The sequence below is a fragment of the Temnothorax longispinosus genome, chromosome 3 (assembly GCF_030848805.1).
Source record: "Temnothorax longispinosus isolate EJ_2023e chromosome 3, Tlon_JGU_v1, whole genome shotgun sequence".
In the NCBI taxonomy this organism is placed as follows: domain Eukaryota; kingdom Metazoa; phylum Arthropoda; class Insecta; order Hymenoptera; family Formicidae; genus Temnothorax; species Temnothorax longispinosus.
This window is the reverse complement of record NC_092360.1, coordinates 18,221,585-18,285,285: the sequence shown is the minus strand read 5'-3', so window position 1 is coordinate 18,285,285 and position 63,701 is coordinate 18,221,585. Positions and strand designations below refer to the sequence as shown.

The 63,701-nt window shown below is 41.0% G+C and overlaps 2 protein-coding genes and 1 pseudogene across 2 annotated transcripts; 1 reads left to right on the top strand and 2 right to left on the bottom strand.

The window, feature by feature from the left end:
* The first annotated feature begins 4,812 nt into the window (after window positions 1–4,812).
* Window positions 4,813–33,969, top strand: LOC139810117 (uncharacterized). The gene is made up of 5 exons (XM_071773435.1): window positions 4,813–4,950; window positions 6,360–7,088; window positions 7,255–7,780; window positions 33,718–33,851; window positions 33,958–33,969. The coding sequence occupies exons 1-5, from the start codon at window positions 4,813–4,815 to the stop codon at window positions 33,967–33,969; spliced, it is 1,539 nt and encodes a 512-aa protein (XP_071629536.1).
* A 17,073-nt stretch (window positions 33,970–51,042) lies between these two features.
* Window positions 51,043–52,174, bottom strand: LOC139810323 (uncharacterized). The gene has a single exon (XM_071773743.1). The coding sequence runs from the start codon at window positions 51,940–51,942 to the stop codon at window positions 51,160–51,162; it is 783 nt and encodes a 260-aa protein (XP_071629844.1). The 5' UTR covers window positions 51,943–52,174; the 3' UTR covers window positions 51,043–51,159.
* LOC139810116 (uncharacterized) lies at window positions 51,962–54,967 on the bottom strand (annotated as a pseudogene).
* Window positions 54,968–63,701: the final 8,734 nt, after the last annotated feature.

Sequence of the window (63,701 nt, the reverse complement as noted above, 5' to 3'; positions counted from 1 at the left end):
GCATACCACTATAGGAATGCCTTGAGGCTGGGGGTTCCAACTGAGCTGCGTCCACGCGTCGGCGTCGTCCGCGTTGAACCAATCAAAACATTCACCCATTTCGTCCCGGCCCAAGAAGTGTATGAAATGGGATGTTTTGATTGGTTAACTTGTGATGACGCGACGCGTGACGCGCTCAGTGGAAACTCAGCCTTAAGCCCGGTGTCCACGATGCTAGAACTGTGTCCAAGTTTCAATTTAAGCCAATCATCTTGCAGCTCTTATGCTAGGGGCCGTATTCTGTTCCGCTAAAATCCGCTTACCGACAATTGTCGGTGTCGTTGCGCAGCTTTTACACGATATGAAAAACCTGCGCAACGACACTTATCGAACCGACAGTTGTCGGTAGGCAGGAACGGAATACGGGCCCAGGTCTACAATGCGAGTCGTAAAGTCGTGAGTCGTAAGAATTGACCAATCACAGTCGATTATTTTCCTCAAATTAGATTGTGATTGGTCAATTCTTACGACTCATGACTTTACGACTCGCATTGTAGACCTAGCATTACAGAAAAGTAGCAGTTTCATTGGCTTAAACCGAAACTTGGACACAGTTCTTGCATCGTGGACACCGGGCCTAATGCCCGGTGTCCACGATGCAAGAACTGTGTCCAAGTTTTGGTTTAAGCCAATGAAACTGCTACTTTTCTGTAAGAGCTGCAAGTTGATTGGCTTAAATAGAAACTTGGACACAGTTCTTGCATCGTGGACACCGAGCATAAGCCTTGTGTACACGATACTAGAAATCGGTCCGAGTTTCGGTTTAAGCCAATGAAACTGCTGCTTTTCTGTAAGAGCTGCAAGTTGATTGGCTTAAACCGAAACTCGGACCAATTTCTAGTATCGTGTATATAACAAGGCTTTAGGCTGCGTTCCCACTATACGCGTCGCGCGTCGCGTCGTCTGTCGTTAACCAATTTAAAGCGGGGAGCACACACTTCTGCATAACGCATAATGCGTAAGCATAAGAAAATTGATTGGTCTATTTTCTTATGCACATGTGTATGGACCAATCAATTTTCTTATGCTTACGCATCATGCGTTATGCAGAAGTGTGTGCTCCCTACTTAAACATCCCGTCACAAGTAATGTAATAAAATGGGATATGTTTTGATTGGTTAACGACAGACGACGCGATGCGCGAAGCGTATAGTGGAAACGCAGCCTTAAAGCGTCGTCTACAATACACAGAGTAAGGCTGAGTTTCCACTGAGCGCGTCACGCGTCGCGTCATCCAATCAAAACATCCCATTTCGATTCCGTCACAAGAATGTAATGAAATGGGATGTTTTGATTGGTTAACTGGTGACGACGCGACGCGTGACGCGCTCAGTGGAAACTCAGCCTAATGCTGCGTTTCCACTATACGCGTCGCGCGTCGCGTCACGACGCCGCGTCATGAGTTATCCAATCAAAACGTTTTATTTTATGACGTTATTTCCGACAAGATCTCGCGTCGAAAATGACGTCATAAAATGAAATGTTTTGATTGGATAACTCATGACGCGGCGTTGTGACGCGACGCGCGACGCGTATAGTGGAAAAGCAGCTAAGCTGATTTCCACGAGCGCGTCACGCGTCGCGTCGTCCACAAGTTACCAATCAAAACATCCCATTTCATTACATTCTTGTGACGGGATCGAAATGGGATGTTTTGATTGGTTCAACTCGGACGACGCGACGCGTGACGCGCTCAGTGGAAACTCAGCCTTGCGTGGAATAAGGACATAGTATAACTAGTATGCTCACTCTCTGTCGGCACCTTTGATCTATTGGTTTCCGATTCGCCGCCATGTTTTTGGAGGACCATCGACGTATCAAGCGGTTAAAGGGCCCCGGGTTGTAGTACCTACAAGTAACACTGCTCAAATGTCATACGCCGATTTTTTCGAAACTATGCACACATGTAGAACTTTGAAAAATATTTGTGTCGTGTTTTTTTATTTTTGCTTATAAAGCGTTTTAAGAGTAGAAACTACCCTCGAAATATTAACCTTCTCAATTCTATGTATAATAATCCTTTAGATTATGCACGTCAATTTTTTTGTAAAAATACAGACCAGAAACCCTGAAAACTCCTAAAGATATTATTTTGGTGCAAAAACCATTCAGGATAACGTATATAGGGTGTAGAAGGTTAATATTTCGAAGGTGGTCCTATTATACTCTTAAAACGCTTTATGAGCAAAAATAAAAAAATACGACACAAATATTTTTTCAAGTTCTATGTGTACACACTTTCAAAAAAATCGGCGTGTGACACACTTGAGTAATGTTACTTGTTAAATGTGCAAAAAAACTGTATACATTATTCATTCTTATTGGGAATATATGGTCTATAGGTAGAAATACACAAAAAATATTATATAAATAAAAGTGATTAATGAAATTGCTAGAATAACAATGTTTCGATGAATTACTCGAATGCTAATTATAGTTGAAATAATTATTATAAATTATGAGATTCAAGGTGGAAATGTGATTTCTGCCCAGTGCTTTGAATGTCAACGTGAAGAATTCAGCAAGCGCGGGTAAACGGCGGGAGTAACTATGGCTGCGGTCCACTTGACGCTACAAATGCTTCGAAGCATTCCTCTTCTCTTTTCTTTCAATGAAGAAAGAAGGAGAAGAAGAACGCTCTGAAGCATTTGTAGCGTCAAGTGGACCGCAGCCTATGACTCTCTTAAGGTAGCCTACTGTCCTTGTATAGACAAAGATAGACAAGGATAGCACGCTACATTGCACGCAACACATACGCACGATGCACATCGACATTTATTTTTAATTACGCTTCTAAATCTTGATTTAGAGGGTTTATCGATGTTTTTCTTGTTGTTGTCAATTCGGGGAACTTGTTTTCGCGTTCGTACCAATAGTATATCTCTTATATGAATACATCTTGTGACGAGCTGACAGCTCGCCGCAACTCGAGACGCCATATTGGGATAAAAGTAGGATAAGGAAATCTGTACTTCCGTAATTTTTTCTCGTTTTCTATATAAAATCGGAGTTTCCCCGAATCATTAATGTATGTACTGCAATTCTGGAGAAGAATTTTTAATTCTGTCAATTCAATACGACGCTACGTGCCGACAAAAAAATGCCGGTAAAACAGACGGCTCCAGCATCCCCTTAAGAATTACATTGGAATCATGAGGAATATGCACCGTGGCACCAAATTAATCTTTTTTTTTTGTCACGTGGACAAAACTCGCATCTTGTTTCTTTTTCTACTTTAGCATTATCTCACTCGCACATTTTGTCATCCGAATATTCGATGCCTAACAGCTCTCAATGGGTGCTTTGAATACTTGTACAGATGTACATAACGTAATCGAATTGTCGCATCATAAATGGGTTATTATAATTAGCTCAATAGATACATTTTCTACAAGTTTCCATTATTTATCTAGAACAGTCTGTAAGTGTAAACTAAATTATGATATACATAATTATATTCTAATGATCTCGTGCTCAAATCTAGTAAAACCGATATTTTAATTAAAAAAATGATAGAAATACAGTCAGATATTGTTTTGAATATATAAATTTACACTACTAACTCGAACAAAATAAATTAAAATCAATTTCCACCGTGTCGTTTTAACCGCATTGCAAATCGCCTCCTCAATATTAAAGTTGTCAGTATAGCATGGATCTTTCTTTCGCTCATATTCTAGAAAGTTCGCTAATCGCTAGCAAAACATTGCCACAGCTGACCGAGTGAACAAACAAAGTCAAGCTACACAATAGAAAGGTCCATGCTATAAACAAAAGCGAGCGCAAACAAGTAACGATCCGCAGATCGTCACGTGCAAACAGTGACGTCAGCGCGATGACGTAGGGCTTCGACGGCCAATCACCCTCCCGAAATTCGTAGAAATTTGTCTGGAGGGAGTTTCGCCTCGGAGGTGATAAAACGACCGCCGCCTCGGCGCGGGATCGATTCTCGTTCGTAGATCACCGCTAGTACACCGCTTTATACCGCTTAAACCGTTTTTCGTTTCGCCATCCGCATTTTCGCATTCGCTTAACCGCTCGCCGCTTTTGCCGTACTCAAGTCTGTGCGCGCTCACGGCTCTTCACCTGAAAAGGACTGTAAATAACTGTGTACATCTTATTTTTTGGAACATTATAAACTTTATTATTTTTTTTTACTTGCTGCCTCTCTCCTTGCTTTTGTAGTCGTCCTGTTACCTCGCGCTATCACGCGCAACCGCGTGCTCTCGAACAAACCTATAATATTTATCACTACCAGTATTTTCCCAGTATTTCCCAAATAATATTGACAGTATTAAATCACTGAGATTTTAAGTATTTAGTCAGTAATACTTTTCTGTAAGGGAATTGGCTCACTCAAAAATCGGAGCGCTCTACACTCGCTCTATAAATATTAGTGTCTCGTTCGAACTGAAACCAGTGCTCTCGTCACGAGTGTTCCTCGAGATTCGCAGAAGTCCGGTGAAGCCCGTGCCTGCAATTTCCTGAACGGAATTCACGAGTGCACCGAGATAATCGCTAATCGGAGTAATCCGCGCGCACCCGAGCTGTCTGCTCGCCGCGGATTCACTACGAGACATTCTTTACCGACCGTGATTACTGGACCCGAGGCAGTCATGTCGGAGGATCTACAAGGACTCCTTATCGAGCAAAATTGTGTTATCACGTCGATAAGGAGAGTATTGATAAACTTCAAGAAGTTGTCAAAGAGTCAAATCACTCTTTCCAAAACAAAGAGTCGATATTACAGGCGTTGGAAACGCTATGGGAAAAATGCCACGCCATCAAGGTCAGCATTCACCAGACGGCGACCGCCGAGGAAAGGAAGACGGCCCGTACTTCCTTGAGGAGCAGTTTTACGCAGCCGAGGACGCCTATCTGGAGCATCAGATTACCTCAACGACACCGTCGGTAAACTCTCCAAGAGCGAGCCGTCCACCGCCGAAAAAGGTAGCGACCATTCTTTTCGCGATGCATTCGCCGGAGCATCATTACAATTGCCTCGTATCACGCTTCCCAAATTTTCGGGAAATTTTGCTGAATGGGAAAATTTCCGCGTTATTTTCGAGTCACTCGTTGCGGTAAATGAGTCATTATCGAATACTCAAAAACTTCATTATTTGAAGGCGAGCGTTACGGGTGACGCCGCATTGCTAATCAACAGTATTAAAGTTTTCGAGGCAAATTACCAAGCCGCATGATAACTCCTCGCGGACGAATACGATAATCAAAACGCGATTATTCATTCGCATATCCATGCTTTCGCCGATCTGCCTAAAATGAAGACGGAAAACGTTATCGAGTTGAAACGACTTCGCGACAACGTATCAGCTTCTCTAGCTGCTTTAACGAACTTAGATCGTCCGGTTATTTATTGGGACGATTTGCTTGTGTACTTGATAGCGCAGAAATTTAGTTCGAAAACACGTAATGAGTGGAATTTGATACGAGGCAATTCCGACGCGTACCCGACATACAAGGAAATCCACGATTTTATGACTCTGCGAATTCGCGGTCTAGCGGACTACCCCGCGCAGTCCGATCTCGCGGCGAATAACCCGCGCGCTAACAATCAAGGCCCGTTCGTCAGTAAATAACATGTCCGCCGAAAAATGCGTCGGTTGCTCCGGCAATCATTATTTGGCCAAATGCGACGACTTTAAAGGTCAATCGGTAGAGCAACGAATACAACTTGCTCGTCAGTACAAATGCTGTCTCAATTGTTTACGAATCGGTCATTTCTTGAAAAATTGCCCGAGCAAAGGTCGATGCAACCGTTGCCGTCGAAATCATCATACACTCTTACATATCGAATTCGACGAAGGTTCGAAGAAACAGAATCCCTCTGCCATCGCGTCGATTACAGAGCCGTCAAACCCTGTCGCGTTACCCGCTCCATCCACGCCGAGCACGGTTGCATCGGCGTCTGTTCAAACAGTTCACCCCTCCCGAGAACTTACAAAACTGCCGCCACAAGTACTGCTCGCGACCGCATGGATTAAACTGACTACTCCGGAGGGTGCCTTTAAGTTGCGCGCGTTATTGGATCAAGGCTCTACGTAATACGTATAGCTTTATTTCGGAGTCGCTTTGCCAAATAATGCGTACCAGGCGTTATCGTGCCGGTTTGAAAATACATTGCTTCGGCGAGAAATTTAGCGGCATGGCTAAATCTCGCATGCATCTCACTCTCGCGCCCTGTTCGGGACAAGGTCCGACGTTTCCTTTTACGGGTTATGTCTATCAGAAAATAACGTCATATTCAGCCTCTCAAACCAGACCTACCGAATTGTAGCCACATTTGCATGATCTGCAATTAGCGGATCCTGAGCCGTCTAGCCGTCACCCGATTCATGTGCTCATCGGCGGGCGCGGACTTATACGGATCGCTATTGTTGAATGACGTTCGTCAAGGGCCTTTCGGCACTCCCACGGCTCAGCTCACAGTTTGGGGTTGGATCGTCTCAGGCCCTACCGGAAACGCTAGCTCAGATACGGAATCCGCTTCGGTTCTTAACTGCGTAACATGTGAAGAAACAAACTCGTTACTTCAGCGATTTTGGGCTGACGAAAGTATCCCTGCTCAAACTCCTCTTACTGAGGAAGACGAACGATGTGAACGACACTTCGTCGAAACCCATTCGCGTAATTCGCAGGGGCGCTACATCGTGCGTCTACCGTTTAAGAACGGTCCCCCGGGTAATATTGGTGACACTCTTCAAAGGGCTATGCTCTTATACAAAAAAATGGAAAGCAGATTGCTGCAAAGGCTAACAATCGTTAATCAGTACCATGAATTTCTTGCGGAATACGAGTCTATGGGTCACATGAAATTAGCGAGCGCGTGCGAGGCATCGCTATTTCCCCCAGTCTACATACCTCATCATTTTGTGCTGCGCGAGTCGAGCTCAACTACGAAACTTTGCGTAGTATTTAACGCTTCCTATAAAACAAGCGACGGAACTTCGCTTAACGATCACCTGATGGTCAGCCCCAATCTTCAACAAGATATCGCGGCGATCATATTACGTTGGAGACAATTTTGCTACGTATATACTGCGGACATTGCAAAAATGTTCCGCCAAATTTTGATACATCCGGATGATGCAAAACTTTCAAAGAATTGTTTGGCGTCCGCGAAACAGCCTACTGATCCTACTTTACTGTCTACTCACGGTCACATACGGCCAAGTGCCGTCTCCATTTCTCGCGAAGCGTACTCTACGTCAATTAGGACTGGACGAAGGCAAGGCCTTCCCAGCCGCTCTCCAGATATTAGAAGAACAAATTTACGTTGATGATGTCCTCTTCGGGGAGGACGATATCGCGACTCTCAAGGAAACCCGCGCACAGCTCATCGCTTTAATGAAACGAGGAGGATTTCCCCTCCATAAATGGTCAGCGAATTCCGCGGAACTTTTGCAAGACATTCCCGCGGATCAATGCGAATCCTCTGATCGTAACCTCAAAGAGGACGATACTCTCAAAGTATTAGGTCTGTCTTGGTCGCCACACGAGGATTTATTCCGTTTTCTAGCAACTCAATGCTCTCCAACGGTGCACACGAAACGCTCCATATTGTCATTTATCGCGAAGCTTTATGACCCCCTTGGATGGGCATCCCCCATCGTCATCTCTGCTAAAATTCTAATGCAGGAGCTTTGGTTACGAAAACTTGAATGGGATACTCCGATTCCGGAAGATCTATTGACGCGTTGGACCGATTACAGCACTGATCTGTGTAAGATTAACGACGTGCGCATTCCTCGATGGACCGGAATGCATCGAAACATGATCGGAGTAGCACTTCACATTCGGGTTCGCTGACGCTTCCTCCAGAGCTTATGCTGCCGTCGTCTATCTCAGAGTCCCGCATAGTAATTCGAACATACAGATCAGTCTTCTTGCGGCAAAGACGAAGGTCGCCCCGTTAAAAACAGTCAGTGTTCCTAGACTCGAACTCAACGCCGTCGTGCTGTTGATTAGATTATTGGAATGGGTCAGAACTTCTTTGAAATTGAAGGAGTTCCTCTGTTTGGATGGACGGATTCGAACATTGTGTTAGCTTGGATCCGTCAACATCCATCCAGATGAAATTCGTACGTTGCCAACCGCGTTTCGGAAATACAAACTCGCCTCCCTTCCATGAACTGGAATCACGTTCGCTCAAAGGATAACCCGGCTGATTGCGCATCTAGAGGCCTTTCAGCCACTGAATTGGTTGGACACGAGTTATGGTGGTCCGGGTCGCCCTGGCTCCGTGAGCACTCCGACTCATGGCCTATTCCGGACGAACCTTTGCCCATGCGAGAGAATACGCTCAAAACGGTACTCGCGGAAGAGCGTAAATCAGCTATTCATCATGCCGACTCTTCTCCGGAATGGGACCTACCTGACACTTGCTCCAGTTGGACCCGGCTCCTCCGCGTTACTGCGTATATCAAACGCTTTATTCAGAACTTAAAAAACAAGTCCGCCTCTTCACCAATTGTAACTTCAAGATTATCCATACGGGAGCTCCGAGATGCTTCCGCCTTTTGGCTGAGATCAGTGCAGTTAACTTATTTCTCAACCGAGTGGAAAGCTCTAAAGGCCCGCTCTCCTATTACCCGGACGAGTCCGTTATGTTCTCTTAACCCATTCATTGGGGAAGATGAGTTAATACGGCTTGGCGGGCGGCTTGAAAATTCAACACTGGGCTACAATGAGCGCCACCCCGTAATACTCCCGAAACATCGCATCTCGGAGCTAATAATTGACCAAGCTCACAAACTTTCGCTCCACGGCGGAACGCAGCTGACGCTGAGAGTTTTGAGACAGAACTTCTGGATTCTTTCCGCGCGTAGTCTGGTTAGGTCCCATGTACTTTGCTGTGTCGCGTGTGTTTGTCAGTCCGCGAACACCGCTACTCAGCTCATGGGCGATCTGCCCAAACAGCGAGTAAATCCTTCTCCGCCCTTTACTCACACCGGAGTTGACTACGCCGGCCCTATGAACGTTATTCCGTTTGTTGGCCGGGGTCAAAGGGGGAGGAAGCATTACGTCGCCGTGTGTCTCGCGACCAGAGCTATTCATCTTGAGTGCGTAGAGGACTACTCGACGGAAGGTTTTCTCGCTGCATTTCAGCGTTTCGTAAGTCGACGAGGTCTCCCGTCTGATATATATAGCGATAACGGCACAAATTTTCAAGGTTCTGATCGCGAGCTTCAGCGTCATTTTCTCGCTCTTATGCAAGACCCTCTGCTAAATGACACTTTGACCAACGACGGTGTAAAGTGGCATTTCATACCCCCGGCAGCGCCACATTTCGGGGGGATTTGGGAGGCTAGTGTTAAGAGTCTGAAACAACACATGAGACGAGTAATAGGGTCTCGTACCTTGTCGCGGGCCGAATTCGTCACACTCTTGTGTAAGATCGAAGCTTGCCTAAATTCTAGACCGATCACCGCTCTCAGCGATGATCCGACGGACCTTTCCGCGTTAACGCCTGGACACTTTCTAATAGGACGTCCGCTTGTTAGCGTACCGGAGGAATCCGTCCTCGAACTCGACACGAGCCGCCTATCGCGATGGCAACATATACGGTTAATGCAGGAACAGATTTGGCGTTCTTGGTCAGCAGATTATTTACATTCCCTGCAACAACGCCATAAATGGTCTGAATCGTCTCCCGACCTCAAAATCGACGAGCTAGTTCTGCTGAAAAATAACTTACTGCCTCTCTCAAAGTGGGAGCTCACGCGAATCCGACAGGTTCACCGGGAGCTGACGGACGCGTACGGGTGATTACTGTACGTACGGCTAACTCGGAATTCAAAAGACCAATAACTCAAATCTGTCGCCTGCCTGAAACCATTAACCGATCCTCGTCGGAATAACCGACAGCGATACGGTTTCTCGATTCACGTATGATCATATCATTGTAAATAGTTGACTGTATCATTGTAAATATCTGACTGTAAATATAGTATGCATAAGTTAAGTACGCTTAAGTTCTAAGGTGATGTAAATAAAACACACGACAACTACCTGTAAGATAGACTTAATAATGTGAAAACTGCCGCTCTCGATTCAGGGAAAACGACTGCGAAAATCAAACGTTCTCGTGCCTCTTCTTTCGTATCCGTTCGAATACGAGGCGGGCGGTATGTTGAAAAGACCAGTCCCCGCAAGTGCGGAACGCGCTCGAATATTCCCGAAATAATATTCGTTGCGAATTGACGATTGAAAGGTGAAAGCGAACGTTAGGAATATTCGAGAAACGCTCGATTTGCTCCAAAACGAGTTTATTTGCCTTCCCCCCGGTTTTTTTGGTGTTTTGCTCGTGCCCGGACCGCCGGTGTACATCGCGTGATCGCTCGTACTGCGACCAATAGTCTGGTCGCTCGACGATTTGGAGCCAATCAGCGTTTCTCACGTCTCGAAATTTTCTCGCGGAAAAGTTCGGAGCTCCGGCCGCGATCGCTTCGCTTGCTCCGGCCGGGAGCTCAGTGAGCCTTGAGAAACCATCAAGAGCGACACGTCGAGCGCAAGCTTATTGTAAAATAAAGTGAGAGTCTATCAAACGACGCCTTAGTTAATTTTTGAACTTCCTCTCCTCGTTCGCGGAGTGACTACCCGATCGGGAGATAGCGTTCCGACGCGTAAAGTGCGGACCGGCAAATTCGATTCGATACAAACAGGATGAGGCTTTCCGGATGCAATTATCACAAGTTCCCGGGCGCCTCCTATAGTGACGCAGAGACGGACACCCGTGGAGTTAAGCGGGGAGCACACACTTATGCACAACGCATAATGCGTAAGCATAAGAAAATTGATTGGTCTATTTTCTTATGCACATGTGTATGGACCAATCAATTTTCTTATGCTTACGCATTATGCGTTGTGCAGAAGTGTGTGTCCGGACCCTAGCCGGTAGAATCAAGTAGAATCCGGCACTCCCCTCATTCCTCCTCCCGGAGGGTGAGAGGGTCTTCCCCCTCCTTTGACACTAAAGGGGGCTACCGGTCAAGAACGGCTAGAGATCATCAAGTAAGAGATTGGACCAGATTGGACACCGTTTAGACAACTTTTGATTGGTGCTTTGATCCGCCATATTTTTCAGGACAACTACGAGGGAAATTTAAGTTATCATTATTAAATATTTATAACATATTTAAATAATAAATTATTTTCTTTAAAATTATAAGGTATTAAATCAAAACATTACAATTTAACAATTATAATTATTTAACAAAATAAAAATATTTAGACTAGCGAATTAAATCAAAAGTGTAATAATAATGCTAATATATATAGGTTAAAAATTATGTTTAGTGTAAAGAAATTGATCAAATTTATCAATTATAATATTGACGTTTCTGCTTGGCGCTTGCGAGATTTATGAGTGCAAACAGCGCGCAATTATTCAAGAAAACGTACATTGTATGATACCAGCTTTATGCTGACATAATAATTTATAACAAGTAATAAAAGTTCTTTTATTGAAAAATAAACAAGAATTTTGAAGAGGCTAGTACTTACAGGTTAAGAGGTTAGTAGGTTAATTAAATATATAGATATAATTTAACTAATGTTTTCTATCAATGTTTTAATTGCTTTCGCTTCTTTTTTTTTTATTAAAAAATAAAGAAAGAAGAAGAATATTTTAAAGCATTTGAGATTTGATGCATAGTTATTATTAGTATCATAAAATATTTACAATTCTCAAATATTAAAATAAAATAAATTTTTATAATATTAATATTTTATTATATGAAGCCTCTTAATTATTTTTTTAATTTTATATAGGTATATAATACATTTGTAATGCTAACTTCCAACTTATAGTACATACGTATATTACTTGAGATTATTTTATTGTTAGCTTAGATTTGATTTGAAATGCCTCGTTGTACAGCCAAAGGTTGTTCTAATTCTTCAACACAAAATAAAAAAAAATGTGCTACTTTTTTTGAAAGAACCTGAAAGATGTGCAATTTGGATTTAAAATGTTAATCGGGAAAATTGGGTACCTGTTAAACATTCTGCATTGTGTCAGGTAATATTGAACATCGACAACTTTGATATTTATATAGATACTTTAATATTATTTATTTTTTTATAAATATAAAAATTTTTAATAAAATTATATCTATAATGCATAGGAGCACTTTGCTCCTGAAATGTGGGAAAACCAATGTCTAGATGGTTTTTTGAAACTAAAGAGATGTGCTATACCTACCTTCTTTGGAGGTGCAGGTAATTTTTTATTTGTTTAAATATTCTTTGATTTATTTTATTTTTATTTAAATTAAAAGATTATATCATTAAAATTCTTCAATTTATTTTTACTTTAAAAAAGTTTTGACAATATATTATTTTTTTCTTTACAAAAGGATCAAATACGAATTTGAATGATCAAGGCAAAGCATCTTCTAATAAGCATCTTTAAAATAAGAATGCAGATGAATTAGTTACATTTTTATATGATACAGAAAGTGATGTTTAATATATTAGATATAAATCCACTTTAGAAAAATTGGTTATTAATAAAGCAAAAAATAATATAAAAATAAATATTGAAGATGATATGGGGGGACACAAATAACAAATCTATGAGTAATATGGATTCAAATGATAAATCTATAAGTTATATGGATACAAATGACAAATTTACAAGTAATATGGATACAAATAATAAATCTACAAATGATATGGATGCAAATGATGAATCTACAAATGATATGGATGCAAATGATGAATTTACAAATGATATGAATTTATGTTATGAAGATATTGATTTAAAAGCTAATAACATAGAAGTTTCAAACTTATGTGATAATTTAAATACCTGTGATAATTGTTTTAAACGTAAAATGAAAGTAAAAGAAGTACAAAAACATTATACTAAACTATTTAACCCTTAACTAGCACACGTCCGCGATCGAACGTTATCTGCACACGGGGTATTGTACACTTTGAACGTTGGGTACGGCGAAATGGAGGCTCCAATAGGCTTGAACAAAATCAAGTACATACATTAAACACTGGAAAATGATACCCATTAGCCTAAATTATGAAATTTTTAGTTTTAAGGCTTCAAAAAAATTCTTAAAATAAATTTGTTATGAAAAAAATAAATTTTTATTAATTAATTTTATGCGAAATTTATAGATTAACTGACCGAGAAAGATGCCTAAACTTGACGAAATTCGTTTTGGGGTGTTTGACACCCCGCGTGCTAGTTAAGGGTTAATATACAAAATAGAACTCAAAGAAAATTAAAAAATGCTAATTACAAAATTAAAAGACTGCAAGAAGAAGTAAATAAAAGTAGTAGACTTTAATAGAGAGTGCTGTTCATAAAGTTTTAACTAAGAATCAAATTAAATTATTAATTGGCGAATTCAAAAAAGTTCCAGTTTGCCATAATGAATCCATAAAAGAAGCATTAAGATATAAATTTATGTGTGGTCGTATGGGATATAAAGAAATAAGTCGTGATCTGCCATTACCTTCACTAAGAACGCTACGTCGACGACTGGAAAATGTCAAATTTACAAACGGGATATATTAGAAGAAATATTCAAATTTCTCTAAATTAAAGTGTCTGCTTTTAAAAGTAATATTGATAAACATTGTATGTTGGTTCTAGATGAAATGTCTATAACTCCTAGCAGATAATTTGATATTTCAACAAATTCATATGTTGATTCTGCAGAATTATGTAATAATAGCAATTAAAAAAAATTTGCTTCGAAAGCATTAGTACTTATGCATGTTAACTAGTATTGCTATAGCAGGTGGAAGCAGGTCGTGGCTTATTGTTTTACAGGTGATTCTGCTGACGGTAATAAGTTTAATTCAATTATTTGCGATATTATAAAAAAAGCTGAAAATATTAGGATTACGGGTTCACAGTGTAACATCTGATATGGGATCAGCAAATATGACAATGTGGAAATCATTTGGAATTAATATATCGAGGCATAGTACAATAATCAATTCCTGTCAACACCTTAATGACAAAAGTCGTATAAGCTCTTCTTTTTTCATGATTGTGCTCATGCCTTGAAAAATATAAATCAAAGTTTTTTAAAAAATGAAACAATAATAATTATCCCTGATGAAATTGTTACTATGTTTGATTTGCTAACTAATGCAGCCAGAGCAAAAGATTTAAATAAATTATGTACTTCTGAAGATCAAATAGATTATGGTCTAATACACGTTTACGCGAGCGTTACTTCTGTAGTAACTTACGATAATTCACTCGTTTACACGGAGTAAATTATCGTAAGTTACTACAAAATCCTGTTTACGCGAAGGAATTATCGTAAGTTACTACAGAAGTAACGCTCGCGTAAACGTAGTATAAGTCTAGCGTCAAAATTAAAATTACAATTGCTAGATACAAAAAATCATTTTCAAAAAATAAAAGTTAAAACAACCTAGCTTCCGAAGCGCGGATTTAGCTCGCGGCTGGTCAGGGTTCGGAGTAGGCGCGGAGGAAGACACAAGACTCGGTTAAAATATAACAAAACAAAATAAGGTATTTATTCAATTACGCGTGAAAACAAAATAAGGTATTTATTCAATTACGCGTGAATACATAGAGATGCTCGCGGGAGCGGTGAATATGTACAAAAGATCGCGGTCGCTGCTACGATAGCGACGGATTACAGTGATCGCGGAGTCGATGGCTACGTGTGATAGATCGCGGGCGCGGTTTATAATAGCGGTGAAATGCAGATATCGCGGAGTCGCTGGATACGTGTAATAGGTCGCGGACGCGGTTACAATACAGATATCACGGAGTTTGCGGACGCCTGGTAAAGCGACGATTGCGGGGTTTCGCGGATCGGAGGGCGTGCGGGCTCGCTGAAGTATTTTGGCGCGGGTGACGCGGTATCGCAGGTTTGGATAACGGCGGCAGTGAGCGCGTAAGGTGCTGGATCGCGATTGGACGTGATATCGAGCGGCTAAGACCCTTAGCGGAGATAGAGAAGTACTCTCTATTTCCTGGCGCATCGATTCGTGTAGGCGGGAGGCGGCACCGGGTGGCCAAGACCCTTGGCGAGTAAGAGAAGAACTCTCTTACCCTGGTTCACTCCGGTGTCACAGGTGTTCGTAGGGAAGTTCGAGTCAACCGCCCAGATGCTTCACTCGGCAGAGGCAGAGAATACTCTCTACCTCCTGGTTGTTCGACTGTGGGATTTCGGGATCCGTGAGCAGCGGAGAATCGGTCGGATCGGTTTGCTGGCTCACGGTGGAATCTCAAACCTAGCAACATTGCTCGGTTTATATACGCCCGCGGTGGCGTGTCGGCGTGGCGGGGGTATACGCGACGGCAATCGCGCGCGCCGGGATGGAGCGGTGGAGCGTTCGAGAAGTACGGCGCCCCGACGCCGCGATTGCGTTCGGTGGCTCTCGGCCGTTTTCGGCACCGCTCGGCGCTCCGAGTCGGTTGCCGTGCTAAAGCCCCGGACACACAAATCGACGGAAGACGTAAGACGTAAATCGTAAGGAAATCCACTAATCAGAGTCGACTATTCCCCTCTTCTTCCCTCTTAAAGAGGGGAATAGTCGACTCTGATTGGTGGATTTCCTTACGATTTACGTCTTACGTCGATTTGTGTGTGAAGGCCTTAAGTCCGTTTGCGGACTGATACGCGAGATGAATAGTTTAAAAAAGGGCACATCGTGCCTTGTCTCGCCCGGCGGGTGTTCGGCCGGGCGGCATCCGGCTGATGCTCGCCGGGAATGATGCGTTTTGGGGCGCATCGTTACAAAGTTAATAATGCGAGGCAAGTATTGAATCATTTTGTTGCTTCAGCGTTAACATTTATTGGGAATAATAACGGAAATATCAGTTTTATTACAACTGCATGGTTCATTGGTTTCATATCAGAATGGTTTAAGATAATGTCATCAAGAACTCCGAGATTAGCTTTACGTAAATTAAATATGACTAAATTTGAAGAAACAATAAACTTTTTACATGACGTAATCTTTGTAATTTCAAAAATAAAAGTTGGCAAATCAGAGGCATAGAAACCTTTTCAAAAAGGAATAATTATTTCCACAAAATCTGCTATAGAATTAAGTACCTATTTATTAGAAAAAGAAGCTTTCAAATTTGTTTTATTAGGAAGATTTATGCAGGATTGCCTCGAAAATTTATTTTCAATTATCCGAATAAAGCACATAATTCCAAATGCTATACAATTTAAAAATGATTTAAAATTAATAACATTTTTACAATGAAAAATCCCGAAAATAGTAGTTATGACCTTAATAATAGAGAATTCTTTTCAGAATTAAAAAAAAAAACTAAAGAGAATTTGTTAAATAATAATAATATAGTACAAACAAATATAAGTGATATTTGCGATAACCAGAATATAATTTTTAATAATATAAGTCTAAACTGTTTATATTACTTGGGAGGGTACGTAATGTATAAAATAAAAGAAGAGATATAATATTTGTGATAATTGCATTAGTGTAACAGGTAGTACAATTGCAACTACATATACATGTGCTGCATTAATGCGTATACGTTGTTTTAAAAATGATACATTATTTTTTATTGATGAGAAAACATTTTATTTTATTTTAAATATTAAAAAAATATTCAGATTTTATTTTAACATAGTTTATGACAAATGTATTGATTTAAGATTATACTGATATCTATAATAATCTAACATATGATATACCAAATTGTCAATCTTTGAAACAAAAATTATACAGTATTTTATTGGAGTAAGGTTAAAACAAATGTCTGTAATATCACCTGATAAATATGTAAATAATAATACTTTTGCAAGTAAAAGTGTAGCTATATATGCACACATGTATTCAATAATAAAATGTTTTATTGATTTCAGATATTTATTTATTTATTAGAATTATGCATACAAATTTGTTAGATACAAAAATTGTATTATTATTATGTATGAAATTCCTGTAATTTAAAAATATAAATAGGAGGATAAAGAATTTTGATAGTGGTTATATATTCCGCGCTACTGTTTAAACACACCATTATGACGTGTTTTATTTTAAATTTTTCCAAAAATCAGATTTTCTTTAAACTATTAATATAAACATATATGAATTTTTAGTTAAATTCATTTTTTGTACGTTAATAAACCATATAGATACTAAATTGATTTAAACATTTTTGGAAAGCGCGTCATAGGTGTCCTGAACAATATGGCGGACGGTCGACGGTGTCCAATCTCTTACTTAAGGATTTCTAAGAACGGCCGGTAGTAGAAGATTTTTCCGTAAAAAAAACGTAAAAAAAAGTTAATAATAATATACATTTATTAAATCATTTACTATATATGGAAAAGGTAAAGGTAAATAAATAAAATAACTGAAAGCATTTTGCTCAGAATTCATTGAAAAAACATTTTAAGAGGATCCTGGAATGACGGTAATCGTCAATATTTAGGCAATAGGAGAGAACTTTGGTATAAATCGAAAATCGATTGCTGTCATTCGTAGTAAGTCATTGCACATAATCGACAAACGTAATGTTTGCGGAGAACGTAAGATATGACACTTCCAATAACATTATTGATGACATTACATTGAATTGTATTTTCTATGGGTTTAACATAGCTATAATCCAATGATCGGCAAAACGCTGAAATTGGGCACGGGCGCCCGCGGGCTGTTGTGCATACTGCATGTCTACAGACAACTTCATGCACAACTTAGAAGCTAGTTATAAAATTGCTCATCTTATTGCACGCGAATCATGTCCATTTAGCATTGGTCCATTTGTCAAGCAATGTCTCGAAATTGCGGCAGAGACAGTATGTCCTGATAATGTAAATATAAATCAATTAGTCTTTTTCCTCGATCGAACTGTGGCACGCTAAAAAATTAAGTGAAGATCTCGAGCAACAATTGCTATTAAAAGCAAAGAATTTTATTGCTTTTTTGTTAGCTCTTGATGAAAATACTGACGTTGTTGATATCGCACAATTGGCAATTTTTATTCGTGGTGTGGATAGCGCAACGTCTCTATTACTGAGAAACTTTTAAATATAATACATCTGAAAGATACTACAACTGGAGAAGACATATTGTCTAGTGTTGAAGAAGCAGTGGAAAGCATAAACCTATCTTGGGACAAATTAGCTTCAGTTGCTACTGATGGTGCTGCAGCAATGGTTGGATGTAATACGGGCTTCCTAGGACGTTTGAAGTCAAATTAATGGCGCAATCAAGTCAAGAAATACATTCGATCCATTGTATTATCCATCAAGAGGCTTTGTGCGCAAAATCTTTAAAGTATAACGAAGTAATGAAAATTGTTATTAAAGTTGTAAATTTTATTAGAACTACAGGATTGAACCATCGCCAATTTCGTGAGTTTTTATCTTCTTTAGAGTCGGACTATATTGATATCCCCTATTTTTGTGAAACGCGATGGCTTAGTCGAGGTAAAACTCTTGAGCGTTTCTTTCGTTTACGCGAAGAAATAACTATTTTTTTTAGAAATAAAAGATAGATCTGTGCCTGAACTGTCACAGCCTTCCTGGATTGCCGATCTTGCTTTCTTTCGGATATCACTAATCATTTAAATACATTAAATTATTCTTTATAAGGCAAGGATAAATTAATTATTCATATGTTTGATGAAATTTGCTCTTTTAAAATGAAACTTAATTTATGGATTAACCAATTTCAATCCCGACAGTTGTTGCACTTTCCAAATTTATTATCTGTTGCCATGCACATGAGCAATGCGAAAAGTATATATATATAAATTCACTTTAATTATTGCATGGTGAATTCGACCGTCGCTTCAGGGAAATGCATGTTTTAGAAATAGATTTGCTTATCTTTATGACACCTTTTACTGTTGATATTAATATCGTTCCCGCAGATATACAATTAGAATTAATTGATTTGAAATGTGACACTTTCCTTACAAATCGTTTCCACACAACAACTGACATCGTACAATTTTATTCACATATGTACCTCTAGAGCGTTTTCCTCAACTACACACTCATCGCGCCGCAAAAATAATGAGTATGTTCGGTTCTACATATTCATGTGGACAATTATTTTCTATTATAAAATTAAATAAATCACGATTACGCGGATATTTAACAGATTCACATTTAAACGCAATTTTTAAGTTGTGCTAGGATAATAACACCCGATATATATCGCAAATAATATCAGATTTTAATTGTAAATCAAATATAAATTAAATATTTGTTATTTGTGTTATACTTTTTAAATTTCTAATTAAAAATATTAACTTTTTTTTTACAATTTACATTTAACAATAATTTGTAATTATTGTTATTATAATATTATGTGTTATATTATTAATTATATTATAATCTATAAAACTTTTATATGCGTTATTATTACAGTATATAAGAATCGTTTATTCAAACTATACATCGTTACTATTTCATGTTAATTTTGGGTCATCTGATTATGTATAAGCAAAATATTCTTTGATGCTTTTCTGAACAGCGCGCCGCCCCCCCCCCCCCCCGCGCCGCCTGCTAGGGGAGAAGTTTCTATGCGTATACGAAGACTCAACATGGTGTACGTGAGATCCAGGTAGTCTTCCCCGTGACCAGGTATGACGAATTCTATAAGCGCGTCGTCCCCGCGGGAAGTTATGGGTTTGTAATAGATCCATTGCGAGCTCTAGATACTAGTTTAAGTGGGTGGCAATGAGAAGAAATCGAGCTCGCTCTTTAAACACTCGCTCTAGTGCGTGTGAAGAAAAGACATGCTTATATCCTCCTCCTCCGCTTCTTGAATTCTTGGTTCGTGCGCGCGCGACGATTAAGAGAATATGTCGGATACTGCGTTTCTTGACGCTAACTCGACGACGACGCTGTCTCGGTTGAATCTTAGAAGTGATCGATCAAGAATTTAACACGAGATGAGATTCCAGATTTTGAGCTTATTCCTTTTTCAAACTTATCTTACCTTTATTCTTAAAATTTAGTACAACTGAGTTATGCGTGAGGCGCGATCTTAAAATATAAGCGTACAGGGATTAAGTCTGTACACGCCCCGTATGTTGCGTGAGCTAAGGATGGTGGAGAAGGAGAAACGATATTCAAATTAAGAAATAGAATCGTTAATTTACTGAGTTCATAAAACAATCAATTCTATCATTTGGTCGTGAAACATAAATGTAATCATAAATATGTACTTTCGATACAAAACATTGTAAAGAAGATATTCCCTTCGTTTAACGGAATCTTATTACAAATAATAAGTTAAGACTGAGATCCATTTACGAAATATTTCAAACTAAAATCGAGGAATAAAGTATTAAAGAATATTCAATGTATTAAATATTCTCAATTATTAAAATGAAATAAGTGATCTCTTCTCTATGTAGAACTTCTGCAAGGGATTATCTTTGAAGCAAACACATCAATTATAATAAGTACGAAAAATAATATAAAGAGAATGAACACAATTAATACATATTAAGATAACGAATATGGAATTAAGAAAACAAAAGAATTCAAAATACATTAAATCTCAACGTGAGAATTATTATAAATGAAAGAATTATGCAGGAATTAAATTCGATAATGTTATAAATTAACAGTCTATCAGTAACTGTCGTTTTGATTGAAGTCGAAACTTTTCCTTGAAAGTAGTAAATATAATTATTCCATATACGTTACTGAAAGCAGTAGATCTTTGTAGCATAAATCCTTATAATTAATCGAATGAAATACGAAGAGGATCGCAATAGTAACTTTACATAACGTAATTGAGTAAAGAAGTTAATCAGTTCGCACGGTTCATAATTGTTGTAAGTCGTTAATCAATTTATAATATCATTTCGAAAGAATCGAGTAGTCAACATATTATCTTAAACAGTAATAATCTGTCGAATTAACATAAAGTTCGTTATATACAGTATGTACGAGAGAGTTTTATAAAGTAAACGAAATATGAGTCCTTAATATATATATAAGACACACAACGAATCCCAAGGAATATTATTTCATGATCAATCTAATCCATGTATGCGCATCAATCAGAAGTATTAATTGGAATTCCACTGAATTTACGTTCCGAGATAAGAATTTATCTCCTTTTCTCATTAATCTGAATAAATAATAAACGTCCTTTCTTGCGGACAAATATAAGCAAATAACGTTATGTTCTGTAACCGAATATTTGAATTAGCACGTGCGCACTTGTAAAGTATCACTTTCATCAGGGAGATATCTGACAAAAGAACCGAATATTCGAGATAATAAATTCAAAGGTACCTTATCGTGGAATCTGCAGCATCCACCAATTCTTTATAGATAATCCGCTATTTATTTAGACGGAAAATCATTCACTGAAAGTGGGAACTCATTCGCCGTATGCGAGCCAGATATTACGATATTACCGATATTTTTACGTATTTTCAACAAAGTCCCAAGATCGAGCGCGAATGCTCGGATTTAGACGTACATACAGTCGAATGTAGGAAACTGACTGTCTGGAATTGAGTGAGATTTAGGAAAATGATTTTGGCTGAGCAAATTGAAGTGCTAAAGCCGAAGGACTATGTGTAAGGAACCGAAGCTCAGAACTATGTGCGTCTTCGCGGCGTTTTCCGTCCTATTTATACCCAAAAATGACCAGAATCTTCCGAGATTCCCGCCATTTCTACGCGTCTTAAGGGGGGAGGTTTTCTAGAAGCTTCTAGAACATTCTAGAAGCGTAGTTTTGGGCCCCATTTGGCCCCCAGACCTCCAAGGGTCGTCCGATAAGATAAACATTTACAAGAAACTGAGAGTTCGCTCGGAACTCCGAGGCTAGCGTGCGTCGTCTAACCGTTCGAATTTTTCAACGTGTCGTCCGAAATTTAGTATAAAAGTTTCGTACGTAACAACATAAATAATTAGCAACAAACAACACGCCTTGCAATACGAAACGTCGCATTCGTGTCGCAAACCTCTCTTATATAACGAATCGTCCGCAATTATCGCAAATCTTCATGGAACTGCAGACGCTCGCGAGCTATTTACCGTCATAAGATTTTTGCGCGAGATAACGTTCGAAATACGAGTTTCCGAAAAACTCACGATTACACGTCGCCCCGTGTGGAAATTGCGTTAGGGCTTTGATAAGGCCTCTGTTAATTTTCCCTAACTTTGTTTGGGCCCTAATGTGGAAACCCAACAAGAACCCTTTAAGGGGATCCTATAGTGGCGGTAGTTACCGACATTTTTTCATTTTAAGGAATTTTTGAATTGGCTTTACAGAATTGCAAGTTTTTGGTCTAGAATTAAAGTACGCACAAAAATCTACATCGCGTTGTACGATTTCATATCGGGAACAAAAAAAAATAAAAATTTTACTAATTTGGGCACATACAAATGTCATCTGACGACAATAACAAAATTACTGCAGTTTATATATATATAATGACACCAAGGCGACGTAGGGACAACATGTAGGAACAATATCATGTAAATAAAACTAAGATTCAACGTCTAGAAAAAAAGATTCCGTAAAATGAAGTTTTATTAAGCAAAAGCACATTTAGGTTGACAGGATAAGCAGTATTGCGTGTAGCGAGAGATGGCGCAGCAATCGAACAAAGACAGATGCCTCTGGTTAGACAAGGACAGACATAGATATATAACATAGAAAACAGGATTAGAAATGTTGACATTACCGACGTCGAGGAAGTTCGGCCTTCGCTATAGGATCCCCTTAAGGCCGGTCACGCTTTTTCATTGAGGGCCCTTAGAGGCTAAATAATCAGGGCCTTGATAATTACCTTATGAAATCCCTTATATTCCCCTAAGATGGCCCTATCATTACCAGGAATATACCCGCTTTTTTGGGTGTGGATGTATATAAAATCAATACAAAATAAAATTAAATTTACAGAATTTAATTTATTTATTAATGCATATTAATGACTCGATTGACGAATATTTACATAAAGTAGACTTATAGTGACTTAATAATACGACTATACACTCTTAAGCATGTACCGCGTAAAATAGTTCTCGAGTTCCTGATAAAGAATTACAAAACCTTATTTAGCATTATTTTAAAAAATCATTATCATAAAAAGTTATTCTTTCAGAACGCTTAGAGTTCTACCCAAAACTCTTATCAGAACGCCTGGAACTTTCAAAAAAATTTGTACGTGGACTTAGTCGAATTTTACGCGTTGCATTTTCGAAGTCGAATATCTTTGTAACTAGTAGCCGGATCGCTTTCGACAATAATAATTTCTTTTAAAACTCTTACAGATCTATTCAAAACTCCCATTAGAACGCCTGCAATTCTTCCACTAATTAAGGGCGATCCGGTCACTAGTCAAGTAGTTAAGAAAATATTCGAAGATACAACGGATGAAATTCGACTAAGTCCGCATAAAAATTTTTTAACTTCTATCAGTTGCAAAATAGACATTCTGCTAAACGCAATTTTTAACAAACGAATTTTATCTGTGAAAGTATTTTACAGTAAAAATAAAAATAATTGTATAAATAATTACTTTTATTTTTTATTATAATAACATTGATTTTATAATAAAAGAAATATAACTAAAAAAACAACAGATTATGTCTGAATCGACCTTAAATCGGAGATATATTCACGGAGAAAGTTTGTTATACGAAAGTAATATTAATATAAATCACGCAGCATCGATATACAACGCGTATTAAAGATGCAACGATAAGATTATCGTAAACAATATTAAAAAGTAAAACGCATAATTTAATACATCAAGTTCAGATGGTCATAGCGTATTAAAAAGTTGAAAAAAAAGTTGCGTAACTTTCTTCCATTTAAAAAAGAAATGTATAATTTTTCAAAACAATGAAATATTTCTACACTACGAATTATGATCAAACGGCTTGCAATTACCATTAATTACAAATTATTCTGTACATATAATCATTAGTCTATACTCTATATGTCATTTTTTGTTTTTTGTTTTTTTTGTTTTTTTTTCTATTTGTTTTTTTGTTTTATGTTTTTTTTTTTAAATAAATCTACACCAAATCAAATTAACAAAACTACACAGTGATTCTCGAAGGCTATACTACTTTTTGTGAATCGTGGCAAAAAGAAGCACGAAAAAAATAGCGGGGTTGTATTAGAATAAAAAATTACGCTGGTGCAAGCACTTCTGACTCCCCTGATACAATACAACAGTGCCCGCACTGTTAGGCCTATGATTCTCTGCACGACTCTTTTTAGGCCTAGGATCAGAGTCAGTTACGCTGGTCTGGTAATGCGAATGTATAGTCTCTCTCAGTCAAGTCATGCGCCCACCTCCCAGAGGTCTCACTGGAACGTTGCAATGGGGCTGTTCCGATTCAGTACGGCTCGGTCGCAAAATCTGATGTCAGCTGGCTGGTGCGCTCTGCAGTAATCAAATAGCATCAATGGCGATCTGAGCGCACCTCTAAGAACCTGTAGTTGATACGGGCTCAAGTACCGCTGTCCATGGTGAATTGTGCGGCCAAGAAAAAGCACGGTTATCTGGGGATCTCTCGGCTGCCAATCCGTTTGCTCCCCAAAGAGCAGTAAATATGAAAAAGTTAAAAAATGAATCTTCACGCCCGAGTTCTCGGATGGTCCGGACACTGCGTGCACGATGCGAGAGTGGTGACTCGGTCAGTGCGGAGACACGGTGAGTGCGTAGCTAGCCCTTGAGACTAGACGCCAGTTATCGAGTATAGAAACAATTACGAGGGCCGTTTCAAGCCGGGGTGCAACGGGTGCAGTGCACCCGGGCGGCCGCCTCGAAGGGGCGGCTAGCGGCCGTCGACGAGTCTTTAAAATTAATCGTACAACCAAAATAAAATAAAAAAAATTTGGAAAAAATTTGAAGTCGAACTAGAAATCTGAAAGCTGAATCATAGTTAGGCGCTGCTCTCGCACATATAAATATAGGTTATTTGGTTTTATTAGGATGGCACTCTTAGTTCTGGCAATGTTGCCAATGTTGCGAACTGAGAATCAGCTTGTATCGCTAAGTGGGAGTGAGAATCCCCGAATCCCGTATACGACACTGCAAGATCCAAACTATCCAAAGTATAAGGTATGCTACATATCTTACATATCTTATACATCTTACATATCTTACATATCTTATACATATACTTATACATATACATATACTGTATATAGTATCGCGTATCATTTTCATTGTATGCAGCTGGAACTACAAAGTGTGTGTATATAGATGCAACAATGCCCATACAGTACAGAAAGGTTATACAAGTCAACGTAATTGATTAAATAATAATATATTTATTGATTTATTTCATAAAATAAAAAATTTTATTTATATTTATATGCATATTGAACTCTACATCTTAAATAGATAATAGACGGATGATTTTCGTTCATTCGCTGAACATTTATCTGTCCAAAATTTGTAAACAATCAATATCTGAAGTTTCTGCGTTGGGGTTGTTTCAGAAATTAAACTGAAGTAGTGTATCTTTAATATTATTAACTGCTTGCTTTTTGCAAGCTTTAAATAATTCTCATGACTAAAACTTAAATACGAGATAGATAACGCATCTCACGTCACAGAGCAGTAAACGAACGAACTACCGAAATATTACAATGATGTTTCTATAATGTCTCTACAATATTACGTTCCAATTTGCAAAATTGTAACATTGCTGCAACGCCAACGTAATGAAAATGTTCTGTGCTGTAAACAATATAAACTTCACAATTTCTAGATGTCAGACCAAAAAACAAAACGTTTATCGGGAGCTGAATACAGAAAACGAAAGCTTCAAAGAGACGCAGAATTACTCAAAGATGAAGGAGCAATAAAAAAATTGAGTGTGTGAAGTTGGCCCCCCCAAATGATCCAAATATAGTTCTGTTTAGAGTTCTGAATTCTTTCGGACAATAGGAAGAGTTCCTGATAAGTTTTAAAAAGAGTTCTGGCGATTAAGATAACGAAAACACCTTTTGAAAAAAGGGGGGCCAACTTCACGATTTTTTAAATCAAATTTTGAAATCGAATAGTTCTGAATGGTCTAAACGCTTCATTTTGCGATTATCTAGAGTTCCTGATACACAAAAATTTTTTTTGGTTAATTAAAAAACAAAAAAAAATTTTGAAAATTTTATTTTAAAATCGAGTAGTTCTGAATGCCTTAAACGTTTTATTTTGCAATTACCTAGAGTTCCTGATACATAAAAAAATTTTTAGTTTAATTAAAAACAATTTTTTGGCAAAAGAAAATTTTCAATCATCTCTCGTTCAAATATCGATTATCTTGCAAATCGTTAGCCTAATCGCTTTGAGCCATAAGACTTTTCGTCACAACTCGTCGAAAAATGTCCAAAAGTCCTATCAGAACTATTCGGTACTCCAAAAAAATTTTCGACCCCGGGATTAGAAAACTTTCAAGCATCTCTCGATCAAATGTCGGTTATCTTGCAAACCGTTGGCCTAATCGCTTTGAGCCATAAGACTTTTCGTCACAACTCGTCGAGAAATGTCCAAAAGTCCCATCAGAACTATTCGGAACTCCAAAAAAATTTTCGACCTCGGGACTTGAAAAACTTTCACCGTCTGTGAAGTTGGTCCGCCTTTTTCAAAATTCGGATAAATTTGTTAGAGTTCTGGATTCTCCAGCAAGAGTTCTAGAGTTCTCTATAATTTTTAGAAAGAGTTCCGTTATTTAAAATGACGAAAACACCATTTAAAAAATGAGGGGTTAACTTCACGGCGCCCCTCATTTTTGAAAAAATGAATTTTTTATGGTAGTTCCGGATAGATTTCGATGAGTTCTAGAGTTCCCAATAGGTTTTATAGCGCTACGACCAATAATTCAAAAGTTACAGCCCTTTAAAGTGCCCCATTTCGAAAAATTTCTAAGTTCCTAAGAGTAAATTTTTTTTTCGAAAATCGGCAGTTCCCGCGGGAGTTCTGGTCGCCCCCCGAAGAGTTCTATCAAAAACTATCAGGGTCCGAAGCGCTGCGACCAATATTTCAAAAGTTACAGCCCTTCAAAGTGTCACCTCTAAAATTAAAAAATTTTTTTCGGGAGTTCTGACGGGAGTTCTGACGGGAGTTCTGGTCGCCCCCCGAAGAGTTCTATCGAAAACTATTATGGCCCGAAGCGCTACGATTAATATTTCAAAAGTTACAGCCACCCAAAGTGCCACATCTCAAAAATTTTTTAAGTCCCTAAGGGTAAATATTTTTTTTCGGAAATCGGCAGTTCTCGCGGGAGTTCTGGTCGCCCCCCGAAGAGTTCTATCGAAAACCATCAGGGTCCGAAACGCTGCGACCAATATTTCAAAAGTTACAGCCCTTCAAAGTGTCACCTCTAAAATTAAAAAATTTTTTTTGGGAGTTCTGACGGGAGTTCTGACGGGAGTTCTGGTCGTCCCCCGAAGAGTTTTATCGAAAACTGTTATGGCCCAAAACGCTCCGACCAATATTTCAAAAGTTATAGCCCTTCAAAGTGCCACCTCTAAAAATAAAAAATTTTTTTCGGGAGTTCTGACGGGAGTTCTGGTCGCCCCCCGAAGAGTTCTATCGAAAACTGTTACGGCCCGAAGCGCTCCGACCAATATTTCAAAAGTTACAGTCCTTCAAAAAGTGCCACCACCAAAATTAAAAACTTTCAATCATTATTCTAAAGAAATCGCCATATACGGTTCGAGCAATAGATCTAAGGCAGCTCAATATTATATTATCTATATGTATATTAAATACGCGTATTTTTCAACATGTTATTTAGAATATTGATTTTATATCTTATCGGTTTTAACATACAAGTATTAACTTTCAATTATCTCTCGATCAAATATCAGTTATCTTGCAAAGACTTTTCTTATGGCTTCTGCACACAGGACGCGGAAACGCTTGCCGCGCGGCAAGAAGCGACGCGGTAGCCAATAAACTTTTAGTTCTTACGGAAAAGCAACACGTTGATTGGCTACCGCGTCGCTTCTTGCCGCGCGGCAAGCGTTTCCGCGTCCTGTGTGCAGAAGCCATAAGAAAAGTCTTTGCAAGATAACTGATATTTGATCGAGAAATAATTGAAAGTTAATACTTGTATGTTAAAACCGATAAGATATAAAATCAATATTCTAAATAACATGTTGAAAAATACGCGTATTTAATATACATATAGATAATATAATATTGAGCTGCCTTAGATCTATTGCTCGAACCGTATATGGCGATTTCTTTAGAATAATGATTGAAAGTTTTTAATTTTGGTGGTGGCACTTTTTGAAGGACTGTAACTTTTGAAATATTGGTCGAAGCGCTTCGGGCCGTAACAGTTTTCGATAGAACTCTTCGGGGGGCGACCAGAACTCCCGTGTCTCTGTGAAGTTGGCACCTCACTTTCAAAAATCGAAAGATTTATCAACAGTTCTATTTGCACCCGCAATAGTTCTACAGTTCCTGCTAATTTTTAGAAATAGTTCCGTTGATTTAGTTAAAAAAAATGAATTTTGAAAATATGAGGTGCTAACTTCCCGTAGCACCTCATGTTTCGAAAAAAATAATTTTAACAATGACATTTTATAGTTCTCGAAAAGTTCTACAGTTTCTGATAAGTTTTAGCAATAGTTCCGGTCAACAAGTATTTTTAAACAAATTTTTAATCTGACCACGAGCACCTCAAGTTCCAAAAAAATTAATTTTTGCCATGAAATTCTATAGTTCTCAAAGAGTTCTACAGTTCCTGATAGATTTTAGCAACAGTTCCGGCCTCTAAATATTTTTTTAACAATTTTTTACTTTTACCGCTGGCACCGCACACAAGAGTAAAGTCATGAATCGCAGGCAGTTCCGATCGACTTCTTGACAGTTCTCGATAGTTCTCGCATAGTTCCAACAGTTTTTATAGGTTTTAGCAACAGTTCCGGCCTCTAAATATTTTTTTAACAATTTTTTAATTTGACCGCTGGCACCTCATCTACGGGAAATACGGGGTGCTGGCAATTCCGATCGTTTTCTTCAGAGTTCTCGGCAGTTCCCACATAGTTCCGAGCATTTAAATACGTTTTGACAAGAGTTCCAGCTATTTACTATTTTTAAACAATTTTTTAATTTGACCGCTGGCCACCTCATCTACGAGAAATACGGGGTGCTGGCAACTCCGATCGTTTTCTTCAGAGTTCTCGGCAGTTCTCACATAGTTCCGAGCATTTAAATACGTTTTGACAAGAGTTCCAAAGAACTCTGAAGAAAACGATCAGAATTGCTAGCACCTTGTATTTCCCGTAGATGAGGTGCCAGCGGTCAAATTAAAAAATTGTTAAAAAAATATTTGAAGGCTGGAACTGTTGCTAAAACCTATAAAAACTGTTGGAACTATGCGAGAACTATCGAGAACTGTCAAGAAGTCGATCGGAATTGCCTGCGATTCATGACTTTACTCTTGTGTGCGGTGCCAGCGGTAAAAAATTGTTAAAAAAATATTTGGAGGCCGGAACTGTTGCCAAAACCTATAAAAACTGTTGGAACTATGCGAGAACTATCGAGAACTGTCAAGAAGTCGATCGGAACTGCCTGCGATTCATGACTTTACTCTTGTGTGCGGTGCCAGCGGTAAAAGTAAAAAATTGTTAAAAAAATATTTAGAGGCCGGAACTGTTGCTAAAATCTATCAGGAACTGTAGAACTCTTTGAGAACTATAGAATTTCATGGTAAAAATCAATTTTTTTGGAACTTGAGGTGCTCGTGGTCAGATTAAAAATTTGTTTAAAAATACTTATTGACCGGAACTATTGCTAAAACCTATCAGGAACTGTAGAACTTTTCGAGAACTATAAAACGTCATGGTTAAAATTATTTTTTTCGAAACATGAAGTGCTACGAGAAGTTAGCACCTCATATTTTCAATATTCATTTTTTTTAACTAAATCAACGGAACTATTTCTAAAAATTAGCAGGAACTGTAGAACTATTGCGGGTGCAAATAGAACTGTTGATAAATTTTTCGATTTTTGAAAGTGAGGTGCCAACTTCACAGAGACAACTCCCGTCAGAACTCCCGAAAAAAATTTTTTATTTTTAGAGGTGGCACTTTGAAGGGCTATAACTTTTGAAATATTGGTCGGAGCGTTTTGGGCCATAACAGTTTTCGATAAAACTCTTCGGGGGACGACCAGAACTCCCGTCAGAACTCCCAAAAAAAATTTTTTAATTTTAAAGGTGACACTTTGAAGGGCTGTAACTTTTGAAATATTAATCGTAGCGCTTCGGGCCATAATAGTTTTCGATAGACCTCTTCGGGGGGCGACCAGAACTCCCGTCAGAACTCCAAAAAAAAATTTTTTTATTTTAGAGGTGACACTTTGAAGGGCTGTAACTTTTGAAATATTGGTCGCAGCGCTTCGGACCCTGATGGTTTTCGATAGAACTCTTCGGGGGGCGACCAGAACTCCCGCGAGAACTGCCGATTTCCGAAAAAAAATATTTACCCTTAGGGACTTAAAAAATTTTTGAGGTGTGGCACTTTGGGTGGCTGTAACTTTTGAAATATTGGTCGGAGCGCTTCGGGCCGGAACAGTTTTCGATAGAACTCTTCGGGGGGCGACCAGAACTCCCGTCAGAACTCCCGAAAAAATTTTTTTATTTTTAGAGGTGGCACTTTGAAGGGCTATAACTTTTGAAATATTGGTCGGAGCGTTTTGGGCCATAACAGTTTTCGATAAAACTCTTCGGGGGACGACCAGAACTCCCGTCAGAACTCCCAAAAAAAATTTTTTAATTTTAGAGGTGACACTTTGAAGGGCTGTAACTTTTGAAATATTGGTCGCAGCGCTTCGGACCCTGATGGTTTTCGATAGAACTCTTCGGGGGGCGACCAGAACTCCCGCGGCAACTGCCGATTTCCGAAAAAAATATTTACCCTTAGGATCTTAAAAAATTTTTGAGCTGTGGCACTTTGGGTGGCTGTAACTTTTGAAATATTAATCGTAGCGCTTCGGGCCATAATAGTTTTCGATAGAACTCTTCGGGGGGCGACCAGAACTCCCGTCAGAACTCCCAAAAAAAATTTTTTAATTTTAGAGGTGACACTTTGAAGGGCTGTAACTTTTGAAATATTGGTCGCAGCGCTTCGGACCCCGATGGTTTTCGATAGAACTTTTGGAGGGCGACCAGAACTCCCGCGAGAACTGCCGATTTTCGAAAAAAAATATTTACCCTTAGGGACTTAAAAAATTTTTGAGGTGTAGCACTTTGGGTGGCTGTAACTTTTGAAATATTAATCGTAGCGTTTCGGGCCATAATAGTTTTCGATAGAACTCTTCGGGGGGCGACCAGAACTCCCGTCAAAACTCCCAAAAAAAATTTTTTTAATTTTAGAGGTGACACTTTGAAGGGCTGTAACTTTTGAAATATTGGTCGCAGCGCTTCGAACCCTGATAGTTTTTGATAGAACTCTTCGGGGGGCAAACAGAACTCTCGTCAGAACTACCGAAAAAAATTTTTATTTTTAGAGGTGGCACTTTGAAGGGCTATAACTTTTGAAATATTGGTCGGAGCGTTTTGGGCCATAACAGTTTTCGATAAAACTCTTCGGGCGACGACCAGAACTCCCGTCAGAACTCCCAAAAGAAATTTTTTAATTTTAGAGGTGACACTTTGAAGGGCTGTAACTTTTGAAATATTGGTCGCAGCGCTTCGGACCCTGATAGTTTTTGATAGAACTCTTCGGGGGGCGACCAGAACTCCCGCGGGAACTGCCGATTTCCGAAAAAAAATTTACTTTTAGGAACTTAGAAATTTTTCGAAATGGGGCACTTTAAAGGGCTGTAACTTTTGAATTATTGGTCGTAGCGCTATAAAACCTATTGGGAACTCTAGAACTCATCGAAATCTATCCGGAACTACCATAAAAAATTCATTTTTTCAAAAATGGGGGGCGCCGTGAAGTTAACCCCTCATTTTTTAAATGGTGTTTTCGTCATTTTAAATATCGGAACTCTTTCTAAAATTATAGAGAACTCTAGAACTCTTGCTGGAGAATCCAGAACTCTAACAAATTTATCCGAATTTTGAAAAAGGCGGACCAACTTCACAGACGGTGAAAGTTTTTCAAGTCCAGAGGTCAAAAATTTTTTTGGAGTTCCGAATAGTTCTGATGGGACTTTTGGACATTTCTCGACGAGTTGTGACGAAAAGTCTTATGGCTCAAAGCGATTAGGCCAACGGTTTGCAAGATAACCGACATTGATCGAGAGATGCTTGAAAGTTTTCTAAGTCCCGGGGTCGAAAATTTTTTTGGAGTACCGAATAGTTCTGATAGGACTTTTGGACATTTTTCGACGAGTTGTGACGAAAAGTCTTATGGCTCAAAGCGATTAGGCTAACGATTTGCAAGATAATAGATATTTGAACGAGAGATGATTGAAAATTTTCTTTTGCCAAAAAATTGTTTTTAATTAAACTAAAAATTTTTTTATGTATCAGGAACTCTAGGTAATCGCAAAATAAAACGTTTAAGGCATTCAGAACTACTCGATTTTAAAATAAAATTTTCAAAATTTTTTTTTGTTTTTTAATTAACCAAAAAATTTTTTGTGTAACAGGAACTCTAGATAATCGCAAAATGAAGCGTTTAGACCATTCAGAACCTATTCGATCTCAAAATTTGATTTAAAAAATCGTGAAGTTGGCCCCCCTTTTTTCAAAAGGTGTTTTCGTTATCTTAATCGCCAGAACTCTTTTTAAAACTTATCAGGAACTCTTCCTATTGTCCGAAAGAATTCAGAACTCTAAACAGAACTATATTTGGATCATTTGGGGGGGCCAACTTCACACACTCAAAAAATTTTTGTTCGTCAACGATCGACAGGCAGAAATACCAAGCTCGTCTAAGTCAATAACGATTGACAAGGAAAGATTACCGGCTGAATGTACGCACGACGAAGAACCTTCAGACGGAAATGATACAAGAATGAAAGGTGAAGATAAAGCTCGAGATGAAATTGTAATGCAGGTTGCTGAGAGTACTGAGACAATAAACGAACACACACTGGCGACAGAAATATTCTCTGTGACGGAAATAAGTGACGATCCAGCTAAGTGGCCATCGCGATAATCGAATAATGACGTGCAATATCTCGTACAAAATAAGCCCAACTGTAGAAAACAGTTGTCGTATCCCAAAGATAATAATAGCAGATCGTTCTCCGATACTTATTTCACGCGCATATTTTAAAAACGGTGAAACATGCGACAGAAGCTGGCTATTGTACTCGCCTTCACGAAACAGGATTTTTTGCTTTTGTTGTAAATTATTTGCGAATTGTAACAGCACTTTGGGTAACGACGGTTTTTGTGATTGGCAACATACATCTCGTCACTTGTCAAGACATGAGAAAGGTTTAGAACATATACAAAATTTCAAAAAGTGGACTGATCTGACCATAGCGTTCAAAACGGAAAGAACAACAGATCAACATGAGCAGCGTATATTTCAGGCAGAACAAAAGCATTGGTATTCTGTACTAACGGAACTGACGAGTATCAAAGAAACGGATATCCACACTCGCCATGAAGCACAGTGTCTAGCACAAAAACTCTAATTTTAAATTTGTGTGCTTAATCGTCATTTGGCACGAGATTCTTTCGAATGTAAATGTTGTCAGTAAAATGCTTCAAGACTACGAAATGAATATTTCTTTATCAGCAGAAGTTCTGAAAAATCTCGTAACCAGTTTAACAGATAAACGATCTGATGAAGGGTTTGAAGACTTTGTCACGCGTGCTAAGGAATTGGCTAAAATTGTTGAAGCTGATGAAGACTTCCCAAGTCCAGTGAAAGTACGCCCGAGGAGGAAAAAAAAACAGTTTGATTATGAATACGAAGACGAAACAATTACAGTTCCTAAAAACAACTTTAAAATAAATTTTTATTTTTATATTTCAGATACAGCAATAAGCTCCTTAAACGAACGTTTCGAGTTATTGAAACAGCACAATGAAACTTTTAACTTTCTGCGCCATAGTTCGTCTCTTGAAAAAATGAGTAAGGAGCACATTTTGGAACAGTGCAAGAAACTGCAAGCAAAACTTTCAAATAAAGCTGGAACAGAAAGTGATATCGATGGTGCCGAGTTGTACGATGAAATTTGTATACTCTTGCAAGGAATGCTAATGCCCGATATGAATTCAAGTGCAATGCTGAATTATTTATTGAAAAATAATTTGCAAAAAGTGTTTCCGAATCTTTACGTAAGTTTGCGAATATTGTTAATTTTGCCAGTCACCGTAGCTTCAGGTGAAAGATCATTTTCAAAACTTAAATTGATAAAAAATTATTTACGTTCGACTATGTCTTAGGAAAGGTTAACGAATTTAGCAACAATTTCTATTGAGCATGAAATCGCGAGCAAATTAGAAACATTGCAGCTCATCAAACAATTTGCTGAAGTAAAAGCAAGACTTTGTATCAATTTCGTGCAATGTATTCAATAAATAAGTATTCAAAATCGTGCAATGTTTTATAAATGCGATCGGTAGAAAAGGGCGGCGGCGGGACACGCTGCACCCAGGTGCAATAAGCCTTTGAAACGGCCCTCGGCCTCTTGACTCACAAATAGCTCCTGTGACCCCCTGTAGCCTTCTTCTTCTTCCTTTTCTTCTTTGTAAATTTTATGGCACCTAATTCCCCTCAGCATCACTCAACGACCAAGAACAAGTCGAAAATAATAAGTTGTGACGACAACGACGATGTCCTCACGGTCTCGCCGGCCGTGAAGGAGCGCGCCGTCGCTTTATTCACTAAAGATCTCTTTATAAATCGCGATACTTCTCTCCGAAACCCAGATGGTAGCTCGACTGGATAGTTTTATTTTGTAAATGTTGGGCGCCAGGTGCGATTCCTCTCACCACGATATACGAGATCGCAGTATTCTCAGGCGTGGGTTTCTTTGATTAATCGCGGTTGGAAGAGGAGAGGGAGCGTAGCGCAATCAATACACCCGAGTAACAAGGAACATAAAGTTATATTTTATTTAATGCAGACAACAAGTGGAAGGAGGTAGGCGAGTTCCACGGCGAACAAGCAGAATCCGGGCACGCGCCACGTGTCATCCCACGAGCGCGATGCTCATTCCGTCGCTGAACTGCACAGCAATCCCGGTCGAATTTGTACAAGACTATTCCCCGACATAAGTTGCAGCGAATTCCACCCGGACGGTCAAACGCGAAATACTCGAAAACGTTTACTTCTAACAAGCGCACTAGGTCCCACTTTTATCACTAACGCAATTTCCTTACAATCTACCGACAGAGCTGGGGATCTTCACTCCCCACGAGACGCACGAATGGACTCACCCGTAAACGCGACACAACCGTGAGCCATTAAGCCCGATGAAACGCACGGACATCCACTTATATTAGCGCGAACTTAACCGGCAACAATAACCACGAGACTCTTACCCGCGCGAGAGCTACCTCCCGAAACTACGGCACGGTTAAGCAAACGACGATTACGAAATTACACGCAACGAAATTACACGCACGCTGATTGTCGGCGGCAGTACGTTCGCATCCCCGAGACGGGCACTCGCGATCACTTTTTCGTACGGGCCCTCCCGCGATATGGTACTCGGTATTGTTCAAGTTACGGCGGATTTCATCGATTCTCGCGGCACAACGCGACTCCCAGGAGAGCCTTAGTATTACAACGATCTTACTTTGGGGAGGCTGAGCAGTGGCCTTACAATTGATTCCTTGTTCCGGCAGCTCGTCGTTCGGCTCGCAGGGCTGGATGGTACCTGGATGGCGGCTAGCACGACAGTGGCGTTTCTTCGGCCCGGCGGGACCACGCTGGGACCGCGCGCGCCGGTGTCCCAAGCCCGGTGCTGCGCCCTGGCCGGTCAGCGATCCCTTTAGGCGATCGCCACGCCTTGCGAGGGCGCCCCTCGCATCCGCTGTCGTCCGCCGGCGGTAGTTTTAAAGCCCGCCTGTGTGAGACCGGCTGTCCAGGACGCGACTCATCATCCGGTTGTTCGACGGCCAGGCTGGACGGGCCATGGCTCGTCGACCGGTATCGGTATCCCGGTGGTGACCCCGTTTCTCGACGGAGACCTTCGTCGGGGCGTCCCCGGTCTCGGGTCTTCCGTTTCCGGGCTGCAGTGCTTTTGTGCGGGCTATGTGGGTGCCTTGACAGGTCAGCGGCTGTTCCGGCTGAGGGCTCCAGCGAAACCCGTCCGACGACCGTCCGTCCTTGGAAGCTTCCGGCTGTCCACCTGTAAGTCCCTCGGTGCGGCATACACCGTTACAAAACTCCGTGACCCTGGCCATCTGCTCCGCGCTCGATACCTGTAACGCTCGCAAAAAAATCTTAATCCTAACCTAAAACGTTCGCCCACCGCCCGCCCCGGGCGGAGGCACCATCCCTGACGCCTCCCTCGGCCGAGCTCCCATCTGGGGTGAGGGACGTGACATTTGTCACGTCACAAATTATATCCAATTTCTTTTGTATAGATACATCAAAATATGAAATAATTCTCCTAAAGGCTTCCATTGCTCCTGATCTGTGACCTATAGCTTACGAGAGCCTAAAAGACAACGATAGCTCCGCGGTCGATGCTGCTATTTATACTTTTTTCTCTGTCCGTCACCTGGCTACCCCGAAAATGGCGCGTTCTAATTGGCTGCTCTCCCCCCACTCCATTCCCCCCACTACTACGCTACCTCCTCCCTTGTACATGTGCCGTTTCGTTCATTGAATTTGAACGTTAGAATTTTATTACATTTTACAGGTTTACATTTTATTACATTTTTATTACATTTAATTTCGCAAGACGAAGCCTGCGTCTCCGTTCGTCCATAGATATCGTTTCCCATGCTTCAGACACCGTTGAAACCGTACGGAAAGATCGATTGTCCAACATGCCAAAAATAATGTTGGATATTTCAAGAGGCAGCTGTTTAATTATATCCAATTTTTTGGTATAGATACATCAAAATAAGAAATAATTCTCCTAAAGCTTCCATTGCTCGTGATCTGTGATTTATAGCCTTTAAGAGCCTAAAAAATAATGAATAGCTCAGCAGTCGATGCTGCTATTTATACTCCTTTCCCTCTCAGTCACGTGACTACCTCGAAAATGGCGCGTTCTGATTAACTGCCCTCCCCAAACTTTAATGTAAGCTGCCCTCAAACTTTAATAGTAAGTAAGTATGGTTTATGAGCAGAGAGAAATAGAAAAAAAATATTATATAAAAACAGCTCTCAAAATGCGTTATTGGAAAGTAATAGAAAAAGATGGAATATTGAAAAAATATTAAAGGTTTTGCCATACGTGTGACACGCCATTCGATTATGTTTATCTATCTGTTTTTCTATTCTGCAAGCTTACTATTTATAATTATGAAAATAATTAAAGGTAATCATAAAAACTTGTATGCATATTAGTAACGAGAGCAGTACCTTATGTAGAACGTTATCTCAAAATGCCGCGAGTTTTTACAAACGAAGAACACACGGATATTTATTTTGTGTATGGTTTATGTGCAGGGAATCTGAGAACTTCCGTTTATCAATGATTCAAGTGAAATTATTTCTTATACATTTCGTATTTTTGGTATAAACAAATAAAGCATTTTGGGACCTATATTTATATAACATTTTTTCTTATTTCTGCTCATAGAACATACTGCTAGTATGGAAAAACCTGAGACACTCTGTATATTGCAGAGGGTATAGAGAAAAGAGAGCAATAATGTTCATGTAAAATTGTTTCTTTGACAGTTTGTATTTATGCTATAAACAAATAGAGCATTTTGGGACCTATATCTATATAGCATTTTTTCTTATTTTGCTCATAGAAGATACTGCTAGTTTCAAAAAACCTGGAACACTTTGTATATTGCAGAGTATAAAAAAAAAGAGAGCAATAATAATTAATCTGTTATGACAAAGGACTTATTGTAAGAAAATCGACATAAATCTTTGCTTGTTTCTTACGGTTATGAAAAAATGAGACGCACAGAAGGATATTTAAGGACGCAAAGTTATATATAATACTGCGTGGAATAAAAGAAAAATAACAAGTACAATGCGCGTACTAATTTATTTTTGTTACTACTACTGCTATTTAAATTTTTTTATTTATTTACATTTATTTTTATTCAAAAGCTACGGTATGCTACTTACATTTATTTTTTATATCCATTTATGTTTATTCAAAAGCTACAATATGCTACTTACATTCATTTTTTATTTACATTTATTTTTCTTCAAAGGCGCAGATTACTTGTCTTATCTCCATAGTAGGTGCATGAGCGTAATCGGCGAGGCTGAACCGGATCTGCCTTAATAACCCTACCGTTTCGTTCATTGAATTTGAACGTCAGAATTTTATTGTATTTTACAGTTTGCCGTTTTACAGGTTTTACATTTAATTTCGCACTTCGGAGCCTGCGTCTCCGTTCGTCCATCGCTATCGTTTGCCATGCTTCAGACACCGTTGAAACCGACCGGAGAGACCGATTGTCCAACATGCCAAAAATCATGTTGGATATTTCAAGAGGCAGCTGTTTAATAATATCCAATTTCTTTTGTATAGATACATGAAAATATGAAATAATTCTCCTAAAGGCTTCCATTGCTCCTGATCTGTGACCTGCAGCTTACGAGAGCCTAAAAGACAATGATAGCTCCGCAGTCAATGCTGCTATTTATACTCCTTTCCCTGTCCGTCACCTGGCTACCCCGAAAATGGCTCGTTCTAATTGGCTGCCCTCCCCCACCCCATTCCCCCCCCCTCTACGTTACCCCCTCCCATGTACATGTGCCGTTTCGTTCATTGAATTTGAACGTTAGAATTTTATTACGTTTTACAGGTTTACATTTTATTACATTTTCATTACATTTAATTTCGCAAGACGGAGCCTGCGTCTCCGTTCGTCCCTAAATATCGTTTCCCATCCTTCAGACACCGTTGAAACCGTACGGAAAAATGGATTGTCCAACATGCCAAAAATTATGTTGGATATTTCAAGAGGCAGCTGTTTAATTATATCCAATTTTTTTGGTATAGATACATCAAAATAAGAAATAATTTTCCTAAAGGCTTCCATTGATCCTGATCTGTGACCTGTAGCTTACGAGAGCCTAAAAGACAATGATAGCTCCGCAGTCGATGCTGCTATTGATACTCCTTTCCCTCTCAGTCACGTGACTACCTCGAAAATGGCGCGTTCTGATTAGCTGCTTTCCCCAAACTTTAATGTAAGCTGCCCTCAAACTTTAATAGTAAGTAAGTAGCATAGATATGAGACTTCTAGGCCGGGGATCTCTGGGGGGGTGAGGGGCGGGGGGAAGGACTCGTGGCCGCGGGGTCTGCCGGGAGGGGGGGGGACTTTAGTGCCGCCGTCTTCCGAGGAGGTGCGGCGGGGGGGGGGTGGTCTGCGTTCCCATCATATGGTGCGGGGGGTGGGGGGAGGTGGTGGGTGATCTGCGTTTCTAGCATAGGGTTGGGGGGAGGGGGGGGAGAAGGGGGGGGATTAGGCGAGGGCGTCGGGACATGTTCGATAAACAAATGCAGCCTCGCGTCGATGTTCGGCCGATAGTATTTATAAACAGATATCATTTCACACTTATCAAATGCGAGCGAGCGCCTATGGCAGGCGGCTATAATTTACGACCTGCGACTAGCGTGACACCGCGGTCCTTTTCACTTTTCTTCGTAGGAATTGCCGCTTATCGGTGTTTCGCGGCGCCATTCGGCTATGGCGTCGCGCGTTACAAAGGCGAGCGCCGATGACATGCAGCTAGATTTTATAAACACTAGACGGCATAAGCGCGGCAACGCGACTCAATTTCTATGGGTATCGACGAACGTCGATGACAGAATTTATAAACGAATATCATCTCGCACTGCGGATGGCCGAGCATCGATGGTCGCGCGACGTAGGTACTCGACCAAAATTTTATGCGACTTAACCGTCGCGGCCTCTCCTCTTTATTTTTCTGTATAGGAGAACTATCTAAGAGAAAGGGAATAGATAATTATTTAATATTTATTTATTTATTTTAAGAAAATTTCTAAAAAACTCCGAGATATACGGGGTAAAAAAGAGGAAACAGTAAAACGCCGGAAAAGAAAGTTGGCCTGTGAGTCTCGGAGACCCCCGCTGTGCATGCCTACCGCCGCAATGTCCTCTTCAGACATGTCTTTTAGGGCAATTTATTGAGGTTTTTTTTTTTTTGGTGAACATGTGGGTCACGTTTTTGCGGTGCCATTCGATTATGACGTTGCGCGTTATTTCTTTTCTTTGTCTTCCTCTCGAAAAGGACCGTCTTCTCGTTCGCGTTCTCTCTCGCGCGCGTTCTCTCTCTCGCTCCCGTCTCCCGTTCGCGTTCTCTCTCGCGCGCAGTCTCTCGCTCGCTCCCGTCCCCCGTTCGCATTCTCTCTCGCGCGCAGTCTTTCTCTCGCTCCCGTCCCCCGTTCGCGTTCTCTCGCGCGCGCAGTCTCTCGCTCGCTCCCGTCCCCCGTTCGCGTTCTCTCTCGCGCGCAGTCTTTCTCTCGCTCCCGTCCCCCGTTCGCGTTCTCTCTCGCGCGCGTTCTCTCGCTCCCGTCCCCCGTTCGCGTTCTCTCTCGCGCGCAGTCTCTCTCGCTCCCGTCCCCCATAATAAATATATTTTATTATATATAATTAAACTATCTAAGGTAGGGAGAAGGAAGGGAAATAAATAAATATTATAATTATTTAATTTTTTGTTTATTTCGAGAAAATTTATAATATAAAAATTAAAAAATTTATAAGGAGGATCAATTTATCCGGAGGATCTTCACCTGAAACATACAAATGCAATATGATTAATATAATTAATAAAAATTCAAAATTTTTTTATTAAAAAGCGATTATTTTACCAGATTTCATTTTCTTCCTCCTCGGAGGTATCTTCTCCAAAAAGTCTGAGCATCGCGTACCGAGATGTTTGGGTATCATACAGATCTCTCTCAATACGTCTATCCTCTTGGACCCAACGCCGGTGAGCTATATTGATAAATCCCGGTATCACGTAACTCATCCACAGCTGTAAAATTAATATATATAAAATATTATTGTACTTTTTTCAAAACACGCGCGCACAAAAAAATAAGACTCACGTGTTCCCGCGCAATGCGCACCCGCACCCACCGCTCATCCGTCACCACCTGTATATTTAGCTGCATCTGCTAAACAGAAAAAAAACATATTTAAAAAACTATATTATGTCACTATTCACTATACTCTGTCACCGTGTCTTCCGTACCGTGCCCTCCCTCGGAATAAGCACTTCTACGTACTGCACCATAATTGTTTGACACTACTAAACGTTTGGTTTCACGGACTCGACGAGACTGAATTCTCGGTTCTGCAACGACGGTTGCAGAACGAAGCGGGGTAAAATGTCACCAGAGAAAGAAATGGTAACAGTTTACAAACGGACAGCCCCTTCCAACGAAAAGAAATTGAAATGAAATATGTCTCGCACTACAATGGCAGGCAAAAGTTCGACGGAGCATCGACACATGTGAACGCGTTCTCTGTCGCTCGCGTCTCTTCGTTCGCGTCCTCTCTTGCTCGCGCCCCTTCGCTCGCGTTTCTTTTCTTTATAATAAATAATTGGGAGAAGGAAAGATAATTTTAGATACAGTGGGTGAAGGACATGCACGCAAAAGAAAAATACATCGTTCGTTTTAGGGTGTAAGAAAAGCCTGTTTATTTAACTCTTCTTTTACATAATATATCTTACGTGCTAAAAACTAAAGCTGCGAGCTCACAATCGATGATCTGATTCGTATTGAACGCATCGCTAGCGTATATTACATTCGACGCTTCCTTGGGATCCTTCGCAGTGGACGCGATATCGGAGAACCGCGCAAACTTGGCATCGACCGTCGCAAGTATTCTGATCAAATAATCGAATCTCGCATCGATGCATCGATCGAGATCGAACATACGATGCAACGTCGATTCGGTCATTCTCAAGCATACGTTTGCAGATTCGAGACGTATGAGTTTGATGTTATTAACCGTACAAACTCTCACCGTTAGCGGTCCAACGTTTATAAAACTATGGATATCTTTGAAGTCATTGCGAAAGAAATTCTGAATATTTTGCCGTTGCTCGTATAGCGCCTTCCACGTTTCGAGAGACAACAGCAGTTCCTTTCCTCGGCGAGGATCTCCAATGGCGATCTCCACGTAGCTCGGTGGACCCACGTTGATACCAATTTCGAGGAATTTGTATTCCGTAGCTGTCAGCGCGTATCGTCTGCTGAGTATACGAACCGCGCGACGATCCAACGAAATGCTGTAGAAAAAAATAATGAAATTACTTTCAAAATAATACAATTCGCAAAAAAAATATAAAGCTCTATAAATTATACAAAACTTACTTGTTTTTACACGTTGGAGTTTCAACATCGGGAATCGGCACGTAATAATTCATACGTCTACTGCCGCTGTTGCCGCTGTTGCCGCCGTTGCTTCCTCCAACGGAATACATTTTTTCTCTCGGTTATGAGAAGCGGACCGTTCGCACAAGCAGCCGATACGAGACTAGTCGTATAAAAGTAATCGAGTATACGCGACAGCACCCACTATAACCCTTCCAAAACTATGATGAAAGAGGGGGAAATTAATGTTTCTGTAACGCGCAATCAGCGCTCTGAATTTTAGGAGAGGGGACTAAGGTAGGATGTTTTTTCTTCATTAAGACGTATATCCCCCCCCCTCCCCCTCTCCCCTCCGCATGACATCAACCGCGAAACATGTTCAAACATGTTCGTCTAAAACTGATACCCCATTCCCCCTCCTCGAAGCTCTCGAGTTAGAATTCGTCACGTATACCTACTTATTCTTTAATTTTGTACACTATCGACTAAAGGGAAAAGAAATAAAACATTGAAAAATTTACACATACATATAAAATTTATTTTTTAAAAAGATGACAATTCTCTCTGGCGTCGCGACCACCAGTTAAATATTTTTAATACATTTTGCAATGCGCAATTTTTAATGTGTTTTCCACATCGCACAGTATTGGTAACATCTAGATTATTTAAAGATTCGATATCTTCGTAATCCGCATCCAGAGTCTCGATGTTTAGGTTTTTTCTCGCTTTACTCTCAAGCAGATCTACCAGCCATTCTCGTTTCTGACATCCCTTGACGTACACGAGAGTCGGCATCTCGTCGTCGTCGTCGTCGTCGTCGTTGTCCTCTTCCTCACCGAGCACCGCTGATGTAATTAAACGCTTCACCTTGCTGTACGACACGTTTCCGTCTTCCCATCGTAATCCATGGTGATTGCGAATCAACCAGGAAGCGCACGATTTGTCGGATTTTGTGAGGAGATTCCACGGCATGGGGCATGTAAAGATGTAATGCGCCAGAACGGCCCCGTTTCTCAACACCGCCACCTTCTTCACGACAAACTTCATCCCGACGACGAAACCTTGCAGGTCGACGAACGTTGGTGCAAACATGAAGAAATATCTCTCTTTTTCGATGCGTGAACCGAGAGGAATGACGCGCGTTTCGCGACACTCTGATTTTTATATCCTGCTCCCCTCTTTTTCCCCTCTCATAAATTTGTATCGGGAGTTAAAGAGAGAAAAAATTTTCGTCGACGTTGCCGCGAACACTCAGACTATTTTGCGCACTACGTTGGTCAACGGATTGTACTCGATCACGCGATTGTGTATGATGAGACAGTACGCGGAGGTATTCGGCGGTACGTTCTCCATGCAATCGAATTCTAGTCTGACATCCACGGTGGCGTTTTTGACGGATTCGTTTTGTCGAGAGCAATCGATGATCACGAACGGGCCGTTACGTAGAAAAGTTGAAACGGTGAGACTCGGCTCGAGATATTCGTATCCGTAATAGCCCTTGCAGAAACGCGCGTACATATCGTACAGAATCGCCCATCTGTGTTTACCAAAGTCCAAATTCAAATCGTCGTACGGATAGACTTCCGAGTTTAGGTAGAGTTTCACGTTGGTCAATTTGCAGTCGTCGAATCGGCTCGTGTCCGCGGACATGACGTTCTTCCGACCCGTTTGCAGAGCGAAGACGACGTATCGCGGTTTCTCGAGCTGAGTCGCGGTCTTAATGGCCAACGAGTGCTTGGTCGTGTTCTGCAACAGGGGATACTCGTACAGATCCCACGAACGGAAACCCATACTTAGATATCGTCCGTTTTCCAAGGCGCGCAGCATCGACAGCTTGTTGACCTCGCTCAATACCACGTGAGGCATTCGCCACTGTATCTTGAGTAGTTTGACAGTAGGCTCCAACGCGAGACTTCCCAACAGACAATTGTTGTCGGTGCGCGATCGTATCAAGATTAATTCGTGACGAGCGTTGATCACCACGCGTTTGTAATCCTCGCAAAATCCCAGTAACAGGTTGAGCGGTACGCAGAAATTGAAGTATCCGTTCGCGTTATTATGCGGTTCCCAGCCCGCGTTTCGCAGGCTCACGCTTCTGTCGGACGATACCGTAACGTAGTTCTTGAGCGTGCTGGTTATTCCTACGTTTCTGCAGTGATCAATCTCCACACCGTCGAGCTCGTATCGAATTTCATCGAACATAAACGCGACGCAATTATTCCCCAATACCACGTTATCGGCTTGGCCGGCTGCTCTGGTCACCGTCAATGTTCTTCGACGTAGAGAAAACTTTCGCACGGCAACGTATACAGATCCTGCTGTTGTATAGGTATTCGTATCTCGTCGCTATACTCGAACGTTGTGTTGGCGTACGGGTTGTACGCGTGAGTTTCGATCTTGACGATGCGATCGTCAAAGACCGGCTCGCCTCCAATGTTAAGAATTTCATTCATCGTTCAGATGTTTCGTACCGCGAATCCCAGAGATTGTAAAAATTTAACGTTCGATGCGTTGAGCTTCTTTCTCGTCTCTGTTTTCGTCTCTGTTTTAACGCTACCGAATGTCGATTTGATGATATCGTCGATCGTCGCAGTTGTAAAGATATTCTTATCCGTCACACGCTCCGAGTCGTTCAACACGAGCATGTCACACGTCGCGCGTTATCGCTGTAGTCGTCGTACGTGCAATCTGACGGTGATCTCTTCTCCTCGAAAATCGAGCAATCGTCCGTCTTGATCCGTGACGCGTATCGTTAGATCCGTAACGCTTCGCGCGATGATCGGCAGGTAAATGATCTGCGCCGGCGTTTCCGATATCTTATATCGGTGGTACGCTCGGTGAAAATTCATGTATCGTGTGAACACGTTTGCCGTTGCTGTACGCACCCGCGGTCACGTTGCACTCCACGCGGATAATGTTTACGTTGATAATATTAATCGACGCGTCCGATTCGTGCCACTGTCTCGGCTGCAATATACGCTTCGACGAGAATCCCAGCAGCGATCCAACGTTGTTCGGTTTGTTAAAGTTCACTCTGAAAGCGCACTTGATCTCGCTCTTCATCGTATTGTAATTTGCGCGGAGCACTATCGGGTATTCCGCGGCCTCGTCTTCGTAGCCGTTCGCGCGAGCGATTGCCTCTCGCGCGATATTCGCGACCGACGTACGATCATCGTTGGAACGATTTACGCGTCGCGGGCGTTTTCGTGAAATTTCGCGTTTCAAAAACTCATGTATGGCTCGTATCTCGTACGATCCCTCGGGAATCGTAATTTCCGTGTCATCCTCGTCGAAATAAAATTTATTGTTCGAAGAATTCACGTTCGGAATCGTGTGATAAGTCTCAAAACACGTTAGACCGAGCTCGTAGTCACCGTCGCTCAGATCCACGGCGGGAAAATAGTGCTCCGCAAGGATGCTGCTCTTCCCCGTCAGCGTGAACGTTATAGACATGTCGGCGAAAACCGTTAACGAATACTGAGTCACCACGGCGCACCGTCGGGCTTTAAATTAGCGTCGATCGTCCGGAGAAATCGCAGGCACAATTGTCCACAGATGTTCTGATCGTATCGCTGATAAGACGTGCAATTGTACTCGATCTTCGTCACGCTCGGCCCGAAATATCGCACCAATTCTTTCGGCGGTCAAAGATTACCGAAACTGTCGAAATATACGACTCGATCTTCCCTCTTCGCGTACGCTACCCAATGAGTACCGGGACCCGCTGCATCGTCCAAATTCACGATACCGCTCTCGTTTCGACGTACACCGCCGATCGGTAACGAATCACGCATGAAGACACCTCTGAAGAACGGTACGCGCATACGCCTTGCCAGTCGATTCAATTGTACGTTAGTCGTAATACCCGCGGGCATATTTAACGTCTTTTCGACGTTTTTTTTTTTTTTTTTTTTTCAACGCTACTCCTCGCCCGCGTTTGTGCGGGCCGAGATACAGCCCTCGTCCATATTTGTACGGAGCGAGATAAAGTCCGCGATCTTCCACGGCGCGATTGTGACGTTGCATCTCTTCCAGCTGACGCCGCGCGGCTTTGTTATCGTTCACGGCCCTTACGACTCCCGCCGCTCCGCCGGCCAGAGAACCGAGAACTCCCAACAACGGTAGAATCGGCAATACACCGCCTCGTTTCGCTGTCGGAAGTATCCGTTTATTCGTTAGCTTTTTTTTCTTCACCGTTTTCGATTTTTTCGTTTTCAAGCCCATTCCGAGCTTCGTCTTAGCCTTCATGGTCGCCCAGACGGCTGTAGCGGCAGCTCTCTCCCCGAGAGTCGAATCTCTCGCGGTAATGCGTTTTCGCGCTTCCGCAGCGAGTATCTCGTCCGCCGCGTGTCTCTCGGTAAGATCGCGGTTACGCGAATAGGCTATGTCGTGCTCGCGACACGCCGCGTCCAATGGATTAATACCTTGATCGCCTCTCGCCAATCGTTCTTGTAAACGAGTTCCCGGACCGCAAAATTGATAGCTGGGAATGTGTAATTCGAACGGAAGTGCGTTTATCGCGCGATTTAACAGGCCTTCACCAATTTTTTTCGTTGACATTTGCCGCAATCCTTTATCATTGGCGCGGGACCGTCGATGTGCGTTCGCTGCCACGGTTGATTGTAATGTTCGTAACAGCGACGATATTCTTGAACCTCCAAATCCGCCTTTATATGTTCCCAGAAGCTTGTCCCACACGTAGTGGACGTGATTGCCGCACGTTTGCAACAGAACGGCTTTCGGCACAAATTGCAGCTGTTCGGCGCTCAAACCGCGAATATCGGAAGGTCTCGACAGTACGACGAACATCTTTGCTACTGAGCGATTCGCGGTTCCGCTTGCCTATAAATATGCGTTCGAGTCAGCCAGAGAGTCGGCAGTGTGGAAAGAAATGAGATTCGTGCGACAACCGTTGGCGATTCGCGTGACCAATTGCGACGACAGATTACGGTCGATGGGGGGCAACGTGGAGAAACGCAAGCACGGTACGATGTTACCGACTACTATACGCGCGATCATTTGCGGACCCTCGAATTGCGGTAAAACCAACGTCTTGATAAGCTTACTGGAAAGTCCGCACGGCGTACGTTTCGAAAACGTGTACGTATACTCGAAATCGTTGCAACAGCCAAAATATCGATATTTGGAGAATTTGTTGACATCGATCGACAAAATCGGCTACTTTACGTTCTCCAATAACAGTGACGTCATTCCACCGAGCGACGCGCGTCCAAACTCGATCTTCGTCTTCGATGACGTAGCGTGCGATAAGCAAGACTCTGTGAGAGAGTATTTCTCAATGGGCAGGCACTCGAGCGTCGACTCCTTCTATCTCTGTCAGACGTACGCGAGAATACCTAAACATCTGATACGCGACAACGCGAATCTGCTGATCCTGTTCAAACAGGATGGTACCAATTTGAAACACGTCTACAACGATCACGTAAATACCGACATGCCATACGACGAATTTTGTTCGTTGTGCCACGATTGTTGGCAACAAAAGTACGGATTCGTAGTGATAGACAAGGACAGCGCGCTTTCGAACGGTCGATACAGAAAAGGATTTAACGTGTTCGCGAACCGCAGAAGCGATCAGTCGTTGCCGATACCTCGTCGGAAGTGAAACGTTAGCGTTACAGAGAGAGAGATCGACACTCTGCTTTTTTCCGCGATGGCCGCGATCGACGGGAGCGAGAATATTAGCGAACGCGAGAAGGTCGTAAAAGAGATTGCGAAGACGAGTGATTCGATTCGCAAAAAACTTCGCGCTTTGAAGACCGGTAAGATCGAGAAGAACATTGAGTTGGACACGCACTTTAAACCTCTCATCGGGCCGTTGAAAAAGATCGTTGACAACTCGAGCTTGATCGCGGTAAAAAAAGAGGAGCCGACGGAGAGCGACGCTGACGCGAAAATCGAACCGCTATCCGTTCAACAGCGCGGGCAGGAGAAGGAGGAGGATGCTACACCGAAGAGAAAGAAGAAAACGATTAGACTCCTGGTTGGATCTTTCATTGACACCGCGTAAATCTAATCAATCGACAGTACTACCGATAACCTCTATACCGATAACCTCTACACCGACGCAAACCGTGCAACGTACAAGTCCCGAATTTCTTGAAACCGCGAATGTTTTTGAAACCACGGACGACTCGATCAGGAAAACCGTTCATAAACGGTTGAAAACGTCGGAGGGTCGACAATGGTTTATAGAATCGTTGGAAGATCACTTGGGTCCAATGAGCCGAATTTACATCGCAGAGGTTTTGGGCGCCTATCCAACGATGGACATAGCATACGGCGTTTATCTCGGCAATAATGAATTGATGCTCGGTAATAAACGTTTTGACGTGGACAAAGCGGATAACATTTATATCGACGGCATACGATACGCCGGCACACCCGGTATTTACGAGTTGATCTTCAAGAGAGTACCCGATTACGATATCTACACGGAAGACGATACGCAAAAGTACGAGAGCATACTGTTGGCAACGAGTGCTCATAAATTCCAACACGATCCTAACAAGCGACTAAAGGGCAACGGGGGATACAAGTATACACAGGTAATCGCACCGTTGATGTCGACTGAATCCAAGAAGAAAAAATCCAGAAAGGGGTTATCCATGCCTCGCGCGATGACGCTAACGACAATAAGATTGACTACGTGCATTGGGACGACCCCAACGAGCTGGTGGATCGTCTGCGATTGCTCGACGCTTCGCGCCACGCCGGCAACAATGCCCACGACAACGAGATCATGTCGATCATCGAGGAACTTCGCGAAGCCGGGCTTATTATAAATTAAACCATGCGACGACGATCCGTTCAATCAGCGTCGAAATGCCGATCAACAAATTTGGATTGTTCGAACACAGCGGAGACGCGACGAATGCCATTTCGTACCATCGGTGGAGCGGATTAATGAGAAATTTCGTGCGCAATAACGCTCTGTGCCGCGCTGCCGCGGACTTTGACGCAAAGTCGCGCAAGATTTGTCGCGTAGCGCAACCTGAGACTGACGGTGACGCGGTTAACAAACTGTACGTTGATCAATTCTTTAAAATGTTGAGCAATCAACGAAAAGAATCAGACGAGAAGCTGACTGCGTTCGAGAAGGATCTGCAAGCGTTACGGACTGCGATAAACAAGCTTCGACGTGCGAATATCGTTGAATCAGACGCGACAACCAACAACAATGGACAAACGGTACAACAGAAACGATTATCGAAAGGCGACGAGTGAAGAGAAGCAACGGTTGATTAACGACGGCGAAGAACAGCAACGAACGATTCGAGAACGGTTGTCGGACGGCTGTTCAACGGTTCGAGAACGGTTGTCGGACGGTTGTCGAACGGTTCAAAAATAGCTTAAAAACGATTACGAGCGATTTAGAAACAGCTGCGAACTACGCGGAGACAGGAAAGGCTACAAACGGCTAGAGAACGTCGACGACGACGACGAATGGAATTAAACGGCTGACAAATGGCTAACGAGAAGTTATAAACGACAACAAAAAAACATGACATCGCTAAAATCCGACGGACGTAAAAATATCGAGAAGCAACGACTCGTCGAGGAACTGCACGCTCCGGCGAGAAGAAATTTTCCCCGAAGACACGTCATAGTGCGGGGGTACGATGAAATGTGGCAGGCTGACATCGTCGAGATGCGTCCGTACTCACGTTTCAACGGAGGCTACCACTACATACTTACCGTCATCGATGTGTTGAGCAAGTACGCGTGGGCTGCGCCGCACTTAAGGGTAAAGGCGGAAGCGAAACAGCTAACGCTGTCGCAGAGATCATTCGACACAGCGGGAGGTGCCCTTAGTAACCTACAAACCGATATGGGGAAGGAATTTTACAACGCCGACGTGCAACGTCTCGTGAAGAAACATGGCATCAATCATTATTCCACATATTCGGTATTGAAGGCATCGGTCGTCGAACGATTCAATCGCACGCTCAAGAACGACATGTGGAAGATGTTTACGCTCAATGGAAATTACAAGTGGGTCGACGCCTTGCCGCGACTCGTATCGGATTACAACGCGCGCAAGCATCGAACCATCGGCATGCGACCCGTCGACGTTACCCCCGCGATCGCCGAAAAACTCTTGGCTACCGTATACAGCGCGATTCGAAAAATCGCTGGTCCGGCAAAATTCAAAGCGGGCGACTCGGTACGCGTCAGCAAATACAAGACGATTTTCGAGAAGGGTTACACGCCGAATTGGACCACCGAGGTGTTTAAGATCGTTAAAGTGCAGCGTACCAATCCCGTAACCTATCTACTCGAGGACTATCGTGGAAAATCCGTCTCTGGAGGGTTCTACGAACACGAGTTGCATCGCGCGACTTATCCGGACGTGTATCTCGTGGAGAAAGTACTGCGCAGGAGGGGCGACGAGGTTTACGTTAAATGGCTGGGATTCGATGGATCGCACAACTCATGGATATCCAAGGATAATGTTATTTAATTTTGTGCACTTTTTTTTATTCATAACATAAAAATATGCAATATGTAATACATGTAAATGTTTGAAATACACATATGTGTGCAATATATTTATTTATTAATTAATATTCTTTCCAATACTGTAATATAATACTCACAATACGTTACTACATATAATATAATTCATACGTTATACTATACTATACATACGTTATACTATACATACGTTATACAATACATACGTTATACATTTTATACACACGTTACAAAGGTATTTGATAATGTCCCCACGGTAACGTATCGGTCGAATTAGGTATAATGTATCGCTTGTCGTCGTACGGACTCAGAGCGATTTTTGTTTCGGACACGGTGTACACCTCGTGTTTTTCGGACCTTATGCAAGCCTGCCGTCGCTTCATTTCAATTTCGTCTCGCAGACACCTCGTGTAATCGTCGAACGTTATCGACCTGGCTACGACGTTGCTCTTAACACCTTTCGCTTTTTTACAGTCTTTCTTACCGTCCACTCGCAAGGCATACATCTTCGCCCTTAGTCCGACGAATTCGGTCATAATCGCACTGTTGTTTTCATCTTTCATCAAGCCCGGAATTTTTTTATTGGCGAGTGGGATATCGTACGCGTTGTTGATCGCGTAATCGCTCGTGTCGAATTTAGCGATATCGCGTTTCATGTTCATGTACACATCATCGCATTCTACGTGATATATCAGACTGTCCGTATCGGTGTACATAATTCTACACTTGTCGCGATACAGGGGAGACATGTACTCGTGATGAAATTCGTACAAACAGACTTTCGATATGTCGAGAATGCACATGCCGACGTAAATGGGTTTGTCAAATTTAACCTCGAGTTTTCGCAGTTCAACGGCTATCAGATTTTCCGAAAAAACGCTCCTGCTGTGAAAATTTGGTTTCGAGATCAGTGCCTCCGCGCCGTATCTACCTTTCCACTTTGATAATAATTTTACATCAACGTGATTTCGAACGTTCTCCATCGTTTTCCCGAAAACCGCGTTGTTCATCAATTTATACAGATTTTTCTCAAAATCGTTTTTGGCCTGTGTTCTAAATTTTGTATTAAGTTCGATGTAATTGCGGAGCCATGGAGATTGAGCGAATTGTAATACGCGATGAATTTTTGTGATGCGAAGACCGTGGCGCGTGCATTGCTGTAGGTTGCCGTAGTGTATGACATAACGCTTCTTATCGTACAGCGTGGCGAGAAGTTTGTCCTGCCGTTTGCCGGGTGGTTTATCGCGCAGAACGGTCGGACAGAACGGTAAGTCGGCGTGCGCGTCGTGTTTATTCTGCGGATACTCTAGATCGACTTCGAGAATGTAACCCGTGGGCGAATCCAAAGCGATCGCGCTAAACTCGAAATTCGAGACGTCTTCGACCCATCAAAAATCTGCATAAGGCAATGGTTGGCACATTGCCCAGCCGTACAAGTTGTTTACGTCGAAATTGCATGTAATAAGATTGCATGTACCTGTTATTGGCCACCGCGTATCTGTTTGAACATTGACTCAAACCGCCGCGAATACCGCGTTCGATGAACATGACCATGTCAATGTCCGTGAGCAGTTCGAAATTGATACCCGTATGCTTCAACATAGCGTCCCACGTAAACCCCGGTAAAGTGTAATAATACGCCGGATCGAGTCCATAACTCGCGACGCAGCTATCGCGAAAATTTTCAAAGATATCGGCCAACAGCAAGACATCGATCTTTAGATACAGATCGCTGTAGTCACCGAGCGTTCGAATGGAGAACCGCTGCCAGACGTTGACGGCGTGCGCGTAATCGCTCTCGGATACGGTGTCGCCTGTCAATGAACTGTAAAACGAGTCGCGCGATGGTAAACACGTATCCTCCAACTTTTCGACGCAGTCAATGTACTCGTACGGAAAGACACCTTTTCGCGTCAATAATTCGAAATCTTGGTCGGATAACGCGGAAAATTTTGAACGTATAATTTTTAACTTATCCTTATCGAGGAAGGATGCTAATTTTTCGAGACTCGTGCTAAGAAATTTGTACGAGTCGATGAATCTTAATTTGATGCAATTTTTGTTGTCTTTATCTTCAGTGCTTTTAACGTTCTTCGTAAACGAAATGTATTTTTCCTTCGTGATTGGGAGTAACTCTACATGTCCTTCGTACGCGGTGGCAATTTCTTTTATAATAAAATGAGAATCATAACCCGATAAATTATGAAATACTATGGGAATGAAGTGAGAATTTTTATAATTTAAGTTACAATTAGAATGCGCGGGACCTCGATAATTGCCGGTCAAGTGACAGTGATCGCGTACTCGCACGTCGTCTGGCTCGAACGGTTTTTCGCACACGTGACAGTGCGTTGCGCTGTTAAACTTTTTCCACTCGTCTCGCGTGAAATCCACCATGCGTATATTATCGGACAAGATGTTCTTTACGTCGTGTGCTAAACGTCTTAGTTCCTCGGCGAACCACGCGACGCAATCCTTATCGCGACGAAATCGATACGCGGATAACGAGTCGTCGTACGAGCACCGCACGTAATATCCTATACTAAATACCCGATGATGTTGAGACTTGAACGTGGACACTGTCGGATCCGCATCCGTCTTCTCGAGGGTACATTCCAGGTCGGCGTACACGACATATGGAAGTCGTTCCTTCCTGCTGTGATTCTTGAAACTCAGCCACTTGTCGTCCTCGCTCGGTAGTCGGATGGCACAGTTGTTTATCTCTCGGCAGTCTACACCGTGGGCTTCCAATTTCTCGCTCGAATGAAAATAATGTAAACATCTGCAAAAAGAAAAACACAATTTTGTAAATTTTTATATAACAATACAATATTTTATAATTTTATTAAAAGGAGTATAGGTACTCACCGATCGCAAAAGTATTTCCGACCACGATGCATGCTCAATCGTAAGCTCACAAGGCGGGATAGGTTCTTGATCCATGCAAAATGTCCCACGTCGTCTCGCGGGTCCTGCACGTACAACAGATTTACGTGCTTTTCTCTCCTCAGGTCTGTGAGCCGTATCGGGAGAACGGTCGGCGTTTCCTCTCCCTCGATGGTATACACATTGATGGATATATTGTTGTGTTTTTCAAAATTTTTAATCTGTTTCAAAGTCATTGGAAACTTAATGTCTTGTAAATTTAATATATTTTTGTAATCAGGGTACGAGGATTCCCGATATGTATGATCCTTGACAGGATACAGCGCGGCGACCACTGACCACGCGAAGCATGCATTGTCCATAGATTGCACGTTGATCACAGCTTTTTTCAATTTAATTTTTTCCGGTAAATTGATGTAACATCCCGCGCGCAAAGGATTGTACTTGTTCACGTTCACTGTCAAATTGAGTATACGCGACAACGCCCATCCGCTATCGCGTTCCTGGAAATCCTCGAGTTTCGCTAATGTGGGCTCGATAACGTGTAGCTTGTACCACTCGCGCAGATCGGACCGTTCGGACGAACGAAAGAGTTCAAAGTTACTCGTGCTGAAACTTTTATTGCCACGTTTGTCACCCGTCACAAACTCGCCGTTGAACACGGTGTTTATCTTTACACTTGCGTGTGTTTGCATGACGTTTTGCACACGATCGAGCACGATGACTTCGGCATCTTCAAGAAATTTTCGCGGTTCGATGTAATTGATATTTATCACTGCACCGGTCAATACACGCCATTCGAACGCGCCATCAATCTCTCGCCACACGAGTCTTTCCGCGTTTTCGTTACCGCTACTACTACTGCCCGCCGCGTGCTCACCACCACCACCACCGATATGTACGAACCGTCTCTGTAATAGAGTCTTCGCACCATCGAGTCGCGCGATTCTTGCCACTAAAGATGATCTGTTTCCGACAGTCTGAGAGCCGTCTGAGAGCCGCGGACGTTTGGAACGACAGTCTTCTTCGAGCTGCTCAATAAACTTCTCGCATCGCTGTTCCCATGCAAGATATTCGCCCAAGGTAGCGATTTGGTTGGATCCTTCCACCAGGTCGCGTTCCGTTTTATCGAGATGTTCCATGTTTTTGTTTTTTAATATTGTCTTTTTTAAACAACGTCACATTCTTTGATGGAGCACTTGCACGTGATTCGATCGCACGCTGAACAATATCGTTTGCCACTTTGAATGCGATAATAGTCAGACATAACATAATGAGGCAAGAAGTAAGGGACATTATGCTCCCAATTATCACTATCATCACAGTCACGTTCAAAGGTTTTTTGAAGCATCAATAGATGGGGATGATTAGGATTATCGAGATAAGGGCTTACCCTTGGGTACATATACAAACGTATCGAATTGTTCATCACCACCAATTCGACGTATTTCCCAATACCTGTGTGAATCTTAATATATGTTGCTTCACAATCATAGAGCTGTTCACAAAATTTAGACGCCCAATAGCGATAGTCAACAATAGGCACAACGTCAGTACAGCGAGCTACACGTGATTCTTCCTCGCTAACGCACTCGTCCCGCAGCCGTCGATATACTTTTTTTCTCACGATAGAACCCCAGTCATATGGAGAAGAGGTATCGATAACGACTCTTTGTCTAGCGAAGCGTTGACCGGTTCCGCGTATATCGAGTTCGCGATCGCGAAGAAACTGTACCGGCGATATTCGTCGCACATCCCTCAATTTCACTCCTTGATCTTCTTCACGCAAACCATTGATGATATCTGTTGTAATACATTCCATTTGTATATCATCGTCAGATTTTGGAGGCTCCACAGATTCCTCTTCAATTATCCACACCATGTTGCGCACGTAATGTCCCACTCGCGATAATGTTTTTTATTACTTCATGCAAATCGGGCACATGTTGCATGGATATATTTGAAACAATGGAGTATTACGACAATCTGTGCAAAATTGAATGGTCATTACGTCGTACGGCTCGGTTACATGCTCTCGACGTTCACGTATGTGCTCACCAGTGTCTGGTGAAGCGATCATGCACGAATAACACAGGTTATCTGAACCGTATTCAAAATAAAAATAAATTGCGCAACACTTCGTACGTCCATCCAGCGCTAAAAATTCAGGACGCGACACTATTTTTTTCACAACTTCTCTACGGTTATCGTCTTCTTCACTGTTGTAATCGCTGTCCGGTGACAAAGGACGATCTTCGTCGGATGAATTTACATCCATCACTGCCTCGAAATTATTGTTTTAAAAGCCGCAATAATGTTTTTTTATCGTGTACAAATCGGGCACATATTACGTGGAAATATCATATATAATGATTCGCGACATCTTGAACAATATCGGCCATGCGTCGTTCCGCGTCTCTCAACGAAGTGTTTTAGGCGAGCGTACATGCCGAAATTAAGGTCCCATAAAGTAACCATGCATGGAGCACATAGTGCAAGTGCACCACCCGTTGAATAATAAAAATAAATTACACAGTGTCTCACACGTAGATTTAGTTCGACGATTTCCCAACGCAGCACTATTCTATCGATGACTTCTTCATGAGTGTCGTCTTCGTCACTAAAATAGTCGCTGTCGTCCGTTAACTCGCGATTTATATCTGAATTATTGTCATCTCGCTATACTTTTTTCCAATCGATGTACCGACGCGTAGACTTTCAAATCACAGACTGCGATTTTGACTTGCTTCATTCTTTCTTATATACTTTTTCTATTGCATTTTCCTCTCGTTCCAACTAGAGCATCGCGTATCGTTTCTTCTGTTTTAGTGCATGGTGTGCATACACTGCAGAGAAACAATATCACCCATAGAAATTGAGTCGCATTGCTGTCTAGTGTTTATAAAATCTAGCAGCCTGTCATCGGCGCTCGTCTTTGTAACCCGCGACGGTTAAGTCATAAAATTTTTGGTCGAGTACGTACGTCGCGCGACCATCGATGCTCGCATCCGCAGTGCGAGATGATATTCGTTTATAAATTCTGTCATCGACGTTCGTCGATACCCATAGAAATTGAGTCGCGTTGCCACGCTTATCCCGTCTAGTGTTTATAAAATCTAGCAGCCTGTCATTGGCGCTCGCCTTTGTAACGCGCGACGCCATAGCCGAATGGCACCGTGAAACACCGATAAGCGACTCTTCCTATACAGAAAAATAAAGAAGAGAGACCGCGACGGTTAAGTCGCATAAAATTTTGGTCGAGTACCTACGTCGCGCGACCATCGATGCTCGGCCATCCGCAGTGCGAGATGATATTCGTTTATAAATTCTGTCATCGACGTTCGTCGATACCCATAGAAATTGAGTCGCGTTGCCGCGCTTATGCCGTCTAGTGTTTATAAAATCTAGCAGCCTGTCATCGGCGCTCGCCTTTGTAACGCGCGACGCCATAGCCGAATGGCGCCGCGAAACACCGATAAGCGGCAATTCCTACGAAGAAAAGTAAAAAGGACCGCGGTGTCACGCTAGTCGCAGGTCGTAAATTATAGCCGCCTGCCATAGGCGCTCGCTCGCATTTGATAAGTGTGAAATGATATCTGTTTATAAATACTATCGGCCGAACATCGACGCGAGGCTGCATTTGTTTATCGAACATGTCCCGACGCGCTCGCGTAATCCCCCCCTTCTCCCCGCTCCCCCCAACCCTATGCTAGAAACGCAGATCACCCACCACCTCCCCCCCCCTGCACCATATGGTGGAAACGCAGACCCCCCCCCGCCGCACCTCCTCGGAAGACGGCGGCACTAGAGTCCTCCCCCCCGCCCGGCAGACCCCGCGGCCGCGAGTCCTTCCCCCCGCCCCTCACCCCCCCTGAGATCCCCGGCCTAGAAGTCTCATATCTATGCTACTTAAGTAAGTATGGTTTATGAGCAGAGAAAATAGAAAAAAAATATTATATAAAAATAGCTCTCAAAATGCGTTATTGGAAAGTTATAGAAAAAGATGGAATATTGAAAAAATATTAAGGGTTTTGCCATACGTGTGACACGCCATTCGATTATGTTTATCTATCCGTTTTTCTATTCTGCAAGCTTACTATTTAAAATTATGAAAATAATTAAAGGTAATCATAAAAACTTGTATGAATATTAGTAACGAGAGCAGTACCTTATGTAGAACGTTATCTCAAAATGCCGCGAGTTTTTACAAACGAAGAACACACGGATATTTATTTTGTGTATGGTTTATGTGCAGGGAATCTGAGAACTTCCGTTTATCAATGATTCAAGTGAAATTATTTCTTATACATTTCGTATTTTTGGTATAAACAAATAAAGCATTTTGGGACCTATATTTATTATAACATTTTTTCTTATTTCTGCTCATAGAACGTACTGCTAGTTTGAAAAAACCTGGAACACTTTGTATATTGCAGAGAGTATAAAAAAAAAAGAGAGCAATAATAATTAATCTGTTATGACAAAGGACTTATTGTAAGAAAATCGACATAAATCTTTGCTTGATTCTTACGGTTATGAAAAAATGAGACGCACAGAAGGATATTTAAGAACGCAAAGTTATATATAATACTGCTAGGAATAAAAGAAAAATAACAACTACAATGCGCGTACTAATTTATTTTTGTTACTCTACTACTGCTATTTAAATTTTTTTATTTATTTACATTTATTTTTATTCAAAAGCTACGATATGCTACTTACATTTATTTTTTATGTCCATTTATGTTTATTCAAAAGCTACAATATGCTACTTACATTCATTTTTTATTTACATTTATTTTTATTCAAAAGCTACCATATGCTATTTACATTTATTTTTTATTTACATTTATTTTTCTTCAAAGGCGCAGATTACTTGTCTTATCTCTATAGTAGGTGCATGAGCGATAATCGGCGAGACTGAACCGGATCTGCCTTTATAACCCTACCGTTTCGTTCATTGAATTTGAACGTCAGAATTTTATTGTATTTTACAGTTTGCTGTTTTACAGATTTTACATTTAATTTCACACTCCGGAGCCTGCGTCTCCGTTCGTCCATAGCTATCGTTTGCCATGCTTCAGACACCGTTGAAACCGACCGGAGAGACCAATTGTCCAACATGCCAAAAATCATGTTTGATATTTCAAGAAGCAGCTGTTTAATTATATCCAATTTCTTTTGTATAGATACATGAAAATATGAAATAATTCTCCTAAAGGCTTCCATTGCTCCTGATCTGTGACCTGCAGTTTACGAGAGCCTAAAAGACAATGATAGCTCCGCAGTCAATGCTGCTATTTATACTCCTTTCCCTGTCCGTCACCTGGCTACCCCGAAAATGGCTCGTTCTAATTGGCTGCCCTCCCCCACCCCATTCTCCCCCCCCACTACGTTACCCCCTCCCATGTACATGTGCCGGTTCGTTCATTGAATTCGAACGTTAGAATTTTATTACGTTTTACAGGTTTACATTTTATTACATTTTCATTACTTTTAATTTCGCAAGACGGAGCCTGCGTCTCTGTTCGTCCATAGATATCGTTTCCCATCCTTCAGACACCGTTGAAACCGTACGGAAAAATGGATTGTCCAACATGCCAAAAATTATGTTGGATATTTCAAGAGGCAGCTGTTTAATTATATCCAATTTTTTTGGTATAGATACATCAAAATAAGAAATAATTCTCCTAAAGGCTTTCATTGATCCTGATCTGTGACCTGTGGCTTACGAGAGCCTAAAAGACAATGATAGCTCCGCAGTCGATGCTGCTATTTATACTCCTTTCCCTCTCCGTCACGTGACTACCTCGAAAATGGCGCGTTCTGATTAGCTGCCCTCCCCAAACTTTAAAGGTGGAAGCACATAAAATTGCAGGAGCCATGACCAGAATGCAGAAGCCATATGCGCATGCGCTGTGGTATCTGTAGAGCTCTAGAAATACCATAGCGCATGCGCATATGGCTTCTGCATTCTGCTCAAGGCTCCTGCAATTTTATGTGCTTCCACCTTAAGGCTCCTGGATGGTCAGCCGAGAACTCCGCGTTGACGGTGGCGACACGGTTGTCGCGGTAGCCGCGGTAGGAATAAGAACTTTGTCGCACGACTCTTACAGAGTATCGCATGATAAGATGGTGCGATTCCGAGCTGAGCACATCCCCCTCCACTTATGCACACAGGCATGCTCTGTCTCCGTGTGACGACGCGCGCTCGGCTAAGTTCGACGCGTCGTGCGAGCGAGAGAATATCCTTCCCTCCTTTTCTCGCTCTAACAGAGTATCGCATGATGAGTAAACACAGAATCTGATAAAATAGATTATCGACGAAACTAATGAGAGCATATTATCAAAAACATGAAGCGTAATATTAAGTGTTGTTATGTAAATGATCTTTTATTATTATGAATAACATTAAAAATTGTCAAATTAAAAATTTTCCTATGCTCATTTCTCCGGCAAATCTGTATATAATAGTACATAATAGTATATGTATAATCATCACCTGTGATTATATATAAAATTCGCAAGGACCTTTGTTTCTACTTGCAAATAACAATGGCAATACGGAAAAGTTGTGGACACTAAAGTATGTTTCACTAAATTACGTACTAAAATGTTTTATTTTATCGCTGACACAAGGGAGTTCAGGATGGTGATCTGATCGATTTTAATAGTACTGTTTATATAGATAGCCCTCGATACAAACCGTCATTGACCGAAAAAAGAAAGCACACTTGTCAAACATTTTCCACAAAAATCGAAGTTAAAGATTCCCAAGCACTTAAATAGCCTGTAGCAGCGCGGCAGGACGTCTGACTGCTAATACGCTGGCCCGGGTTCGTTTCCCGGTGCTTCTTTTTATTTTTTTACTTTTTTTAATATATATAATAATTATATAATTATTCCGAGAACGAAAGAGCATGTAAAAAATAATTAGAAGTGTGTGTGTAATCGAATAATATGAATGTAATGATTTTTTACATAACGTTAAGAGTTTAATAAGGGAGGTGAGGAGAAGGATAATAATTAGTAACTAATTTTCCCTTACACAAATATATTTAGTCATACGGTGTGATTAATGGAGAATAGTATTATCTTACACCTTATAACAAATAAATTTTTGTTTCAACTTTCACAATTAATTGAAAAAATTATTGACGGGTCATTTCGATTTTCTTTCTCATCCTCTTCGGAATCGTCTTGTGCCCAAAACGCGTGCGTTCCTGTATTATGTCGTGTTCGAATGTTATAAAGAAAATCAATACATTTTGACTATAAATTAAATTATTTTTTACATGCTCCTTTGTTCTTGAAATAATTAAATAATTATTACTTTGTAATAAAAAGAAAAAAAATAAAAAAATAAAAGGAAGCACCAGGGAACGAACCCGGCCCAGCGTCTTAGCAGGCAAACGCCGTACCGCGCTGCCACACACCATTTCAGGATTGAACGTTACTGCACGGGTATATATGGTACGCTGAAATCCTTTTTTGTTTATAACTTTGCAACGAATGCTTAGTATCAACTAATATCTTATCTATATACTCTGAGGTTCTCCCCTTGCAGACTATTAAAGTATCGTGCACATCTGCGCTTTTCGACGTGTACCCTCTTTTTCAGATCGCCGGGCCACGTCGAGAAAGCAATCTAGCAGCCTCGACGCATCAGAGTCAGAGCGAGAAGGAGGGAATGATATTCTCTCTCTCGCTCGCTCGCACGGCGCGCCGAACTTAGCCGAGCGCGCATCGTCACGGACACGGTCGTCACGGAGACAGAGCATCTCTGTGTGCGTACGCAGCTGACATGTTACCGACATGTCAAGAATCGTGCAGCGCCTCACGCCTGCAAACCAATGAACTATAAGGCGTGGATTGGCGTGGAAAATGACATGTTGACAAGCCTATTTTGTTGTGCGTGCTATTTCTTTATTATTCGCTCTGTGCTTGTGCTCTAACGTTTAACGTATTCGTGAAAGTCGTAAAATTGGCCGAAAAGTAAGATTTGCACGCGGAAGAAACGTTTTCACCTCCTTTCGATAGTCGTTAAACGGCTGTTTTTCCCGTATGTTTAGGCTTCGTTTTATGGCTGTTTGTTTATTGTCGAGGGAAAAGGGTAGTTTTCGGCCAATTTCGGAAGTGTTCTGAAACGATCTATAGTGATGTTTTATTGAAATGTCTCTTTATTTGAAAATGGCATGCACAACAAAATTGGGTGTTTTCCTCGCCTCAATAGTGAGAATTCAATATGGCCGCGGTGACCATCCAGGAGCCTTAATGTAAGCTGCCCTCAAACTTTAATAGTAAGTAAGTATGTTTTATGAGCAGAGAGAAATAGAAAAGAAATATTATATAAAAATAGCTCTCAAAATGCTTTATTGGAAAGTTATAGAAAAAGTTGAAATATTGAAAAAATAATAAGGGTTTTGCCATACGTGTGACACGCCATTCGATTATGTTTATCTATCTGTTTTTTCTATTCTGCAAGCTTACTATTTAAAATTATGAAAATAATTAAAGGTAATCATAAAAACTTGTATGAATATTAGTAACGAAAGCAGTACCTTATGTAGAACATTATCTCAAAATGCCGCGAGTTTTTACAAACGAAGAACACACCGATATTTATTTTGTGTATGGTTTATGTGCAGGGAATCTGAGGACTTCCGTTTATCAATGATTCAAGTGAAATTATTTCTTATACATTTCGTATTTTTGGTATAAACTAATAAAGCATTTTGGGACCTATATTTATATAACATTTCTTTTTATTTCTGCTCATAGAACATACTGCTAGTATGGAAAAACCTGGGACACTCTGTATATTGCAGAGGGTATAGAGAAAAGAGCAATAATGTTCATGTAAAATTGTTTCTTTGACAGTTTGTATTTATGCTATAAACAAATAAAGCATTTTGGGACCTATATTTATATAACATTTTTTCTTATTTCTGCTCATAGAAGATACTGCTAGTTTGAAAAAAACCTGGAACACTTTGTATATTGCAGAGAGTATAAAAAAAAGAGAGCAATAATAATTAATCTGTTATGACAAAGGACTTATTGTAAGAAAATCGACATAAATCTTTGCTTGATTCTTACGGTTATGAAAAAATGAGACGCACAGAAAGATATTTAAGGACGCAAAGTTATATATAATACTGCTAGGAATAAAAGAAAAATAACAAGTACAATGCGCGTACTAATTTATTTTTGTTATTACTACTGCTATTTAAATTTTTTTATTTATTTACATTTATTTTTATTCAAAAACTACGATATGCTATTTACATTTATTTTTTATATCCATTTATGTTTATTCAAAAGCTACAATATGCTACTTACATTCATTTTTTATTTACATTTATTTTTCTTCAAAGGCGCAGATTACTTGTTTTATCTCTATAGTAGGTGCATGTGCGTAATCGGCGAGGCTGAACCGGATCTACCTTAATAACCCTACCATTTCGTTCATTGAATTTGAACGTCAGTATAAACACCAGATGACTTTTTGGAGGACTTAAAACTCATCTTTCTTGAGAGCTCTTTAAGATTTTCCTAAAGCTGTAAAATTGACATCTTTTTGATACTTTGCATGTAAGAGATAACTTTCAGAGCACCTTTGAAAGATGACTTTTTGTCACTTAGAGAAGTTGTCCAATTGATATCTTTTAGATTCAATCTAAAGTTATCGTTAAAAAAAGATGACTTTCGGAGCACTTTTTCAAAATGACTTTTTTGAGATGTTAAAAAATGCTTTTTAAAGACATCTTTTGTAAGTTATCTTCAAGAAATCTCTGTAAGACATCGATTAGAGAACTTTTGTTGGTTAACAAATGCAGTTTCCCCGCGCTTTTTTATTATGCCATACGCCTTAATAGCTATC

What these genes read in the sequence shown, in the direction of transcription:
- LOC139810117 (XM_071773435.1), top strand. Translation starts at nt 4,813, where the DNA reads ATGCCACGCCATCAAGGTCAGCATTCACCAGACGGCGACCGCCGAGGA. An exon ending in GTTGGAGACAATTTTGCTAC is followed by an intron (nt 7,089 to 7,254) that starts GTATATACTGCG and finishes TTTCTCGCGAAG; the next exon opens with CGTACTCTACGTCAATTAGG. An exon ending in CGATTACAGCACTGATCTGT is followed by an intron (nt 7,781 to 33,717) that starts GTAAGATTAACG and finishes TTTCTTTATCAG; the next exon opens with CAGAAGTTCTGAAAAATCTC.
- LOC139810323 (XM_071773743.1), bottom strand. Translation starts at nt 51,942, where the DNA reads ATGAACAACGCGGTTTTCGGGAAAACGATGGAGAACGTTCGAAATCAC.